Below are 71653 nucleotides of genomic sequence, written 5' to 3'. Positions count from 1 at the left end.
CGACTCTTATAAGTTCGGAAACAGATTTCCTAGTTAGAGAGCGACAGAGCGGACAACTAGAAGAGAATCCTAGATCGACATGTTCAGAGCAGTATTAGTGCATAAAGGCACAAGGTACATACTCGATCTTTTCCTATTTTCTATTTCGGGAAAGTGCGTGAGGGAAGTGTGAACTTCAACTCACTCGAACACTTGAAAGTTTGAGATTACACATCTTTTATTTTTCGGCTTGTCTACAAGGAGACCTCCCACTCAAATTTTCAAGAGCATATAGATTTTGAACATATGTGATATAGATATAGTTTTGAAAACATTTTGAAAATTTATTTGATTTGGATGACAAAATATTTTTCAAGTTTGAAAACGAAAACGGTTTTTCAAAATTCAAACTAGTTTTGTAAAAATTCAATTTCAATTAAACTTTCAAAAATCAAAACATTTTAATCTTACACATCATGTTTATATTCATATGAAAAACATTTTTTCTCAAGAAAATTTTCTCATTAGAGTTCTATAACTCATGGTAGTGGGGTTTGAAAATCCGGATTTCTAAAAAACTGGAGTTTCAGCACAGCCACGCACCTCGGAGTAAAATCGCCATATCTGGCGGCTCCGATGTCCTTTTGAGCCAAAACTGGTGGCATTGGACAGAGGACAGACAGAGCTTTAATTTGAGTCAAGAATCATTAAATTTTGATTTCTGAGCAGAGAGTTATGCCACTTTTAATGCGGGTTTACTCCAGCTCAAAGAAAAAGAAATAATTGAAGCATGGTCCTTTTTAGGTGCGAAAAAAAATCGAGTGTAACGGAACGTTTTATGAAGGTTGTTAAAGCTTTTATTTGTGTTTTATTAGCAAGGTAATAACAAGGCATAAAAGAAATAACAACAAGCATAAAACGATTCAAGTAAAAATAAGAAACTAGTAAGACAACAAAACTAGTCACAAAATGTTACTCGAAATTTCTCAAACCTTTAAAACACGTTTTTCAATATAAAAAATTAAAAACTTTTAGAACTGATTCTAATGTGTTTTAAAAACATCCCAAACTCATAGAAAATCGACATGATTTTTAATTTAAAGGCATGAGCAATAAATTAAAAAAAAATCTAAGATAACAATTCTAACTTGTCACAAAATTAGTAAACTTTTGAAAACGATTTTCAAGCTCATATTTTTAAATACATGTACATGCATATCTTTGACCATAGCTCTGATACCATTTGTTGGAATCGATCTAGGGTTTAAGAAAATAATTAACGCTTCGGTAAGCGGCGGAATTTTAAAAAATTTCTTTTACAAGTAAAAACGATTTTTTACTAACCTAGACAAAAGAGCAAGTACACGTAATTAAAAACTATTATGAGCTAAGAAGTTTACTAACTTTTCTTGAAGCTTGATCTTTGAGAAGCTCTTAGAAAGTTGCAACGCTCGTCTCCCCTCGCAGCACGTCCCTCTTTCTTTCCTCGGCACCTCGAGCAACCACGAAAGTTTCTATCACTAAATCACTCGAGAGAAAAGGAATTAGTGAGTGGGCACTTTTAAACACTACGACTTAAGAACGAGTCTTGAAGTCGCAGAGCTAAACACTATGTCGAATGAGGACCTAGGTGCCAAAACAAAAACCGAAAATAACTAGAGAGAGAGAGGATCGGCCACCACAAGGTCTAGAGAGAGAAGCTCTCAATCTCTAACTTATGTGGAATGAATAAAATGAGGGGAATGAGAGTCCTATTTATAGGAAAAGGGTTGGCCTTGGAAAGAAGTAGTTTCCTCTTATTTTCCAAGCTATCTTGAGCAACCCTTTATTTCCCATTTCTATCCAAGTCACACGGCCAACATGTGCCTTCATGACACCTTGGATTTCTTTCCTCTTTTATTCTTGCTTCCCCTTAGACTTGTCTTGGCCGAAATACTTGTTTCCTCATAGAGGAAATTTGTTTCCTCTTTTTCTTTTGGCAAGTATCTTGATACATTTATGCACAAAATAATCTCCCTTTCTTTCTTAGGGTTGGGCGCCCAAGGCCTTCTAGAAAAGGCTTCTAGAAGCTTTTCCATTTGTTCATGACAACATGAAAAAGGCCCATTAAGAATTTTCAATAAAATTCTTATGAAATGAAATTAATTCACAAGGCCCAATTAATCATATTATGGCCGAGTGTTACTTGTCATCAAATGACCTTGTCAAAAAATTTATTGACATTCATTTCATCATATGTCTCAAAAGACAAAAATACCATTTTGACAATTTTCGTTCTTTTTTTGACTTAGCTTCCAGTTTAACTATTCCTACTCGATGTGATTCGTGACAGTGACCTCATGGACCCAAATGAACAAAGCTTGAGCTAAACACTTGGACTCAAAAGTTCACAAACCTTTTCCAAGTTTAGCTTAATGCCAACTGACTCCACTAAAGAGTTGACACTGAAAATCTCTCGGTTCAAATGAATTTATTTTCTACTCAAGAATTCAACCTAATTATGATGAGCGGATCCACTGAATATTATCTATGTTTACCCTTCATGAATGTCATCAGCTAGTCGGGATTTACTAAATTACCATTTTACCCTTCTAGCTGTTATTTCCTCAACTCCTTTGTCGCTTGTGAATAAGTTAGAAACAATGTATTGACGAGGAGCTAACAAATCATATTGTTTCATCCAAAAGAGTCGGGACTCAATTTGGACACTGGCCAGTTCATTTATTCACACTCCAAGGAACAAAGCATAAGGTGACATACATTGCATTTCAGCAATCTTGTACATGAATTCCATATCTATGAGAACTTCACAAAGTTACTCATGACATTCTCACAACTTAGTACTTCACCAATAGGCCCTGTTCGGAATCACATAGTGAGTCCGAACTCTGACTTTCTCAAATGAGAATACGTAAGCTGTGAAATGGCATGTCTCATTTCAGGATTAAGGTAAGCATGATGCAATTCATACATAGTGACTTCGAGACATAAGAGGTTAAATGGTTTGTTCTTATCTTGTCTCTAGAAGTGCACTGGTCAATTCAGTACCTTCGGAAGATACCTAGAAGAACTATAGAGTCTCCAACTCTCAATGCCTCATAAACAGACATCATAGATTCTTCTAACAATCATACTGAGGTCAATAGTCCTTTGACCCTTAGATTGCGAATATATCGTTTTAAGCAAACTACGAAGAGTTTGTTCATGCAAATCTACATTTGTCTCTTCGTAAGTTGTTAAGTTTGTTTATGGACTAAAGACTAATGTTTTATCATAAAGCTTCAAACAGACAAGGAAGAATGAATGAACGTTTCAACTTTTTATTAATGAATAAGAAATTACAAGCAAGAGTCTTCGTAAGACTATATTACATCAAATGTACAATATAAGGATTACAACTCTTCTTGTGGGCACCATTGACAACAAACTCCCACTTGACTCAAAGAAGATGTGTGTAGTCCTTCATGCCTAATCCCTCACGATGTTGGTCGAAGACCTTGTTCGCTAGGGCCTTGGTGAATAGATCTGCGAGGTTGTCCACCGTTGAGATCTTCTTCACTTCCACGTCTCTGCGCTGCACGATCTCTCGAATCAAATGGTATTTCCTCTCAATATGCTTAGAGCGCTTATGGCTTCTAGGTTCCTTTGAGTTAGCGACAGCCCCACTATTATCACAATAAAGGGTCATGGGCTCGTCGACGTTTGGAACAACTTCCAAATACTTAAGGAATTTTCTAAGCCATACAGCCTCTTTGGACGCTTCACAAGCAGCCACATATTCTGCTTCCATTGTGGAGTCAGCAATGCAAGATTGCTTAATACTCCTCCACACAACAGCTCCACCATTAAGGATGAACACAGATCCCGAAGTGGATTTCCTGGAATCCTTATCCGCTTGAAAATCGGAGTCGGTATATCCCGTCATAGTCAGGTCAGTACCTGAGTATGTAAGCATCAAGTTCCTAGTTCTTCGAAGATACTTAAGAACATGCTTAACAGCAATCCAGTGCTCGGGTCCAGGGTTGGATTGGAAACGGCTAACTACGCCAACGGCGAAACAGATGTCAGGTCTAGTGCAAAGCATAGCATACATAAGGCTTCCTACGGCAGAGGCGTAAGGAATTTTCCTCATGTCTTCAATCTCTTGTGCAGTCTTAGGAGACTGGTTCTTAGAGAGTGAAACTGCATGCCTAAAGGGTGTTTGACCCTTCTTGGAGTCTTGCATCGAGAAGCGATCCATCACCTTATCAATATAAGATCCATCACCTTAGCATCCATAATTTCTTTCAATAAGGAATACTTTGAAGCCATGCTGAAATTAATAAAATACAAGTATATGAATAATTATTCGAAAAGAAAAAAAAAACATTCATCAATATAGTTTAGGAAATAAAAACATGATGCATTAAGCACGGGAAAAAAATACTAATCTCTAAAAAGACCCAGCTTTTATGTTCCATGACAATTCACCAATAGCCATAGTTCGTTTCACTAAGGTGATGTAACTTAGTGCACCTAGCAAAAATGAGAACCATCTCAGATTAGTAAGCAATTGTGGTTCATGTACTTTCATCACTATGCTTACTAAGTACTAGTTTTATAGGAATCGTTGGCCATATGAGACAACCACCGGTCATTTCATACTTGAGTCGACCTAACATTTCAGTAGACAAAGCTTAGCCTGTGCGTGCTAGGGAAGCCTAGTTCACGCACGAGATCTACTTCTCTACCTATCGTCAGAAACACAACCTTGGTATTAGAATGCGCTTACACCTTCCACCATGTCTAAAAGACCGCCGGTCACGAGGCGAGGAAGACCACCCTTAAGGTGTTGTGTTAATGTTGGAGGCCTTACAGACTCAATATACTTTTAATATTTTAATTTTCCTGGCATTATTTTTAATCTAGGTGATCCACTCGAGTCAACTAAATCGTATTACAAACTCGAGTGTTTCTAAGCTACCCTTAAAAATATAAGTTTCGATACAGCTTAGTTATTAGGAATTTCGTGACATCTAGTCTTCATTATCCTAATAGTGTTCCATCATGGAAAAACTTCCAGTAGAGAGGAAAGTCGTTAGGCCTTTTAACAACCCCTCCGCTTATCCTCTTATCAGCTTGGTGACAAAGCTTTCCGATCCGTTCAACTCATTTATTAAAACTATCATAATCCAATTAGATAATTTAAAATAAATGAAAGCCCATGATAACCATAAAGTCACAATACAATATCCAAGTTATAGCATTCAAACATGGCAAAGTAATTAAATAAATAAGCATAACAAGCAAGCATGGTTTGATTCGTTTGATCGTGTCCTATTTGATTCTTAATAAATAAATGAGATGAACCCAATCATATTGGCCCATGGATAGAATATGGGCCCATATCTATGTCCCATTGAAAATAAATCAATATCAAATAATTTATTTGTCTATGTTTTTAAATAATTAATAAGGCCCAAGCCCGGACTATCCTCGAGCTCACGCGCCACGGTGAGACTCGACCCAAGTGGACGGGTAGTGTCCCAGGATGGCAACACGGACCGAGAGCTGCGGTAGCAGAGGAGAGGCGGGCAGCATGTCCGCCTCTTTTGCTCATCGGCCCCGCCACCATGACGGGGTGGTGCTTCGGCCGTGGACGCCGTCCTTCGGTCCTTCACTTCTCCTCGTTGTGGGACCGTCTCTCGCAGATCATATCGATCAAGAATGTCGCTCGTCGGATTACAACAACAATAATAATAATATTTACAAAAATCCTATACCCTTTCAATTTCGGGTTTACAAAAAATCTAAAAAAGCGAGAATCAAATATTCTACGATCAACCCCGTTTCACAATTCACATAATCATATATTGAATTGCAGGAAAAACATAATCACATATAATTTCATTCAAACCATATTAAATTTAATCACATGAACGAATCGATTAATAAAGTAAATTAACTAGCTCTGATACCACTTGTTGGTGATTATAGCACCTCAATAACCATATTAGTTGTAGAATTAATTAATTACAGTATAAAGAGCTAATTAATATTATTGTTATCTAACAAGATCTAGATTTACTTATTAATTATTCATGAAAAGCAATATCAAGCAACCAGCAAGTATGGTCTAAAGATTAAGAGAGACTCTCTTAATTTGGCTCGACTATAGAATCTTCAAGCTTTCACTTCTCCGTCTTCAGTCTTATAAAGACTATCTTCTAGATTTAGCTCATCAACGATCTGAACTCGACAATGATGACACCGTAGTCTTCCGAGAAGTAATCTCCGAGCCGAACAAGAAAAATCAGTGGGAAAAATCTTTATCTCACTACGATCTAGAACGAGGTGTTTAGATCGCACCGTATTTATGGGATTGGAATCACAGAGTTCTAAGAGGGGAGAGATGAGAGAGGGGTCGACCGAGAGAAAGGGCGAGATAGTCTCTTGGTCGAAATTTCTAATTCAATTGAATTCCATTACTTAATTTTTGTATTCTCATGAACCTCTATTTATAGTAGTGGAAATAATATATTCATGGAAATTTTCAGAATATTTCATTTTATTATGTTCACACTAGTGATACAATGTGCAACCCTTGGATCTCATTATATGAATCCTACTTTCTTTCTCATCTGTCAGATCAATATCTATGAGATTTTATTTTATGTTTAAATAGAGAATATTTAATTATGTGAGAATAATGGAAATATATTATTTCATTTTTAAACATATTTTCTTTAAATTAATATTTACGAGAGAGAATAAAGGACAGTATCTTATTTCTTTTAAAATAATATTCTCTCTCCTTAATTTAAACAACTAAAGAGAAAATATTGGTAAGTACCAATATACAAAGAAACAAATTTGACCACACGGCCAAGGGGAATTGATGCAAATTCATTATGCTCAAATACCAAAATTCGACTTCATCATTTCGTGACAAGACCCAATTGCTTAAAACTCAATTAATTATTTACTTACTTGGTCCAACAATAAACAAATAAGTAATTGATTAATTATTTACTTGATCAAATAATAAATAATTAATACTACCATAAATAATTATTTAACTCTAGAAATACCCATATTTCATAATTAATGTTGTTAAGCACAATTATAGCTTGTGAGATTATAAAAATGAAACATTATTGTTCGAAAGTTCTTAGCTTGTTTAGAAGCTTAACAAATCCAATGAAAAGACGAAAAAGTCATTTCTCTTTTCCACATCGATTTGCCTAATATTGGTCAGACTCCACCTTGCAAGCAAAGACTGAATACTCCTTGGTACTAGAATTACATTTACTCATCGTGACGAGTGTCCACTGATATAGTCCGTTTGTGATCAAGATCCTACATGTTCAACCCGTGTCAAGAAAAGTCAATTATTCTGTTATACTTTTCTTGACACTTATAAGCCCTAAGCATTGTTGCTTCCCCAGCGAAAGATTCTTCCGAATGTTCATACTTCGAAAGTGCGCGTAATCTATCGGTTCTGGAATCAACCCTTAGGTGAGAGAAATTTACCTTCTTTTAGGAAGGCTAGATTCCATATCTGTAAATCACTTCCCACTTGAACCATGTTCTGAAACCCCCAAGACATAAGTTGTGATTAGCATGATAGTGGCCTTTTAGCGAATGAGTCAAAGAGCGCGGTAACATGATCCAGTGTCCATGATCACTTCAGGATTTAGATCAAGTCTCACTGTGACCATCATTAGTGACCTCGGTTAGTGTGTCATAACGGTCCTTAAACGATACATCTACAACCGAGACTTGTCCGGGTCATACACTTACCACAAGTTTAGAATGTTCCCACTAAGTGATCAACCTTCACTTGTGTTCCACATATATGATTTCAGATTAAACTACCCAAGTATGAATCAATCATCGACCAACTTTAGTTCACCGCCCAAGCTCAAATGCCGAACATGTGACTCAGTTTGATACGGAGATTATGGGTTGATGAATGTTTGATAAATCTTAATGTATAAGAAATAACGCTTTCAATTCGAATAAATTATAGATGACAAAACTTTATTTTATTAATAATTTCAACGAGAATTTACATAAGCATCTTCTCGTGGGCAAGAATTCCTAACAATGATTTGCTTTGAAGTTATTGTACAAGTGTCACGCCTAGAATCGATGATGCACCCCATCTCCACAAAGTGTTTTTTCCAATCTGAGATCCACGTAACTTTGGAACCCCTGCGATCATCAAGAAAAATCTCCAAAAACCATACCTATGTATCATAACACTTAGGTTAAACTAGAGTATATTGTAATTGAATGAATTGCATTATTAGCATCAACACTAATTGCATCAAGCAATTGACCTTTATTCGGGTCCTTAAAAAAACCATCAAGCTCAATTAATCGTCGATACTTGTATATGTAACTAAAACGAACATTAACTCGCTTTATCAAAATCAATGTAATTTTTTTACCTTGCTCCAATGGCTCGCCATCTTTCTCCACAAACTTTCGGACTTCGCCAAGAAGGTAGTGCCAGACCACGTTGCCCCAAGGATGGTAACTGAATGTGTATGTGTTCTCCACCGCCTTAATCAGCTCTAAGCATGGTGTCCTGTTTTTGATGTCGTCCGCCAGGAGGACATTCAACATAAAGTAAATTTTCAGGTAATTTACCCGAACTTCTGTTGGTCAATCCTTGCTTGGCTCCAAGAATTGGTTGACTAAGTTTCTAGTCCAGTACTTCCCCGAGAAAAAAAATTTGAAGAGGTTGTCATCATAAACTATCGCCCCCCCCCCCCCCCCCCCCCCTCGAACTCGAATTCCTCATAATCATCAACGACTTTGAGGAATGTTATCTCTTGGAAGTCTTCCTTAAAAAACTCTCGAACCCGACATAAGTCAATGACAATATGTGTAACAATGGCAAGTAAGTCAACTGAATGAGTATATAAATCAATAACATCAAGTATGTGATACGAACAGATTGATTTTGTGACCACTGTGTCACGAACTAACCCCACTTCGTGACCGATGTGTCACGAACTCATTCACTATGTGACCTATGTGTCACAAAGTGGGTGAGTCCATGACACTTCGATCACGAAGTGGGTGAGTTCGTGACACATCGGTCACAAAATCAATGAATTTGTTACCGAAGTGTCACGAAATCAAATACTTCATGACCAATGTGGTCTCCTCAATCCTATAAATAAACCTAAAAATAAACATAATCTCCACGTGCACAAACAATTTATTACTCTTTTTCCACCAAATGGGTTTGTGACACTTACCTTTTTGGAAATCGGAGTTGACGTTGTCTCCAAGGCCGCCGCAACGCTTGAAGTCTTGGCCTTCTTTACTCAGTATCAAACACAAAACAAACTAAGGCAACTCAATCATCATATCAAAATAATCAACTCAATCATCATAAATAACCCGCATAGGTCACAAAAATTTCCCAAATCAACAAGTTCATCAAGTTCATTACCTAAAATCCGTCCATCTCCCAAAGACAACACATAACACCCTAAAAAATAACTAATATCCACAGGCAAAAAAAAGTTTGTATTCCATGCCTTTTTGATCTTAGGTTCAACAATGAACGCGTAATCGTCGGAATTGTTTAACGGCTCATCAGCGTTCCTATTCGAAGCCGTCTTAGGTTCATCGGACTTCTTTTGAGGCCTCATCGGTCTTGGTTGGTTTCGACTTCGTCATTCTAGACTAAGTAAAGAGAGTGAAGAGTTCCGCCCTAAATAATAAATCATCAAGACCGAGTAAACACAAACACCAGATATTCTAAACAACAAATGCATCAATAACAAACAAAACCTGAACTAATAAAAAAAACCTATGAATCAAAACCTACTTTTCCGGAACACACACAAAAACCAGTGTGTACGTGTAACAAAATTATTTGCTTTTTAAAACGTCGAGAATCTCATAATATAGCTTTTACCTATCAAAAGAAAACAAATGAACGGCAAGGGCTACAATAAATTTCGCTGCAAATATGACAACAAACAACAAATACATCTCAGCAACTTCAAGACCGAATTTCAAATCAACAATTTATTAGCACCAAAGAGTATTTTTTTACCTTTATTATCTTTCCTAACTTCATGAAGCTTTTAGGAAGTATTGAACAATAAATAACTCTTGTATTTTTAGGAGAAAAAAAGATAGAGAAATCTCACCGAGTCACTGTACCCTTATTGCCTCATTTCAAACAAAAGCTCTAGTGCGAAAAAATGGTCCATTCTCATCTGGATCCACAATACTTGATCCAGGCACTTAATAAATAAAAAATCAATGCAAACACACACAAGCTCTTTTTTCGGGAACACGCACAAAAACCAGTGAATCAAAACGATATTGGAACACACACATAAAAAACAAAAAAAATCCAGACACAAAAATTTAATCTCAACAAATTAATCTGTCAACCTGTGAACCAGTGAATCTGACAACAAAAATTAATCCGGCAACAAATTAATTAATCTCAATAATTAACCCGGAACACACACAAACATGCAAACACACACAAAATCCATATCGAAATTCAATCAAACACACACAAGCAAACACATACCAAATGGGTAATAGCTCTTGCGCCTGAATTGAAGCCTCGCTACCAAAATCTAGGTAATGGCAAAATGGAACGCCGAAATCTTGGTCACCGACTGAAGAGAGAGAAAGAGAGTGAGGATGATGGGTCGGCGAAATCTGGGTATGTTCTTATCGACCAAAGAGAGAGAAAGAAAGAGAAAAAGAGTAAGGATGAAATGGGTAATGGAAATCTGGGTAATGAAATGGGAAATGGGTATGTTCTTGCGCATCGGCTGAGAGAGAAAGAAAGAGAAAGAGAGTGAGGCTGGTGTGAGAAATTTCGGGGTGAAGAAATTGGGATTTCAGCGAGAGAAGGCTTGAGGAGTTTCGGCGAGTGACAGAGAAGAAGACGAAGAGGCAATGTCAAAGGAAAGTTTAAAGAAAATAGAGGGAATTTTTTTCTTTTCGTTTAAATGCAATTTGAGGGTATAATAGTCTTTACTCATTGGGTTAGGTACTACATGTGTCAAATTTTGGGTTTTTGGCTATATTAGTAAGTAACATCTATTTGATATTATTAGTGTCAATCTCCCATTTCTTTATTATAATTTTTGAATACTTAATTTTATAAAATTCAATATCCTAAAACTTGATTTTTTTTTCAATTACGAAACATTTTCAATATTTTGGAAAAAGCTGTCATACTTCAGAAACATAGTTAAAATACAAAAACCTTGGGCTGGCCAATGGGCGAGGATAATTTGGCCCGGCCATTGGCCGAGGCTGGCCCTTGGGCCGGCAAATGGCCGGGTATAGCTTTGACTCGGCCATTGGCCGAGGCTGGTCCTTGGGCCGGCCAATGGCCGAGGATAATTTGGCCCGGCCATTGGCCGAGGCTAGCCCTTGGGTCGACCAATGGCCGAGGATAATTTGGCCCGGCCATTGGCCGAGGCTGGCCCTTGGGCCGGCCAATGGCCGGGTATAGCTTTGACTCGACCATTGGCCGAGGCTGGTCCTTGGGCCGGCCAATGGCCGAGGATAATTTGGCCCGGCCATTGGCCGAGGCTGGCCCTAGGGCCGGCCAATGGCCGTGGCAAGCCGCCGGTGCGCGTTTGACGTCGTTTCGCCTTTGTTCGGCCGCGATCGGGGTCGGGTCAATAACATTAGCCCCCCGAGTTTATCGTTGAGTGAAACTCGTGCGCGGTAAACTCAAGATCCTTGCCGTCGTCGGCCCACCGGAGCAACCCGTCGCAAAAAGATTTGACTCGAACCCCTTTAATTATTATTTTTTCTTAAGGTCGCATCACTTTCCGCATATTTCGTCTCGTTGCACGTGTCAATGGACCCTACCAACCACCTATTGGGGTGTGGGTCCGTCGAAGATGACCTCTTCCCTTTGCTCGGGAATCAAAACGTGGACCTGGATGATTTTTGGGGTCAATTCTCATCCCCCTCGATCACTTACAACGTACTGCCCTCAGTTTCTTCAAGCAACAACGTGGCAGAAATGACTAGGAGCGATTTTCCCTCGATCGAAGCATGGCTGGCCGACAAGGAGGAGGATGCGCGCACCGGAGATGGCCCCTGTCGTCAGGGGGACGCCGGCCCAGGAGCGCCGGGCGCTGGGGAGAGCTGGGCCGACCAGCGCGGAGCCGGCCTGGTCGAGGGAAGCACCGGGGCCGTCGTGCGCGTAGGGTCGGCCACCCAGGAGGCCGTTGGCGGGCCATCTAGCACCGCGGGAGCCATCTCCGGCGAGTCTGGAGCCGGGGGGCAAGCCGGCCGTGAGTGGCGTCGCGCAGGCCGTCACCGACGTCGGGGGAGCCGTGCCTGGCTGGGTCGATGCCGTCTGGGCCTATCCCAGCTCCGGGGGAGCATCTGCTGGACCGCGCGCGATCAGCCCGGTCGGGGCGTACGCCGGAGGGGCCGAGAGGGCCAACGCCCCGGAGGAGATCCCCTTTGGCCAGGGGAAGTCTGGCCGACTGTGGAAGCCGCTGGAGAGGCGCGCGAGACAGGGAGCGCCGCGCCTGATGGGGAGAGTGCCGGAGACGGCGCGTCGGCCTGGGGCGGCGTCGCCGGCACCGGGAAGGATCCCACCCCCTTGGGTGGGGCTGGTTTGCAGGTGGCTGGCGACGCTGAAGGCCTGGGTCCGGCCGCGCCTGAGGGCGCGCGCGCGGGCGAGGGGTCGCCGGAGGCGGGTTGCGCCGCTGGTGGGAACGCCGGCGTCGGAGGCGAAGAGCGTCGACCGGACAACGCCGGTCGGGGGGCGGCGGCCGAGGCGCTGATCGCCCTAGCCCTAGGGGCCGGCGGGCTAGGGTTGCGCGAGAGCAGCCCACCCGATGGGCCGGGCTACGCTGTCGGGCCAAACGCGCGCGTCACTGGGCCGGGCGAGAGCCCAAGAGGCCTAGGCGACCTGGGCGCGCGAAGGGGCTTCCCACCTGGGCCGGGCGCTGGTGAGGCCGGCCCAACGGCCTTGGGCGCCCAGTGTGGGGACCTAGACGGGATGGGCCTTGGTGAGGATTGCCCACCGGGCTTAGGGCCGAGCGCCGACGATGGGCCCATTGTTGGGCCGGCCCCGGGGGAGACAAGGCCCGCCGGGCCGGGCACGCGCGCAAGGGACCGACCGGTCGGCTCGGGCGACCGCCGCGAAGGACTCGCCGAACCGAGAATCGCCCCCGATGTTGAGTGCTCGAGCGAATCATCGGGTCACCGCGCCACATCGATGGCCACCGTCACCCTAACCGTGCAAGAGGAGTCGCGAGCCTTGGCCTTCCCGATCGAGGGATCTGCAATCCGCGGCGGCCTGGACTGCTCGGGTGTCGATATCTCCAGCTCGCTTTCGCTCGCCAATTTCCTAAGCTTGAGGAAGCGCTTCGACATCCCGTCATCCATATCGATCCTGCAACTGTTGCCCGACGATCTCCCGACTCGCCCACGAAAGGGGTACGCCGCCATTCACGAGGCAAGTCTCCGCGGAGGGCTACGGTTAACCTTTCAGCCTGTGATCCAAGAGTTGTTGATCTGATTGGGAGTGCATGCGTGGCAGATGTCCCCATCCTTCTATCGGGTGGTCGCGGCGTGCCACATGATGCTCTATCGAGCAAAGAGAATGGCGATCACTACAGATGACATTCAAGATCTCGTGCTCGTTCGCGGAGTTCCCGGGAAACCGGGCTTCTACCTGGCGACCCCTCGGAAACGCATCTCCATCATTACCAAGGTTACCTCGAAGCATCGATACCCTTGGGTGTAGGTGTCCGAGTTGGCCTTCGAGGCAGCGCCCCTAACGTTTGGACCCACGGCCGATTTTCCATCCGTCGGGGATGCCGAGGACTCCAAACTTGTAGCTGTGATCAAGGCGATTCCGGACTCGAGGCGGCAAGGGTCGTTGTTTGAGTCTCCAGATCTAATGGCGACGACCGGGTGGTTTGTGCCCGAGGACAAGGCTCCTCGACGTCCCACCCCTAGCACGGAGGCCATGGAGAACCCCGAATCCGAGGCCGGGGGTTCGTCCACTCCCCTCCCCGACGCGGGGGGTACTAACCACATATGCACTTTTATTTTATTGCAGTTTTACGTTGTTTATGCTTATTGTTGCGTCCTAACAGACTAATTCCTTTTCTTTTTTGCAGATACCATGGTTCGGCATCGGTCGCGCGCGCGAGTGCCGAGGGTAGAACCTACTGCTGAAGCTCTGGCTGTGACTCGTTCTCGAGTTGAGGCTCGTCGTGGAAGATCGCCATCGCGGGCGAGGAAGGAGGCGATTTCTTCGAACAAGCAACCGTCATCGTCAATCTCCCTCGGCTCGCCCTCCGGTCACAAGCGCGCTCATACGTTGGCGGTGTCAGATGGCATGGATTCGATGCTCCTAGCGGAGGCGGCGGATTTGCGAGGCCAATGTTCCCAAGGAATCCTCGAGACCCCTCTGGGAGACTTCAAGGGTCTACTGACGACGAGCGATCTCGATTACTTCCAAAACGGAGTCCGCAATGCTCGAAAGGTATGGCCCGTTCGTTTGACCTACATGCGACCCTTGTACTCATTATGATAGTACGTGCATCACCATTTTTTGTAGATGCTCGCGTGTCAAGAACGAGGTGAACGCATCCTCCGGGACCTACTTCGGAGAATGCAAATCATGAAGATAGACATGGAGAGCACGGCGGCCGACCACGCTGCCGCTCTAGTGGGGGTTCGGACTGCCCATGAGTTTCGGGCGCTCGAGGAAGAGTCGAGGCGGACCCGCGAGGAACTGGCGGCCGAGAGATCACAGCGCATGACGGCGCAGGCGTCTCTGGAGAAGGCGGAGCAGGCCGCCGACACCTTCTTGGGGGAGACGAAGAAACTCCAGGCGGCGCTCTCTAGCCGAGACGAGGAGCTGAACATCGTCCACGCTCGGCTATCGGCAAGTGAGATCTCTCGAGTCAAGGCTGAGAAGGATATGGATTCCCTGCTAATGGAGATGCAGACCCTCATCGAGGAGAAAGACGACGCCGTCCGATCCAAGGCGGACCTAGAGGACGATTGAGACCTCGCGTTGGAGGTGGCTTGTTACGAAGCGGCCATATGGGTTCGAGATGCGACCGCGAAGGAGAACGCGTCTCGTGGGATCACCTTTTCCTTATTTGACGCCATGTTCCCTCCTCTGGACGACGAGCCACAGGTGGACGACCCGCGTCCCCAAGTCCCCGCGGAGGCTGCTCAGTCGACGAACCGCCTGCTTGACGGAGAGGCTACAGACGGGTCAGGCGCCCCTCGCCCTGAGGACGATGAGGAGCAGATCGACTTCGGCTCAGAGTAGCCAACTTTATTTTGATCTTCCGCGCACTTGTTTAGCGCTTGCATTGCGTTTCCTTTCAGATACTTGTTATGTTTTTCCTTGTTGGATATTGTCGTACTTTTGTATTTTTCTCGTTGGGTTGTTTATGTGACACTGTTTGTCTTAGTTGAAGCTTCTTTTGGTTTACCATGCGTATTATTTTCTCAATTTACTATGCTTAGCGTAATCGATTTGCGCAATCCGATTAGTACGTGTCTTATGACCCTCGGTTTACTATATCTAGCGTAACCGATTTGCACGACTTACTGCCACACCTGGCAGCGAAGTTTCCCGCGGATGCTGGCTAGACCAGTTTCGTCCGGCGGGTGTGAATCTCTGCCACCCATTCGTGACTCGCTGCCTATTGGCGTGTGCGAGCTGGGCGGCCGTCGCGCCCATCTCCCGGTGAGTACGCTGCCTATCGGCGTGTGCATTGTGCATCGGGATGGGCTTAATGTAAACGCAGTCCCCAGTGAGCGTGGTACCTGTCGGTACGCGTGTCACGTTTCGGGTTTTGACTGCCGGGATCGACAATCCGGTACGCGGACGCGATCCATCGATGCCCCGCTGCCTATCGGTGTGCAAGGCGTGGAATCGTGCGAGAGCATTGCGCGAAAGACGTGTGGGGTCAGAGGTCCGGTGCGCGGATCCGACTTGTTGGCGTTTCGCTACCTCTCGGTGCACAAAGCGATGAATCGTGCGAGAGCGTCGCACGAGGGATGTATAGGGTCAGAAGTCCGGTGCGCGGATCCGACCCGTTGGTGTTTCGCTACCTTTCGGTGCGCGAAGTGTTGGATCGTGCGAGAGCGTCGCACGGATGATGTATACCTGTTACCCTCGTTAGCCCCCCGAGTTTCTTGTGTACTCGTAGAGGAGACTAGAAATTATAATACTATAGGATAAAGGTTTCGAAGTGAAATGTAATTCAATTATCATGTCGAAATAGTTAAAAATTACATTCCCAGGCCATTGGCCTTATTTGTAACTTGAAATTGTCTTTGCTAAAACCGAAAATAAGATGAAAACAACAAAACATAGGGAAATCGGGAGCGGGCTTCTATTGGTAGTATTGTCGTAGGTGCTCCGCGTTCCACGGGGCGTGAATACGAGTCCCTCTAGGTTCTCGAGCTCGTACGTGCCGTTGTGGATGGCTCAGCGCACGCGGTACGGGCCTTCCCAGGTGGGGCCCAGAACTCCCGCCCCTTGCACTTTGGTGTTTTGGAACACCCTTCTAAGGATGAGGCTTCCGTCGGCGAACTTCCGCAGCTTGATCTTGGAATTGTAGTACTTCTCGACCTTTCTCTTCTGCGCGGCAAGGCGGGAGAGTGTGTCCGCCCTCTTCTCGTCTATGAGGTTCAGTTCGAGCCTGATTGCTTCGTCGTTGGCGGGTTCTTCATACTCCTTGATGCGCAAGGTTGGCAGCTTGGTCTCGACTGGTACCACGGCCTCGACGCCGAACGCGAGAGCGAAAGGGGTTTCGCCGGTCGCGTTTCGCGCGGTGGTTCGATATGCCCACAAGACCATGGGAAGTTCGTCGGCCCAAGCCCCCTTTCTTTCTTCCAGCTTCTTCTTCAAGTTCTCTTTGATTTTCTTGTTGACCGCCTCGACCTGACCGTTGGCTTGAGGATGGCGGGGAGAAGAAAAAGTCTTGCTGATGCCCAACTGTTCACACACGTCCCGGAGGCGCGCATTGTCGAATTGCTTTCCATTGTCGGTCACAATCGACGCGGGGATCCCGAAGCGGCAGACAATGTTCTTCCAGATAAAGCTCGTCGTGTTCGCCTCGGTGATCTTCGCCAACGGTTCGGCCTCTACCCACTTGGTGAAGTAATCAATAGCCACGATTGCGTGCTTGTACTGCCTCGGGGCCGTAGGCAACTCACCGATGAGATCGATTCCCCATTTCGCGCAGGGTCGAGGCACAATGATCGGGCACAACGGGGCCGGCGCTTGGCGCGGGACGTGGGCGAACCTTTGGCATTTGTCGCATTTTTTGGCCCATTCGTGGGAGTCCTTTATCAAGGTAGGCCAAAAATATCCGAGTCTTAGTAGCTTTAGTGCCAAAGATTGTCCGGCGGCATGGTTTCCGCACACCCTTTCGTGCACCTCGCGGAGCGCTTTCTTTGCCTCGACTTCGGTCAGGCATCGGAGAATGGGCATGGAGTATCCTCTCTTGAACAAGTTGTCTTCCCTCATTGTATATTTCAGCGCCAAGCTACTCAGCTTTCTGGCCTCTTCTTTGTCTTCGGGGACGACTCCTTGCTTGAGATATTCTACGAGTGGCGTCATCCATGAGGGGGGCAGAGTTACGTCGACTACCCCTACGTCGCCTCTCGAGATGTAGGGTCGAGTTAGCACTTCTATTGGGACGCTACCTTCCCCCTCCTCGTCTAACCCGGACACAAGGCGTGCTAGGGCGTCGGCGTCAATGTTTGCCTCTCGGGGAACTTGGACTATCTCGAACCACGACAGGGCCTCCAAATTTTTATGGGTCTTCGACAGATATGCGATCATGTTAGGCTCTTTGGCTGCGTATTTGCCCTTGACCTAGTTCACAATCAGCTGTGAGTCGTAGTGGATGCGCAGGTTTTGACGCCTAGCTTGTTTGCCAATTCCAAGCCAACGATCAGAGCCTCGTACTCTGCCTCGTTGTTGGAAGTCTTGAACTCGAACCGCAGGGCGTATCTCAGTTTTTCCCTATCAGGATTTGTGAGCACAACGCCAGCGCCAGCCCCCCGGGCGTTTGACGCGCCATCCACCTGCAAGTCCCAGACCGGCCATATCGGGTCGTTGGTCCTCTTCTTCGACGACCCATCGTGGTAGTTCTCCTTGTCTTTGCTGCCCTCGTCAGTTGAGGGTGCGCTTGTGAATTCGGCTACGAAGTCGGCGAGGGCCTGGCCCTTGATGGTAGTTCTCGGCTGAAACTCGACCCCATACTCGCCCAACTCTTGGGACCATATGGCCATTCGAGACGAGGTCCCTTTTTGTAGGGCCATCTCGATGGGGTGTCCCGTACGCACCACGATCGGGTGCGCTTGAAAGTAGGGGCGAAGCTTCCTCGCGCTCGTGATGAGGGCGAGGGACAATCTCTCGATCTCCGGGTATCGAGTTTCGGCGTCGAGGAGCGCCTTGATGACATAATAAACCGGCCACTGCACCTTGTGTTCCTCGCGTATCAGAACCGCGCTCACAGCCCTGTCGGTCACCGCAAGGTAGATATACAAGGTCTCGCCATCCTTTAGTTTTGTGAGGAATGGGGGGGAGCTGAAGTAGGCCTTCATCTCGCGGAACGCCTCCTCGCATTCCTCAGTCCACACAAATCCGTCGGTCTTCTTTAGTGCCTTGAAAAATGGTTGGCACCTATCGGTTGCCTTGGAAACGAATCGCGTCAAGGCGGCGATCCTTCCCGTCAAACTTTGTACTTCTTTCACTTTCTGTGGCGACCTCGTCTCTAAGATCGCCCTAATCTTCTCGGGATTAGCCTCAATCCCGCAGCGGCTCACCATGTAGCCTAGGAATTTTTCGGACTCAACCCCAAAAGCGCACTTATTGGGGTTGAGCTTCATCTTGTAACGCCGCAGGATCGTAAACATCTCCCTAAGGTCTCGAACGTGGTCGTGGGCCTTGAGGCTTTTGACAAGCATATCGTCCACGTAGACCTCCATAGTTTTGCCAATTTGATTGGCGAACATTCGGTTCACCAACCTTTGATACGTTGCTCCCACGTTTTTGAGGCCAAAGGGCATGAGCTTGTAGTAGTAAAGTTTGCGGTTCGTAACAAAGGTGGTCTTGATCTGATCCGGCTCGTGCATGCGGATCTGATTGTAGCCTGAGTAGGCGTCCATGAAGCTCAGCAACTGGTGGCCCGCCGCGGCGTCCACGAGTTGCTCGATCCTCGGGAGAGGGAAGCTGTCTTTTGGGCAGGCCTTGTTGAGATCTTTGTAATCGATACAAATCCGCCACTTCCCGTTCGGCTTCTTAACCATAACGACATTGGACACCCACTTGGGGTGTTCCGCCTCCCTGATGAAGTCGGCGGCGAGAAGTTTATCAACTTCTTCACCAATGGCTTGGTACCTCTCCCCACTGAACGCCCATCTCGGTTGGACACGTTCGATCACCCTCTTGTCTTCGTTGAGTCGGTGGACCATTATCTCGGGGTCGATCCCGGGCATGTCGGCGTGTGTCCACGCGAAGACGTCTTTGAACTCGCGGAGGAAGGCTGCGAGCTGGGTTCGGATTTCGGACGGGAGTTGGGCGCCTACCTTGACTACTTGGTCAGGCTTGGCGTCGTCCAACATGATGGGAACAAGGTCGTCCGGTGTCTCCACCTTCCGACGCTCGACATCGTCCCTCTGGTCCAGTTCTCCGAAGGTGCCCCATTCCTCTATCTTGCACGGGAGTTTGTCCCCGAGCTGGAAGATGGTGCTCACCGTCTTTCCCTTTCCTTTCCCGTCTACACCCTGGATGTAGCACATCCTTGCCATTGATTGGTCTCCCAACATTATATATGGCAATTCCTTTCTCAGTCGGGAATTTCATCATCAAGTGGTAGGTGGACGTTATGGCCTTCAACCGATTGAGAGTCGGGTGGCCGACGATGATATTGTATGCTGAGGGTTGGTCCACGACCAGGAATGACACGATGTGGGTGACCTCGATCCCCCCCGGTGTCCCAAAGGTGACCAGGAGGTCGATGGTGCCCTCCGTCATGACCCTCTCCCCGGAGAAGCCGAAGAGCGGGGTCGAGATCGGAGTCGGTCTCATCCCGGATAGTTTCATCCTGTCCAGCGCCGACTTGAAGATTATGTCGGCGGAGCTGCCGTTGTCGATTAAGATTCTCCAAACGAGGTTGTTGGCGACCGGGGCTGAGACGACTATCGCGTCGTTGTGTGGGTGAAGAACTCGCACCGCCTCTTGGCCGGTGAAGAACATGTACTCGAACGGGGCCGGAGGAGGAGCCTCGTACGTGTGGTTGATGTAGTGCGCTATCTTCCCTTGGGAGACTTCTCGCACATACTTCTTCCTTTGCGTGCTCGAGTCTCCGAACACCGGGCCGCCCATGATCGAGCCCACGACGTACAGTTGTGAGCTTTCCGGTTCTTCGATTGCTGCTCGGTTCGTAACGGTTACCGTCGCCGGACCTTTCCTTTCTTGCCGCGGACGCTCTCCGTGTGCCGCGGCCGTCCCGATTGTTCTAAGGACGTACTCTTTCAACTTTCCATCTTGAATTAGGGCCTCGATCTGACGTTTGAGCTGGTAACATTCGGACATCAGATGCCCATGGTCTTGGTGGTATTCACAGAACTTACTTTGATCCCGCTTCGCGGGATCCTTTGTGAGAGGAGCGGGGCTTCCTAGCTTGTAGCGGTACGAGGCTAGGATCCGCTCTTGCGGAGTATTCAGCGGGGTGAACGCCGAGAACTTTCGGAAGCTATCGATGTGCGACGGTCTCGGCCCGGGGAGGGAGCGACCGTTAGGGGCCTGGCCTCCCTTGTTCCTCCTCTTACGAGGGTCGGGACTATCTCCGTCCTAATCGTCGTGGCGGCGACTGCTTTGTCCCCCCGTCTTCCGGCTGTCTCGGCCATCGAGGTAGTCCTCGATCCCCATGTAAGTGCGGGCTCTCGAAATTAGCTCCGCCATATCCCGCGGGACCTTTCCGACAATAGACTTGAGGAAGTCGCTCGTGCGAGCTCCCTCGGTGATCGCCGTGATGGCGTCCTTGTCGTCGAACCCTTCGACCTTGTGAGACTCCTCGGTGAAGCGCGCGAGGTATTGCCTCAAAGTCTCATCTTTCCCCTGTCGGATAGACAGGAGTCTTTGACTTCTTTTGCGCCATGAGAGTGGCAAAACGAGCGAGGAAGGCCTCTCGCAAGGCCCGGAAGGACGAGATGCTCCCTGGTCTCAAACTTCGGAACCATTCAAATCCTGACCCCGTAAGGGTCAGGCTGAAGGCTTGATACAGGGTGGTGTCCGTCTGTCCCTGCATCGTCATCCACGTCTCGTAGTGCTGGGTATGGAAGTTCGAGTCCGTCCGTCCGTCATAGGGAGGGATGGACGGCAGCTTGAAATTCCCCACGCAAGGCTGCGCGAGGATTTGAGCGGCGAAGGGAGAGTATGACTCCTCGATCCCTCCATAGGGCCTTTGCCTCCCCGATTCCCTCATCTCGATGATTTGATTCTGGAGGCTTTGAATCATTGTCACCAGGGCTGACCGCCGGGACCGCGGGAGTCGCCTGTTGGCGCTCGTTGGATGCTTGGTCACCGGCATTGGCCTGGGGTCGGCCAAGAGTTGTGGCGGGGAGTGCGTCCCTCCGGGAGTTGAGCCTTTGGCGGAGATCCTCCCCTCGGGAGTTTCTCTGTGCCGTTAGGCGCTCCCTAAGGTCCGCACTCGGCGCTTGACGGGGCGGGGTCGCCCTTGCCCGGATTGTCCGGCGAGCGCTTCGGCTATCGGCCCCATCGTCCCCTAGGGTCGTTCTCTCCCCGGTGAGGGGCCGTGTCCGGCCGCCTCTTGAAACCGAAGGGGCGAGTCCCCGAGAGTGCGACCGTGCCTGTTGTCGCGTCGGGTGCGACGGTCCGGCCAGAGCGCCATTCAACCTCTCGGGCCGTGAATGGGCAAGGCTAGGAGTTGCCTCGTCGGTCCTCGACTCCCCAACGTAGTCCGGGTCGGAGTTGTCTCGGGCGGACTTTTCCTCGACGTCGTAGCCGAGGAGGTCGGCGATGAGTGTGTCGTCGACGCCGGGACGGTCTAGGAGCTCGGCGAGCCTTCGAGCCGTGTCCTCTCGGAGCGCGGCCTCGGGATCATTCGCCGAGTCTCGGGGCTGGCTCTTGTTGTCACGAGGTTGCCCTCCTAGACGATGCGCGAGGCTTCGGAGGCCGTACCTCGAGCTCGTCGCTCGAGTGCCCGCTGAGGCGGCGGGAACTTGACTCATCTTTCGAGAGTCGTAGATGCAAAAAGAGAAGGGATGGAAGGGAGAGCGTCGCCAAGGTCGGGAGGTGCCCCTCCTTCTAGCGCCAAAATGTTGTCGCTCGTTTTTGGACAACGATTTAGGAACCTAAAGCGGTTAGACCCAAGGCCGGACCAAGTAGTCTCGCTTCGGCTTGAGCGTGTCGGACTTGGTATCCCAAGTCTTCCCTTAGCTGTTGGTGACGTCTATCTCGTCCAAACACCTGAAAAAGGTAAGAAATGAGATGTGAACTACAAAGGGAAAACAGAGGGGGTGCCTCTGTTTACTTCTCCGACACTCAACATTAGTAGGATCGAGATGGAATATTGAGGGTTTAAGTGTTTAGAGGCCAAAGATGAGTGAAACGAGCGAGTTACGAATTCGGCAGCGTTTCGGGACTCAAAATTGGATTACCTGTCTCGAGGGGTCGAGCCTCGTATTTATAGGCGACCAAGGGGCGTTTTTGAGCAACCCATTGGCCGAGTGGATGCATTTGGCCCGGCCGTTGGCCGAGGCAAACCTTGGGCCGGCCAATGGCCGGGGATAGCTTTGACTCGGTCATTGGCCGAGGCTGGCCCTTGGGCCGGCCAATGGGCGAGGATAATTTGGCCCGGCCATTGGCCGAGGCTGGCCCAAGGGCCAGCCAATGGCCGGGTATAGCTTTGACTCGGCCATTGGCCGAGGCTGGTCCTTGGGCCGGCCAATGGCCAAGGATAATTTGGCCCGACCATTGGCCGAGGCTGGCCCTTGGGCCGGCCAATGGCCGGGTATAGCTTTGACTCGGCCATTGGCCGAGGCTGGTCCTTGGGCCGGCCAATGGCCGAGGATAATTTGGCTCGGCCCTTGGCCGAGGCTGGCCCTTGGGCCGGCCAATGGCCGGGTATACTTGGGTCAGCCATTGGCCGAGGCTGGCCCTAGGGCCGGCCAATGGCCAGGCGCGTTTAACGTCGTTTCGCCTTTGTTCGGCCGCGATCGGGGTCGGGCCGATAACAAAACGCTTAAGAACAAATTAATGAAATTAAATATTTAAAAATATTGTTTATGCCACTTATACTACTTAATTATCCAACAATACCAAAGAGAAAATTAGACCAGTAATCCAATAGTCCATTTTCCTTTCAAAAAATAGCAAAAAAAATTATTCTATTAAGAATATAGCTCATCGGACCGAAATTAATAAAATTAACTGTTTTAGTTAATTAAATTTACTTCAGCCTGCTTGAAATAAATCAATTAACTGTTTTAGTTAGTTTAATTTACTTTGGTCGGATGAGTTATTTTCTTAATAAAATAAAACTTTGGCTAAAAATTTTTTAAGCTAGAAAATTGACTAGTTGCAACGAATTCTTTCAATACTAAATTATCAACAACAACATGATCTGGTTAGCTTCAATCCTTAAACGCTAGTTAGATCAATAACATGAAACCCCCTCCTCTAAGGAATATATTATTGCCATTGAATCCCTTCTAACCCCTTATTTGGAGCTTCATGTATACTCACGTGACTTGTTGGTGAGATTTTAGTTTTCATATGCACGAGGGCGGATATTTTGTGGTTGATTAAATCATTCAAAGAGTTCTCCTCGCACCGAACATAGTGGAGCCACAAACTAATAACTAGAGGCATCTGATGAGGTGGGGGATATGTTGAAGTAGCGATTCATAACTCAGCCAACACGTTCGTGGTTGGGGGATTGCTCGGGGACTGATGTGACGAGGGACGTTATTCCCCACTAACAGTGGTGTGCATCGCTATCTTATCAGAGCTCGAATGTGCGATTGAGAACGACCTTTAGATTGTACTCGGACAACTCACCTCGTTGTGAAGGGTACGTAGTTTCTTCGGCCATTGGGATCAATTATCACTGATATCGGTCAGTTGATACAAGATCTCAAAGAAAAAGCATGGACTAAGATCGAATAACAAATTGGCTATTGCTATTATAAAAAAATGAAGATAGTTGAGGTTCAAATAGTTATTCGTCACCAATTCGATAATTTGTCTAAGGTCTATTCGTCTTTGTATTTTTTCTCATTATTTCATATGTAACTAAAAAAAACGCAAACAACGCATGATAACATGTGAGTTCCTCTTAATTTTGTCCCTAGAAAAATGGAACTTTTTAGTTAAGGTACATATTTATTTTTCCTTGATTTTATTGCTCTTTCCAACAACAAAAAAATTATAATTGGGATTTACCATTCTCCCGTTGTAACATAAACTAAAAGTTCTAGAATTTTGTTAGATAACTAGTTTAAACAACACGCGCGAGCGTTGAGAGAGAGAGAGAGAGAGAGAGAGAGAGAGAGAGAGAGAGAGAGAGAGAAGGGGGGGGGGGGGGACAATAAAAAAGAGGGAGGTGAGAAAAAAAAAATCCAAAACTCGTCACGTGTTGCCGTCTGACGAATTAACGTGACGGATTCTGAATTAAAGTTTGAAGAGATTGGCACATATGTAATTGATTACTGTGCATGTGCCCATACATCACACATACTTACAACTCCATTATTAACTAGATTATGTTATCATTTGTTTGTTTTTTAAAACCTGTAAATATTACAAACCGTTTCATATTCTTACTTTTTGTTTGGACCACAGTTTATATATGTAAATGTTTATAATATTTTTTCAAAAATTTAAGTCTGTTCAATCCAGAATGTCATCTACTCATAGTTTGGCGAGTAGTTCTGATCCCAAACATGATCTTTCTCAAGCTAGGATGCCACCAAGTTGCGACTTCTATAAGCTCAACATCAATGGATCAATTCCAAAATCTTCAAATTGCATTGGTGTTGGAGCCTTCATTCGCATCTCTTCTGGTTTGGTAATGGTTGACTTGTCTTAAAGTCTTCTGGGCAAATTCACGATTAAAGAAGCTGAAGCTCTCGCTCTCCGCCTCGGCTTATCATGGGCTTTGGAAGTGTTTTCGTCTATCCACTTTGTAGAGTCACATGTTAAGATGATGGTTCACGTTCTCGAGAAACACTGTATTTTTAAAATGAGTTTGGTTCCATTTTGTCAAATTTATCTAGGTAAGTTGTAATCACGATTTTCATCCACCATATGTGAGGACCTATTAATAATTTTCGTGGTACCGCTCACGTTACTAAAAAAAAAATTAATTTATTGTCTAATTTCTTAGAGTAAAGTCGTCATACTTGGTGACTAACATGATGACACATAATTTTAACAACTTAATCTTTTTTCATAGATGATAAACTCATTTTTTTGGAGGATATCATATTTTGATTAAGTCTGTAATTAATCATAAACATTATGATTAATTATAGATTTCTATTTCTAAAAAAAAATGGAAGAAATGCAATACCATCATCAATGCAAAGTAATTCAATATGCATTTCCATGCATGTTTTTCTTTTTGTTTCACAGAACTTCTGTTGTAAAAATCAGGAAAGTATTTCTTTATTCAAATTTAGAAAAACTATTAACGCTATTTATTTAGTATATCCATGTATTTACTGAAAATAAAAATTTAATCATAACGCCCCCAACAATGCGCGTCGTAGGAAAAAGGGTATTATCGTAGCAAATAGTAATAAATACAGCCGGTGAATACTAGCGGGTGCGGTTTAAAAAGGGTATTATGGTAGTTACACAGTACGAACACGAGTATACTAAACGTGTAAGCTCTGTGCCAGCGTGTGATGATATAAATACCAAACGAAACGCATAACATAGACACCAAAGAGAAAGACGAAACCGGAAACACCAAAGAATAGAGAATAAAAAACTCGTTTGATTTCTCTCCTAATTTTTTTTCATTAAAATAAAAAATCAACCATATATTTTTGGATTTCGTTTTCCTGATTTTGATTTCCTCTTCCTCTCTCTCAGGTACCCTCACAATCCTTCTATTAATCTCTCTGCTTTCCTACTGATTTTTCATTTCTTCTTAAAGTTTTCGTTCATGATTTCATTTCCCATGGCATGTTTGAATTCTGCTATGTAGATTTGCATACGGATGGATAGAAATCTGGCTTCTTCATGCGTTTGTGTTGAGCTCTGTATTCCTTAGGAATCTCTCTAATAAATTTTGGTTTTTGGGTTTGAAAGCTTTTTTTGGTACCGATTTGATCGTTGAAGATGAGGATTTTTTTGAAACAAAATTATCTGGTAGCTATGGATTGGTGTGTTTTCCCTGGTTATTCATATGGTTATTCGTCTGATTGATTGGTGTTGGTATGGGTCCTTAAGAATTTTTTGAGTAATTGGTAGGATAAAGAATCCATATAACACACACACATGTATATATATATAACTAGGTGATAGATTGCTATGATTGGATGGTAGATCGATGTGAACTATATATATATACATACATATGTGTGTGCATGTTTCGTTAGATTTTTGTCTCTGTCATTTCAATTAAGCTTTGGGAATGGGAGTTCTGAAATCTTTATAAGCCTTGTAATCTTTTGGTGATGGTGATTGTCTGTTGAATCGTACTAATATAATATGTGGGGTTTGAATGAAATTTGATTAATACATTATTGGGCATATTTGTTGTGCTGATAGGAATAAATGGGTAGAGGAAGTGGGGTCAGTCCTAAGCGCAATTTTAAGAGAGGGGTTCGGTCTAAAGACACTGGTTCTGATGAATCAGATGAAGATTATGTCGTTTCAGACGAGGAAAATGAGGTCTCTGCTTGCTCGGATGAGGACTTTGGTTCTTTGGCCAATGGATATGCATCAGAGGCGAGTGATCTCTTTGCTGAGGAAGAGGAGGAGAGGAAGGTGAAGAAGGCTGGTAGATCGAAGAAACCGAGAAAAAAGTATGATAAGTACAAGGAGGAAGAGGAGGATGAAGACGAGGACGATGATGAAGATTATAGTGAGGAGATTGAGAAGCTCAAGGCGAAGGGAAGATTGAAAGGAGGTTTCAGTAGTGTGAACAAAAATGAAGTTAAACCGTCTCAAAAGAGGAGAAGAGTTGTTAGCAAAGAAGAGGATGAAGACGATGATGATGAGGAGTTCACGCCAAGTGATAATGAGGAGGAGAGGAAGGGGAAGAAGGCTGGTAGATCAAAGAACCCGAGAGAGAGGTATGATAAGTACAGTAAGGAAGAAGAGGATGAAGATGAGGATGAGGATGAAGATGAAGATTATAATGAGGAGATCAGGAAGGTTAAGACGAATGGAAGATTGAAAGGAGGTTTTAGTAGTGTGCATAAAAATGAAGTTAAACCACCATCTCATAAGAGGAGAAGAGTTGTTAGCAAAGAAGAGGATGAAGACGATGATGACGAGGAGTTTACACCAAGTAATAATGAAGAAAATGAAGACGACGACGAAGATGATGATTTTACAGCAGATGACGAGGATGATTCTTTCGATGAAGAAGTTTCGAGGGTGAAAAGGAAGAAGGCCTACACGAAACCGAGCAAGCGGGTCCCACGAAAAAAATCTTCCAGAAGCCAGAAAAGGAGGAAGAGAAACATGGCTGCAAAGAAAGTAAAAAAAGCGACCGGATTGAGAAGGAAAGTAAGATCTTCTGATGATGATGATGATGATGATTTCATAGACTATGAATCAACATTGAGAGAAGAAGGTGAGATGAAAAGGGGTCCGAAACAGAGACGATTTGTTGTGGACTCTGATTCTGACTTTGCCCCAGCACCATCTAATGACTACGATTACACGATTTCAGAGGAAGAGAGAGAGCAAGTGAGAGAAGCTAAGGAGTTTTGTCGTGCGAAAAATGAACTGAGAAGTTCGTTGACGCCTGAGAAAATTCACGAGGACAAGGTTCTGCCAGTGGAAAGAAAACCCAAGGGAAGGAAGGGCAAGGAGAAGGTAGAGGAAGAAGTTAAAATCGAAATTGTAAAGAGGGTATGTGGCATTTGCCTCTCGGAGGAAGATAAAAGAAGAGTTCGAGGAACAATCAATTGTTGCGAGCATTATTTCTGTTTTACATGTATCTCTGAGTGGGCAAAGGTCGAATCCCGTTGCCCCTTGTGTAAGCAGAGATTTAAAACAATCAGTAAGCGCGCACGGTCATCAACAGTAGCTGAATCGAGACTTGTCACGATAAATGTCCCGGAGCGTGATCAGGTATACCACTTGTTTGCAGCTCCATAAGAAACCTTGTTCAATGTTACCCAATTAACAAAACTTTTATTTCCATTTTATACTTACAGGTATATCTACCAACCGAGGAAGAACTCAGGAGCTATCTTTATCCATACGAGGATGTGATTTGCTCTGAATGCCATCACGGTGGGCATGATGACCTCATGTTACTATGCGATGAGTGCGATTCATCAGCTCACACCTTTTGTGTAGGCCTTGGCCATGAAGTACCCGAGGGAAGTTGGTTTTGTCGTTGTTGTAAACCGCTCGATCCAGAATTCCCAAGCTCTCCACAGACTTATTTGTCTGATGAGAGATTAGCGAACAATGCACCGACTACTACTAGAGTATCACTATCAGCGGCCATAAACAATAGCGGTGAAGGTCTTGACCTCAATTCAGTTTCTTCACAAGGACTGGCCGGTCTTTCTTCTCCTAGACAACAGTTTGGAGGTTTTCAAGCCGCGATGCCTTTGGCCGGAGCTGGTGCGTCAACCGTATCCGGTAGAATCAGGCTAAGGCACCAAATCCACCATTGCCTTTCTGAGAGACCCGACAGACCCGAAGGGAATTTCCCAAATTCTCAATCAGATCAAGCTCGTGAAACCACAATGCAGCAGGAAAGACTCTGCGACAATCACTCGCCGGCTGGACAAGAATCCGATTTTGGTCTTCCAAGTTTTGGGATGAGGCCGACGTGGCAGGAAACAAACCCAGCTACTAGTGTCGTATCTGATCTTCCCACAACCGGTTCATTATGGCCCAGCCTTGAAGCGAGAAATTCTCTGCGTGATGTTGACCTTCTCACGGCCAAGGAACAGTTTCAGGTGGCGGTCAAAAGCCATTTGCAGAACTTGTCCAGGGGCAGCGATTTAGGTACGGAAATATTGTAATCTTAGACGAGTAGTTATAATTATATGTTGCTGAGATGTGTGTCTTGGTTTCAGGGCAAAGTAAGTTGGAGGAAATTGCCAAGTGCTCAACGCAGGCCATATTGGGAGCGTGTGGGCTCGATCACAACGAGATAGTTGCTCTGCCCGTGTCCCCACCACCGACTTGTGACCACACAGAATTAATGGGGCCAAGTCTGGTGAGAGGTTGTTGCTCCTCGTGTTTCGATTCTTTTGTGGGCGATGTAGTGAAGAAGGTTCTTGACGCTAAACTGTCCGAAGTACAACAATGGCTGTGCTTGGCTCTTTAGCTTTTTTATTTTTGTTAATGCCCATTTTTTTTTCTAGGTTTTAGACCATAATTTATTGACTTGCAACTTGTTTATAAAACGTGTGTCGGAGCTGAACATTGAATATTGCACACTCAAAAAGTTTCTACTCTGAACTCAAGTTATTGACATTATTCTTTAATTTAATAACTTTCCTTAACTCCTCCATCCAATCTTCACTCTTTAGTACGTTTTTCCGCTTCCATCTTAGTGTTTAACAAATAGCTATTATTTCTTTTAAAAAAAAAAAAGTAGTGAAGAAGATGCATGTAGTTGGATTATTGGCTCGCCACATTTCTAGGTTTCGGTTGTTGAACTGACCTATGAAATGACTTGGTTACGGAAAAATGACGTAAGAGATGACTTACCTCTCTCCCCTGTCAATTTTAGCTATTTAATTATTGACAAATGGCAATGACGAAATTTTCCCGAAAATCAAAGACTTCAAATTCAAACAAACGTTTTTTTTTTCCTGACAAAAATAACTTATCATATCTGAACGGCCATCTTATTTGTTTATTCTATCCCTTTTTTTTTAGTCCTCTTATGTGTAGTAACCTTTGAATATATTTACAACACATCATAAAAAAATTATTTTGTTGAATATCATTTTATATCACTAGGAATATCGATACCGATACTGATACCGAAGTTTTGATTTTACTGTTATACCGAGTATCGATGGGTATCTTATAACAATTTCAATACCGATTACCGATGATATCGATGATATATCGACAATCGATAGATATATCGATAAAATCATATAAAAATAGATATTATGTATATATATAATTTAATGTTACATATAATATTTTAAATAGATATGTATATATAACACATCTATATATATATATATATATATATACATTTATATTTATATCTATAAATATACGTAACGAATGAATATATAACATTTATTTGAATTTTGAACCACTTGATTTTAACTCGAAAGAAGAGCATGCAAAAATAAAAATAAAACATCTTTGATGTTATTTTGTTAACAAATAAAGTTCAGCTTATTGTGAAATTAAAAAATTGAAAAAAAAAATCACTCCATATAAATCTATGAGGTTCTATAATTTTTAAGAAGCAACAATGGGTCTTCATCGGTACAAGAACTCAAATTTCAATTTTGGGTCTGTTTAGAGCTATAAAAATCAGTATTTTAGGAATAACTTTTCTATTTTGGCAGTTGTAGTAATTTTTCTGTTAATATCGGTATTTTGGGAATAAAAATAATGTTTAGGCTGTTATAGTAATATTTACACCGAACTTCCCATTTTTCCGGATATATCGTTGGTACTTTGAAACTTGATATCACTAGTACCTGATATCACTCATGTACTGAGTGGGATCAGTCATTCTCTCCCCCTCGCTCTTGACCAGGGTTTGACTGGGAGCCAATGGCGTGGAAAAGGGCTTGGCAGTGGTCATGCCAGTCTTTTTTAGCAAGTCAGCGACATACTTGGGCTGAGACAAGTACAACCCGGTGGAGTCACGAAAAGCTTCAACGCCAAGGAAGAAATGCAGATCACCCAACTGCTTGAGTGAAAAGCAGTGATGAAGATCATCTATGAGTCTTGAGATCGCCTTGTCATCATTTCTTGTGAGGACGATGTCGTCTACATAGACCAAGAACATGATGACCACACCGTTGTTGGTGTAGATGAACAACAAAGAGTCAGACTTTGAGTTGTAGAAGTTCCAACCAAGGAGGACACTACGCAAATGCTCAAACCAGGCACGCGGCGCTTGCTTGAGGCCATAGAGAGTCTTCTTCAACTTGCATACGTGGTTTGGACGTAGAGGATCCACAAAGCCCTCTGGTTACCACATGTACACATCCTCTGTGAGGATCCCATTGAGAAAGGCATTGTCAACATCAAGTTGACGTATACGCCACCCACGTTGCACAGCTAGTGTCAAAACAACTCGTACCGTAGATGGCTTGACTACAGGACTGAATGTCTCCGAGAAGTTAACCCCTGGGGTCTGAGTGTAACCCTTCATTACAAGGCGAGCTTTGTGTCGATGAAGATTCCCATCAGCCTTATACTTGAGCTTGAAGACCCATTTGTTACCAACAATGTTGAAAGTTGGAGAGAAAGGTATCAAGTCCTATGTGTCATTTTTGTGCAAAGCATTCAGTTCTGCTTCATAGTAGACAACCATTGAGGATTAGCCAAGGCAATAGGTATTGAGGTAGGTTTAGAGGGACTTGGGTCAATAAATAGGGGATGTCTGCTGAGGTTGAACACCTTGGGTTTGAACATCCTAACCTTTGACCTTGTAGTCATGGAGTGTGTATGCTTGGGGTCAGGGACTTTGTGGATTTGGACCGGTAATGAAGATGGATTGTATGGGACAATGGCTGTGTGGGAGTGACCATTAGTGATTGTGGGAGTAGTGGCTGTTTGTGGTTCCATGGCTGTGGTTGTAGGTTGAGACTGCTGTGAGTTAGGCACGATGTCAGTTTGTGGATCACTGGTTGGTTATGGCTGTGTGGTGGCTGAGGAGTGTGATGAATCATCACCAGGGGCTGATCAAGGGGAACAGTAACATTGTTGAGATTGGTCACACCGATGTCACATGGAACAAACACAGGACTTGGACAGAAGAGGCAACTAGACTCTAGCTGAGGACTGACATCAGACTGTGGTGTAGGTTCAGACCCAAACAACTCAACATAAGGGAATTCATCTTCATGGAAAACTGCATTCCTAGTTATGTAAACACGACCTGAGGACGACAAACATTTGTACCCTTTATGAGATGGAATATAACCAAGAAAGACACATTTTGAGGACCTAAAATCAAGTTTGTGAGTGTTGTAAGGACGCAAGTGTAGGAAGACTGCACAGCCAAACACTCTCAAAAAATTGTAGTCGGGGTTTTTATTGAACAGGACCTGATATAGAGACTTGTTTTGCAAGACAGGTGTGGGTAGAACATTGATTAGGAACACAGCTGTGAGAAAGGAATCCCACCAGAACGAAAGAGGTAATTTTGCCTGAGCTAAGAGGGTAAGTCCTAGTTCAACTATGGGGCGATGTTTACGTTCTGCCCTGCCATTTTGACCGTGAACATGAGGACAAGGATGCCTCATTTGCACGCCTTGCTCAGTAAGAAAAGTCTTAAAACTCCGATACTCGCCACCCCAGTCACATTGTACAGTGACAATGTATGTTTTAAAGGCTTTCTCAACAAATTTCTTGAAGTTTTTGAACACACTAAACGCCTCTGATTTCAATCTTAGGGGGTATATCCAGGTGAACCGGGTGTGATCATCTATGAATGGATGTAACATCGGTGACCTGTTTGTGATAAATTTGGTGCAGGGCCCCAAAGGTCGGTGTGTATCAATTCAAGAGGTGAGTTGGCTCGTGTTTGGGATCTAGTGAATGGTAGAGAGTGGCTTTTTCCAAGTTGACAGGCATCACAAAAAAAATTTGTACATGAATCAAACAACTCAACATTTGTTCATGACAACATGAGAAAAGCCCATTAAGAATTTTCAATAAAATTCTTATGAAATGAAATTAATTCACAAGGCCCAATGATCAAGTCATGGCCGAGTGACATTAAGTCATCAAATGAACTTGTCAAAAAATTTATTGACATTCATTTCATCCTTTGTCTCAAAAGACAAAAATACCCTTTTGACTTTTTTTTCTTTCTTGTTTTGACTTAGCTTCCAGTTTAACTATTCCTAATCGATGTGATTCGTGACAGTGACCTCATGGATCCAAATGAACAAAGCTTGAGCTAAAATACTTGGACTCAAAAGTTCACAAACCTTTTCCAAGTTTAGCTTAATGTCAACTGACTCCACTAAAGAGTTGACACTGAAAATCTCTCGGTTCAAATGAATTTATTTTCTACTCAAGAATTCAACCTAATTGTAATGAGTGGATCCACAGAATATTATCAGTGTTTACCCTTCATGAATATCATCAGCTAGTCGGGATTTACAAAATTACCATTTTACCCTTCTAGCTGTTATTTCCTCAACTCCTTTGTCGCTTGTGAATAAGTTAGAAACAATGTATTGACGAAGAGCTAACAAGTCACATTGTTTCATCCAAAAGAGTCAAGACTCAATTTGGACACTGGCCAGTTCATTTATTCACACTCCAAGGAACAAAGCATGAGGTGATATATATTGCATTTCAGCAATCTTGTACATGAATTCCATATCTATGAGAACTTCACAAAGTTACTCATGACGTACTCACAACTTAGTACTTCACCAATAAGCCTTGTTTGGAATCACATAGTGAGTCCGAACTCTGACTTTCTCAAATGAGAATACTAAGGTGTGAAATGACATGTCTCATTTCAGGATTAATGTAAGCACGATGCTATTCATACGTAGTGACTTCGAGACATAAGAGGTTAAATGGTTTGTTCTTATCTTGTCTCTAGAAGTGCACTGGTCAATTCAGTACCTTCGGAAGATACTTAGAAGAACTATAGAGTCTCCAACTCTCAATGCCCCATAACCAGACATCATAGATTCTCCTAACAATCGTACTGAGGTCAATAGTCCTTTGACCCTTAGATTGCGAATATATCGTTTTAAGCAAACTACGAAGAGTTTGTTCATGCAAATCTACATTTGTCTCTTCGTAAGTTGTTTAGTTTGTTTATGGACTAAAGACTAAGGTTTTATCATAAAGCTTCAAACAAGGAAGATTGAATGAACGTTTCAACTTTTTATTAATGAATAAGCAATTACAAGCAAGAGTCTTCATGAGATTTTGTTACATCAAATGTACAATATAAAGATTACAACTCTTCTTGTGGGCACCATTGACAACAGAGTTAATGTTGAAGCAACACTTGGATGTGATGCACATAGAGAAGAATGTGTGCGAAAAATTACTCGGGACATTTCTCAGCATTGATGGGAAGGATAAGGGCACCGAGAAAGTGAGACATGATTGGGAAGACTTGAAAATCAAGTCTACTTTACAGCTGGAGAAGCGTGAGAATATGTGGTTCAAACTGCAAACTTCATACATTCTTACAGCGTATGTGTGTTACTATCTCTCGCAACGAATCTAGATTGGCCTCTCTTTCAATTGGATGTAAATAACACATTCTTGGATGGCAACCCCGAGAAAGAACACGAGCTTACCTTCAAGATTCAATGAAGAAAGAAAGAGTGGAAAGGTGTGTTGGTTAAAAAAAAAATCTCTACAGCTTAAGCGATCTCCAAGGGCGTGGTTTCATAGATTTACAAAGTCTATTGTTCAGCAAGGATACTATAAGGCTCAATCCGAGCACACTTTGTTCTATCAACACAAAAATGACAAGTCAATGATTCTCATCATCTACGTGGACGACATTTTCATAACCAGGAATGATAAAAGTGAAATGGAGAATGTGAAACAAAGACTTCATCAAGAATTCGAAATGAAAGAGTTAGATCATCTTCGCTACTTCTTAGGTATGGAAATGGAAAAAAAACACTAGTGGCGTCTCGGCAACTCAAAATAAATATGTTCTCGACACTTTGAAAGAATCCAGGATGATGGGCAGCAAACAAGTAGACACTCCGGTGAATGTCAACGATAAACTCGATGGCCAAAGCGACGATCAGCCTATTGACAAAGAAAGATAACATATATTATTAGAAAAGCTCATCTATCTTGTCTACAAAAGACCTGATATAACTTTTTCTATAAGTCGGGCTAGTCAATATATGCACTCACCTACGTCAACACACATGACGGCTCACATAATTCTCTGTTACTTAAAAAGTGCACCATGAAGGGGTCTCTTCTTCAAGAAAAATGGAGGAAACATTGTAGAAGTGTTCACTGATGCTGCTTGTGCCGGATCTCCAAGCGATAGACGGTTAACTTCAGGTTATTACTCATTTGTGGTGGGTAACTTGGTCACATGGAGAAGTAAGAAACAACGGGTGGTTGCGAGGAGTAGTGCGGAGGCGGAGCTCAGGGCCTTGGCACAAGGGATCCTGCGAGGCATTTTGGCTTAAACTGCTATTAGACGAACTAGGAGTAATGAACAACCTTCCGATCAACCTTCACTGCGACAACAGGTGTCATATCAATCTCACACAACCATGTTGACCACAATCATACAAAACACGTGGAGATATTGATAGGCACTTTATCAAGGAGAAGATTAAAGACGGAGTTATTGCTGTCACATATATTCCAACATCAGGACAAACAACTGATGTCCTCACAAAGGCGTTGTTCGGACGACAGTTCAAAATATTCAATGACAAGCTTAGAATGTATGATTTGCAGCGTCCAACTAGGGAGAGTGTAAAACGCACATCTTAGTCATTTGAATTAGTTTTATGTTACAGGAGTCAATTTCTCTATTTGTTCACTACCAGAAGTTTGACCTCTAACTACTGCCGAAAGCTGTAGTCATTTTAAATCCACTACAGTTTACTGACTGTCATCTATTGCACTGAAGTCTTATCTCTTTGATTATGACTCCAGTGTTTGGCTGTAGTGTATCTGTTTTATAAGACTGTAGTTAAAATATATAACTACATTGTTTAGATGTAGTCTTACTAGTGGCATCTATAATTACTACAACGTTATGCTGTAGTTATATAGAACTCAATTACATAAGATAAAAAAAACTACAGTTTTAACAAGTAGTCTTAATTGAGTCAATTAGACAGACTACGGCGTTTTTGTGGCATCTATTGCACTGGAGTCTTATCTTTTTGCTTATGACTCCAGTGTTTTCTGTTGAAGACTACATTTTTATAATGTAGTTGTTCAAATTTTGAGTCAATAAACACTACAGCTTTAAAGAGTAGTTATAATTAATTGAGTTTGACAGACTACGGCGTTTTTGTGGCATCTATTGCACTGGAGTCTTATCTCTTTGCCTATAACTCCATTCTTTTCTGTTGAAGACTACATTGTTTAGATGTAGTTTATATTTATGAAATTATATTTTTACAATATAGACTACATCTTATTTCTGTAGAGCATTTTTTAATAAAAATATATATTTAAATACATTTATAATATATAAATATCCAATAAAACACATAATAATAATATCCAAAAATCTCATATTTCATTCAATCAATAATAAATATCATTTACATAAATATGGCATTACAAGTTTTTGGAATATAAGAAATACACCCAAAATTAGTACTGGAAAGTGAACTCCATAATAAGCATGATCAATCATAACAGTTATACTCTTATATTTTCAAGTAGGACTTGCAGAGCTATCATTCAAACAAAGACCAAGTCATTTACCGGCAGAGGGGGGACAAAGCATAACTTGTACCGATCCGGGGCCCGAACCTTCCAAGCCAATGCCACCACGTTGCTCAGAGCCTCCGTCGTTTCTCACAGCCCCTCCGTTTTCCAGAATCGTTGTGAGCTCTGTGGAGCCCACCTATGCTGCGCAACAACCTCGTTGCGGAGCCTAGACCCTCACACAAACACAAGACCCAAAACAAAGAAACCAAAACAAGCCTTCACAAAATCCAGTACCAAATGACATTGATTTAACAGACTTGCAATACAAGATTAGTAGATTACTTCTTTTGGGTCTTTAATTAGCGTATCACTATTGGAATTTCGCAAAACACAATCAGCCATATTTAGATTTCCCATCCCATTGAACATCACCAAAATTAGCAGCTCTTATTGATTAAGGACTGATCTTTATTGTAAAACTCTCAAATGTATGACCAAGAGATATTTTAAAACAGACATACCGTTGTTCCAGTTTCAGAACTTAGGTGTGGAGAGTTCAAGTTGTCGCTTGTACGCTGAAGAAAAAAAAATCTCCTTATTAGTAGGCAGTTGATAAATTAAGACAACAGAAGTGAGACTATACAAAATATCTTGCCTTGACAGATAAGGAAAGCGCTAATGCAACAGCCCCTCTCAAACCTGACCATATGAGAACAAGAGCCTCTTTCCAGTCCAAGCCATAGCCAAAGTATTTCAGAAATGGGAATGAAACTCCAACAACAATTACTCGAGTCACTTGCACATAAACGTAGAGAAGGACTAAGTAGGTCCATGAAGCTCCTGAAACAATAAAAATACGAGTGTTTTTATCATTGTATCTATACAGATGGATACTATTTGAAAGATACTTGAATAATTTTAAAGACAGACAAAAAATGGATATTACACTTTTCTTTTTCTTTTTTTGAAACAATAACTTTATTATATTAAGAGGCAACAGCCTGATTTACACAAAAAGATGAGTTGATAGATGCCTATCCTTAGGATCCAACGTCAATCCAGCACGCGAACCCCAGAAAACAAACCACAAACGAAACATCAGCCACTACTATCGGCATAGACCTATTTACACAGGGAACCCAAAAAATGCCCCAACATTATGGACAAGATCATATCCCCTTAAAGGTACGGGGATATGATAAACAACAACAAAAATAGAGTGTTCTTCAAACCCGAATCCCTAATTACATTGATGTTTCACTTGACATCATAGATTTATTCTTCTAAAAATAAACCCAATTTCAAGTGCATAACGATCAGACGAAATTCTTTGGGAAGAAAAAATAATTATATCATTCTTCTTTCTTTTTAATCAGTTACATAAAGTATTAAACACCCGAGTTGTTGACAGATGATACATTCTACAATGTCCTTTTCAACAAACAAGATTAACAAAAGAAACTGCATGACCTCATTTACAAAGGATAGAATATTTATAATAAATAAAAATACCGTTTAGTCTTCTTAAAAATAACATAATATATAGAGTACAGAGTCAAAATAAATCATTCATTATTAAAAATACATTTGACAATGTCCAGTTTCAACATAACAGTACCACATCACTAAAAAACGTGCATTAATTCATCCACACATGATAAAATTGTAAAAGTTTCAAGACATACCATTATGAAAGACATGGTTATCACTCAGAATTCCTTCAGCTATGACCACTCCACTGCAGAAGAAATACAAAGAAGAAAGTAAATAGACCAACTTTGAAAACTAGTATCTAAAGCCACTTAGCCACTTAAAACATACCTACATACACATACAATATTTTCTGGTAGCAGCAAAGTTTTGAAAACGTCTTAGCAGCCTCCCCCAACAGCACCGTCATCGCCGTCGCCGTGTCTCCAGTGCTCGAAACCATGATGTCTTCGTTGTTGTCGAGAACCCCGTCGCAACTCAGTCGAAGCCCCGCCTCAGCCATGTGCCTCCCGCGCATCAGTCCCGCACCTCTCACGCCTAACCTTAGTAAGTTATTTCTCAATCAGCGACTTCGACCACCACCGCCCACTTCCCTCATCACTCCGCCATCACCACCAGCCTCTCGCTCCTTACTATCTCTTTTTTCTCTTTTTCAGTCACGAAGCGTCGAAACTCCACTTCGCGTCCTAGCTCGGTGTCCCTGTTGAAGCTCGGTGTCGTACCAGACTCGCACCACTAACCTGTCAGAGGCTAGTCTAGTAAAAATGATCAGGTATTTGAAATAAATGCATAAAATATATATTTGTGTAGATGTTGTTTATGTTAAATCAAATTTGCTAAGGCAATTGAGCTTTATATAAATCTTCGTCGAGTTGTGTGTTAATCGACACTTTGCATACATGAACAAGCAATTTCATATCAACAAAACTAAACAAGAGGACAAATCATCCTAGAGCCAGAGTTGTGATTTTGATAAGCCACGGTTCTAAGAAGATCTAGTCAAACTCAGAGCAACACTAACATTGTCAATGGAAATCCAGTGGTAATTAAGAGTCTAAAACCAACCTTCAACTACTGTTTCATGGGCGGGCTTAAAGAGTCGCAAATTGAAGAGCTTAAGGTCTTTTTGAACCACCAGTGCCTTGAAGAAGCAGCCATCAGTAGTCTCCAACAGAAAATTGTACGATTGCAACGAGCTCTCCCATGCCTCAGCAATGTTCTTCAACTCCAGATTGAGGCCCTGAATTTAATCCATTTGTAACTCGACTATACGTATGATCATCTATCTATGTACTGTCGTTCTTAATTTGGATACACATTCACTCACTCACCTCAGTTTTGTTGTATTCATTTAATGCAAACCTTGCTGCTTCTATTAATGAAAATGTTATGGTACCTTCCAAATGAGACAGATCAGCCACAATAATCATCAGTACAATAGGGGAATCTAAGACACATGTCTGCAGAAATACCTGACTGTTTTGAAGTGAAATATATTCCATAGAGAAATAAGGAAGAATTTAAGAGAACTATCGAAATAATCGAGTTTCTATGTGAGCACGAGAAAATTACAGTTTGTATATAAAAGACCATAGCGAATCTAAGACACATGTCTGCAGAAATACCTGACAAGTTGCTAAACTATATCGGCAACACTCGCTTGTCGGACGAGTTTATGTAAATCTTCCCTAGAACGTTGCTCGTCGATCTAAGCTCAGTCATTTCTTCATGTCTTCCTCGAGAGCCTGCATTGACAATTCAATCTTCATCAAGGCCATCGAGCTAGGCATCGATGCTCTAATAATTATCTTCACTTCAGAAATAAAATTGTTCTTTTGGTAACCCCTACACAATATTTTTCCTCCAAGGACAACAATCATTTCCCAGAATAATTTCTTACAAGTTACAAGAAACAAATTCATTGAGTTTTTTTAATAAGCTGTTTACTAAGAAAATTAACAGATCTGCACATCATAGGTTGTTCATCTTAGCTTGTATTAAAACTCACATAACAACACCAAATTCATAATCAACATCAACAAAACCCGTGCTTTTTCAAACACAAAAAATATTATCCTTATCAAAAGACCTATATCAATTTCAGAAGTCAATCATCCTACTCACTCAAGTACGCTCATTGTTGATGGTGTTTAGGTGGTGACTCGGTTGGGGTCATGAATTATCTCTGTTCTTCTCAATTGGCTGACTGATATGAGGTTCACCGCACTACAAATTTCAGGAGCATTTTAACAAACACATACTATGCAGATATAAGGTTCACCACACCATGGGTCAGAGGAGTTAAAATCCGAAAGAAAATAAAAACCCTAGAATTACTAATGCCCATATTTTAACAAGAGGAAGAACAAAAATCAAGTGGTGAATATAGTAAAAAAAAATACCCTAACATTTCCACGCTTAACAACGACGAACACGTACGACAAACAGCTAGGTTTATTGCAGACAAGGCCAACGAGCGAGGAAGTTGTGGCAGAGAGAGTTGTCACACACGACTAGCTCTGAAACGTGCGCGGCGTTCACCAGGGTCGAGCTCTGAAACGGACCTGAAATATACACACCCTTGAGTACACTCACTAGCACACAAACACGCGTATTCACTAGAATAGAAAAACACACATACACACATTCAGATAAGTAGAGAAAGAGATAGAGAACCTAGATTCGTAGTCTGAGCGGTCGGAGTTCTTCGTTTTTGGGGTGGTTGGAGTTCTTCGCCAAATTTGGGGCTTTTCACATCGTGGTGGGTTTAGCGGTGGTCGGATGAATTTGGGGGTGCTGGAATTTCTATGTTTTAGCAGTGGTGGTGGTCTGGTGAATTTGGGTTAATTTATCGGTGGTGGTTGTCTGGTGGCAGTGGTGGAGCGCATCGTGGTGGTGGAGCAGTGGTAGTGATGGTCGTGAATTTGGAGGTGGTCGTGGATTTAGATTGGCGATTTTTAAGGGAGAGAGAGAGAGAGATTCGGCGAAAAAAAAATAATGGGTGACAAATATAGAAGTTGTAACCAAGAGAAACATTGGGCAACAAATACAGGCAACAAATATAGAAGTTGTAACGAAGAAGAAAAAGAAGCATTGAGGTCAAAGGTGAACAAGGTAGAAGCCGTGGTGAAAGTCGTCGTAGATCGGGGGTGGTGGAGGAAGATCTAAGCGACGGCGAGAGAGAGGCATCGAACTTTTTTTGAAGTATGTCTCCGAGTAATATTTGAGGGAGATAGTAAAAGAGTTGTGTAAGTGTGAATATTAGTGTATTTCCAATACTTAGTCGTTTTTACTTTATTTTCATATTGGTGGGAATATGAAAATTTCCAATACTTAATCTAATTTGTGAGTGGGAAATTTCCCTCCCACACTCAAACAGTAAATTTTTCGTTAATTTTTTATAGTTTAAGTATTACAACTCCTTCTTTATCTTTGACTGTAGTGTAAATGTGCCAAAATTTTGTGGGAAATTTCCCTCCATTTAAAAATGGTGAAATTTTGATCATTTTTAATTTTTTGAGTATTATCACTACTTTTTTATATTAGCTGTAGAGAAAAATAGACCATTATCTACAGCTTTATATTCGACTGGAGTCTAATATAGACCTAAAAAAAGGTGACCGTAGTCTGTATTCAAAGACTCCATTAAAAGACTAAACTGGAGTTAAAAAAAAAAAAAAACTGTAGTTGTATCCCATATTTCTGGTAGTGGTTATATATTTTCCTGATGCATAACATTCCTATAGAGTGTATGTAGTTTATTATAAATAAGGAAATAGTTGGTATGAACCGTATTCATTATTTCAGATAATAAAGAGCAGTGATCAATTTTTCTCCTTCAATAGCTTTTAGATTCTTGTATCATTACAAATGTGTGTGCAATCAGTTGATTATGAAATTAGCGGTGATTGAACATTTACTCTCTTTCAGGAGAGCTATATTTCGTATCTGTAAATCTCTTTCCTCACCGACCATATTTCAGACTCCCAAAACAAGAGTATTTAACCATCGTTTCTAGGTATTACTGAAAGAATCAAAGAGCCTGAAAATATGACCTTGAGGTCTAGGACCACTTCAGGATTTAGATCAATCCCCACTCTGAACATCATTTGTGACCCTGACACATTTGTCGTAAAGGCTGCTTGAACGACACATCTAGTCAAAATATGTACAAGTAGTGCACATATTATATTTACATAATGCTCCCACTAAGTGAACCTACACTTTTGAACCGCATATGTGGATTTTGATCTAGCTACCCAAACATAGATTAATCACCGACCATTTTAAGCTTTTCACCCAGATTTTATGTTTTTATCGCGATATTAATATTCAAACTAGTTACTATGGAAGACTAAGTTATAAATGAATGTTATCTTATATATGTAAGATATTCAACCTTAAATCTATTTCCCTAAATTCACATTCTCCCGGTCAAAGCTTAAAATTATTCTTGTCTTTTTCATGAACGAATTTTTATTTTCACGCTTAACTATTTTCATAACATTTTTCTCGAGATTTTTATTTATCATACATGACATACAAAAGTCGATATCTTACATGAGCTATACCCGTTGAAACATATTAACATATAATAATCGTTAACATTTTGAAAGGCATGGATACGGTAACATGAAGTGTTAATTTGACCCACTAGAAATTTAAAAAAAAAATCATGAACCTAGATATATTCCTATGCTTCAAATTTTTTTGTTTTGAAACTATTAATTACAATTAAACTTAATTCTCATTTTAAAGTGTATTATCACTTTGAATTTTATAGTTTTTAATGTATATTTATTCTTATTAAGTGATAAATATTTTTATAGTTTTTTTTTGTGTGAACCTGATTAAGTGCAACGGGTCGCAATTTTCACATCCGCCACCAGCCTATTTAAGATAACTGCTATTGAATATTTTTTCTGTAATAGGTATACTCGTTTCCTTTCTTAGTTGCACTTCAAGTACCCAACAGGATCAACGGCAGCCTCTAGTTCGAGCATTCTTCTTCTGTCTACGAAGTAGCGGTGACCGAGCCTACCCACATCAGACCTGAAAAACCGTTGTGAGCTGGGAACATTATTCCAACATTCTTTCTATCTTCTATCCAAGTTGCATTGGAGTTGGCTTTAAAGTTTAAACTAACCAATCGGAGGGGTCCATCACTAAGGATTCAGAATACGAGACACGTTTGTCGTTGCCACGTTTGTCTTGGTGGTTCTGCAACTCTTCTATTTTTTAAAATTATGTGAAACGTCTCTAAATTGTGTTTGAGAAATCGGTGGAGCTTCATGGACGATGAGCGGAAGAGCATCAACCTCCCTCGCCGCCTCTTCTTCGCCGACCAAACCCACAGCCACGCATCTACAGCGAGCCCCGCGAGAGGAAGAGCTGAGACGCCTGTTCGGACTCTCTCCCCGGTTCGGATCTCCCCGGCCAAGCCACTCCTCTACCACTATATCGGTCGACAGCGCTGAGGGAGCTTTGCGTTCTAGAATCGGTCGCAAGGTTTGTCCGCCTTTTTTTGTGTGTGTGTTCTAAAATGTTGATTTTTTACAATATTGATGGGTACTTTCATAATGTTGTTAAGTATTGAGAACAAATTCGGACTCAGAAAGAAAAAAATAATTCTAAAGGTAAACTAGATTAGGTCCATAGCTCATTCTCACTTGTGTGAACGTCTTGAAATTTGATGTTGATTTCTTAATTAAAAAATAAATCTCTTCTTGGAGAGAGAAAAAAAAATAGATACCAACACCATCAAGTAATCACTTGTTTATTTTTTTGCAAGGGTTTGAGAAAATTGATTTTGACTAGTCTGAAAAGGATTTTGACATAACTGTTTCGTTCGATCACTGCGAGTTGCCTAATTTTTTTTTCCTTGCTCAAGTTTTTCGTTTCTCTTTATTGGTATTTCAAGAAATAAAATAAAAAAGGCATGAGTGAACCCGTCAGCCTTTGAACCCAAAGTGAAGTGGTTGCTATATTGTTTTGTTTGCAAGTTGTGTGAATTCAATTCCTCGCCAATTGTTGCAACTGATATATTTATGGCTACAAATTTGATAGATTATAATGGTAGTTAGCTTGATTTGGTGGTAATCTCACAAATATCTCGACGGAGAGGTCATGAATTCAAACCACATGGGATGCAGAAATGCATGTCTCTACGATTTATTCTAAATTATGTAATATTTGTCAATAGTGTCACATACGTTTTGTACTTCCAATATATCATGTAATTTTGGTCAATAATGTCACTTCTCAAAAAAAAATTGATAGATTATAAGTTTGCCTATTTGTTTATTGATGCAACTATTACAAGTATTATGATATTTTTTTTTTTGGGTAATAATTGCGTTTGTTAGCATTTTAATGTTGTAAAGTACAAGCAATATAGTTTGCTATGAATTTAAGAAGTCCTGGATAAATATGTGGAAAAAAAATTATAAATTTAATAATAATTGTCAACAAATTGTGTATTTTCATTTGGGAAACTTGATAAACCAAGCTTAGTGTAGCAACTGATTTGAAAAACAAACCATGTTTTGGATCCTTTAGGGAAACCAAGCATTTGACCATGTGTATTGTCCAAATTACCCTTAAATTAAAATTCTTTTCAAAATCAAACATTTCTCTCCACTCCCATTCCCTTCACGCGTGTTTTTTCAATTCCAAAAAAAAAAAAAAAAAAAAATGCTCAGCCCACACAGCACGCACGGCAAGCCTCTCTTCACTTCTCCCGCTTCGGACCCTCCTCCTTCTCCGGCAACCCAGGCCTCTGCGGCGAGCTCCTCAACAACCCTCGGGCCGAGAACAACAACAAGACCGGGGTTGTGGTCGGGCTCGTCGTCACCGTCGTGATTCTCGCCGCCGTTGCCTTGCTCCTCTCCGTGGGCGTTCGGCGGCGGAGGAGGGCGACGAACGCGAAAGCGCCGAAGCTGGGATCTCCGGCGAGATCGCAGCCGGAGCCGGAGCCGGTGGAGGAGACTCGGGGGAGAGCCGAGAAGAGCGGGGACTTGGTGTTCGCTCCGGGGGAGGCTGAGCTGTACGGGCTTGAGCAGCTGATGAGAGGCTCGGCGGAGCTGCTGGGGCGCGGGACGGTGGGGACCACTTACAAGGCCGTGCTGGAGAGCCAGCTGGCGGTCACGGTGAAGCGGCTCGACGGCGCGAAGACGGCCGCCACGGGGCGCGAGGCCTTCCAGCGCCACATGGACGCGGTCGACGCTCTCAGGCATCCCAATCTTGTTCTGGTCAGGGCTTACTTTCAGGCTCAGGGAGAGAGGCTTGTGTGTTTGATTTCAGACATTTCAGTTATTTTTTGTAAATGATTTCAGACACTTCAGTTATTTTATGTGTTTGATTTCAGAGTTTTCAGTTAGTTTATGTGTTTGATTTCAGACATTTCAGTTATTTTTTGTAAAGGATTTCAGACATTTCAGGTTATTCATGTGTTATATTTCAGAGTTTTCAGTTAGTTTATGCGTTTGATTTCAGAGTTTTCAGTTAGTTTATGTGTTTGATTTCAGACATTTCAGTTATTTTTTTTAAAGGATTTCAGACATTTCAGTTATTTTATGTGTTTGATTTCAGAGTTTTCAGTTAGTTTATGTGTTTGATTTCAGACATTTCAGTTATTTTTTGTAAAAGATTTCAGACATTTCAGGTTATTCATGTGTTTGATTTCAGAGTTTTCAGTTAGTTTATGTGTTTATGTGTTTGATTTCAGAGTTTTCAGTTAGTTTATGTGTTTGATTTCAGAGTCAACAAAAAATAACTGAAATGTCTGAAATCAAACACATAAACTAACTGAAAACTCTGAAATCAAACACATAAAATAACTGAAATGTCTGAAATCCAACACATGAATAACCTGAATGTCTGAAATCCTTTACAAAAAATAACTGAAATGTCTGAAATCAAACACATAAACTAACTGAAAACTCTGAAATCAAACACATAAACACATAAACTAACTGAAAACTCTGAAATATAACACATGAATAACCTGAAATGTCTGAAATCCTTTACAAAAAATAACTGAAATGTCTGAAACCAAACACATAAACTAACTGAAAACTCTGAAATCAAACACATAAAATAACTGAAATGTCTGAAATCATTTACAAAAAATAACTGAAATGTCTGAAATCAAACACATAAACTAACTGAAAACTTTGAAATCAAACACATAAACTAACTGAAAACTCTGAAATATAACACATGAATAACCTGAAATGTCTGAAATCCTTTACAAAAAATAACTGAAATGTCTGAAATCAAACACATAAACTAATTGAAAACTCTGAAATCAAACACATAAAATAACTGAAATGTCTGAAATCATTTACAAAAAATAACTGAAATGTCTGAAATCAAACACATAAACTAACTGAAAACTCTGAAATCAAACACATAAAATAACTGAAATGTCTGAAATCCAACACATGAATAACCTGAAATGTCTGAAATCCTTTACAAAAAATAACTGAAATGTCTGAAATCAAACACATAAACTCATACGCAGCTTCAAGTTTCAAATCGTATAACGAGTCATCGACACAAAAAGCTTCGTACATAGCGATTAATAGCTCCGCCCGAGATATGTCTTTCGCGAGTGCTCGCAGTTCGAATCGCGATTCATTAGTATATTCCCATTTTGTACCTTTGTTCACCCAAGTACCATCAAATAAACAACATATATTAACGTTTGAACCTGTTAAGAAGTTAAAAAGTATACATTAGAAGTCAAATCTGTACAAGTTAAAAAGTTCGAAATGAAATCGAAATAACAGCTATAAACTTCAAAATTACAGACAACAATTTCGAACTTTTTTCGATATTTTCGTTTTCGAACCTGTCACACAGCAGCAAACTCCAGCACGGCCTTGTAAGTGGTCCCCACCGTCCCGCGCCCCAGCAGCTCCGCCGAGCCTCTCATCAGCTGCTCAAGCCCGTACAGCTCAGCCTCCCCCGGAGCGAACACCAAGTCCCCGCTCTTCTTGGCTCTCCCCCGAGTCTCCTCCACCGGTTCCGGCTCCGGCTGCGATCTCGCCGGAGATCCCAGCTTCGGCGCTTTCGCGTTCGTCGCCCTCCTCCGCCGTCGAACGCCCACGGAGAGGAGCAAGGCAACGGCGGCGAGAATCACGACGGTGACGACGAGCCCGACCACAACCCCGGTCTTGTTGTTGTTCTCGGCCCGAGGGTTGTTGAGGAGCTCGCCGCAGAGGCCTGGGTTGCCGGAGAAGGAGGAGGGTCCGAAGCGGGAGAAGTGAAGAGAGGCTTGTCGTGCGTGCTGTGTGGGCTGAGCGTTTTTTTTGTTTTTTTTTTGTTTTTGAATTGAAAAAACACGCGTGAAGGGAATGAGAGTGGAGAGAAAGGTTTGATTTTGAAAAGAATTTTAATTTAAGGGTAATTTGGATAATACACATGGTCAAATGCTTGGTTTCCCTAAAGGATCCAAAACATGGTTTGGTTTTCAAATCAGTTGCTACACTAAGCTTGGTTTATCAAGTTTCCCTTTCATTTTTATAATGGAGACCGATCGAGCTACATGGAGAGACTAGAGTCCAAGAAAAAAAAACAAAAAAAAAAACAAAAACAAAAAAAACAAAAAAACTAAACAAAACAAAAAGAGGAGAAAAAAATAAAATAGAGATTGAAAGAAAAGTGAGGAGAAAAAAGTAAGAAAAAAAAAAAGAAAGGTAAAAAAATGTATTTAAAAATTATCTATACTGAAATTCCCTTACTAACCTTTTCCATCCAAATTTTCCTTTCGACGTTTCCCCGCTTGGCCGGAGCACGTGGCTAGCGTTCTTTCTCCGTCGTAGAGGGTCACGTGACATTTTTCTTCTTCGTTGAATAGATCACGAGACCTGAACAGAGATCGTCGTCAGTCGTCTTCTCTTTCTTCCCGAACTCATCGATCTCTTTTCTTCTTCTTCTTCTTCTTCTTCTTGTTTGATTTTGGGTCCGAATCTGAAACTCCGAGCTAAAACCATGGCGACGAGGAATCGGACCTTGTTGTTCAAAAAGCATAGGGACGCTTTGAAGAGCGTTCGTGCTCCGACGAGCTCCTCGGCGTCAACGAGCTCCGCCACAGGAGGTCCGGTCATCGAGCTCTCAACCACGTCGCTCCTGAACCCCAATCGCTCATACGCTCCGCTCAGCACTGAAGATCCTGGTAATTCAAGGTCTCTCTCTCTCTCTCTCTCTCTCTCTCTCTCTCTCTCTCTCTCTCTCTCTCAATTGGTTTAAATTATGGTCCCCGTAAGATTTAGAATGTGCAACTTTTTCTTATGTCTGTTCTGTTGGCTATGGGAATAATTCTAGAGGAATCGTAGCTTCAGTTTGTAGAATTTCGCGAAACAAAAAGGTTTAAAAACTCAAATAATTCGTTCATTTTGGTTCAAGGATCAATAAATTTGAAGGAGTATTTATAATCATAATGGTCATGGACATGGACGAAGCCAAGAATTTTATCAACGGGCCAAAAATATTTTTTTTTTTCCAGATCGACCTGTTCAGGTCTACTTATTTAGTTCTTGAGCATTTATTTACTAGTTTTCTACTTAAAAAAAAAATTCCAACATCAGGCTGTGGCTTCGTGCCTGGTTTGCGGAAGTTAAGGTATCTGATTTTGTAGTAGTGTTTGATGTTCGTTAGAGTGAATCCTGTTGCAGTCTGGGGTTTCTGATTCAGTTAAGTTCGTTTTTTATGCCAAAGCTTACCGAACTAGTCAGGTAATCGAGCTTGCAAATAATCAGTGAAAAATTAAGTCATGATATCTTAAGTGCTCGCCCATACAACTAAATTCATATGATGCGAAACACCAACTAAGGTCTTGATATTGTTAGTAATCATCCATTTGAAGCCTGGAGATTATTTCCATGTTCTATGCTGCCACAAAAATAGAAATGAGAGTGAAAATTGATTTCATTTCCGAATTTCATTGGTGCAGTAGAGGTGCGCTAACTGTTGGTCTACCACCAGCTTGGGTAGATGTGTCTGAAGAGATATCAACAAACATGCAGCGTGCACGTGTAAAAATGGCTGAGCTAAACAAGGCTCATGCAAAGGCCTTAATGCCTTCCTTTGGAGATGGCAAAGACGATCAGCGTTTGATCGAAGCCCTTACACAAGAGGTCACCGGTTTGATCAAGAAATCCGAGAAGGGACTGCAAAGACTTTCTGCTGCTGGGCGTTCTGAGGATTCCAATGTCAGAAAAAATGTGCAGGTAAAAGTCTAAAGCCCTTGAACATTCAGGAATGCAACCTAGAGTGCACAGTGGCGCAAGGTTTTAAAGTACATAAACGAGTATCACATGTAAGGGGTTAGTATGGGTATCATCACATTTTGTAATAGACTATTTTTTTTAAACAATAACCTATCTATTGATATCGGCTAAAAGCTAGTGTTACACGAAAGATGAGATAGGAGCGGCTTGTCCCTAGATCCCACGCAGACCAACACGCGAACCCGGAAAAGAAAGAACCTAACCCAAAACACCAAGCCAAAAAAGCCATCGCAGAAATACTTTTTTCATATGGGACTCGACATTCTAAAGAACAAAAAGGAAAGATAGCAAAAACCAAAAGCTCCCATTCCTCGATCAGGTGACATATATAGAACCAAAAAGGTGTACAACCCAAAACAAAATGAATTAGATGGTGCTCGCCCAGTCCCTCTGAAGATCCGCCAAAGAATAGCTCTTGAAATCTTTGCTAAGGCTGTGAAGCCGCAAAGCGATGTATCTGTAGAGCACCTCGCGTAAAGATTCCGAACTCCACTCTTTGTTTTCAAATAGACATTTATTCCTTTGAAGACAAATCGTCCACAGCCCTGCAAGCACCCCTGTCTTAGACTATAAGTAGGAGGGAAAATAGTAGGAGAGGCGTTGAATCATTTTACATTGAATTCCTGAGAAAGGATTTTGGAGAGCCCCGAGTCACGATACCAAAGTTCATAACAGCGTAATGAGGTCTAATCCTCGCTTTTCTGGTCAAAGGCTTTTTCTCCACAGCACCTCAAAGCGCACCTCACATGCTCTTTCAAACCTTGCAATGCTGTTTACTATTTATCCATTAAACCGTTTGTCATGTGACCTCAAAGCATTATATAGTCCCAGTGTTATTATTTTTTTTTTTTCCCTTCTTATTCTCTAAAATGTTGTCACCTTAAAATAACCTGCTTCACTGTAGAAATTATGGATTCCAATGTTATTCGATACCAATTGATTCCAATAGTTTTGAGGACCTAAAGCAACCTACAATATGCTTTAGGAATATGTGTTGGTTCAAAAACAAAATTCTTGGGAAATCATTGGTTTCTTGATGCTTTTAATATCTATATTTATTAATCTCGAGTTAAATGAAGCCAGTTTGATAATCTCTTAACTGAATGCATATTTAAATGACGGCACTTTGGGCATTAGATATGCATGCTTCCAGTGCTAACTGATCTCATTGATACTGTATGAATGAATTTTCAGGAGTTTGGTACGTAAGTTCTGCTACATGTAATTTTAATACAATCTTTATCAAACTTCTAATGGTCGAGTCTTTGTATCGCCCGTGAGAAGGGGCATGAGATTGTTTTATTCAGCATCTACTATCATTACTCTTGTTTTGTTTAATGCAATTATACAAACACATCTATCATCACATTATGTCAAAGGTTTGAGTTTTTCTGTTTTTTTTTTCCTCCTTCATTGCAGCGCTCGCTTGCTACTGACCTCCAAAACCTCTCGATGGAGCTTAGAAAGAAACAGTCTACGTATTTGAAGCGTCTCAGGCTGCAAAAAGAGGTCAGTAAAGAATCATTCATTTGGCCTCGACTTTTTCATGAATGTATAATGATGACCATGCGAATCATTTAAGACATGGAAGATTCCGCTCTTACAAGCTGGCATTGTGTTATTATTACTTGTGAAGCTTGTAATTGGTCATGTGCTTCATGATGTAGGGTCAAGATGGGGTTGATTTAGAGATGAATCTAAATGGAAATAGATCTAGAATGGAAGATGATGATCTGGACGACATGGTATGCAAGTTTTACCTTTAATATTTTTGCTTCCCTTTCTTTTTTATGTTTCCTTAGGTCTTACTAGTCATATCAGTACGGTTATCAATTTTCCCATGTATTCCATGTCCGGTCACACCTGCCCGACAATTTGATATTTTCTTTTTCTTCTTTCCCAAGCTGAAAACTAAGTGAGTTAAAATAATTGTTAATAGGTGTTTAATGAGCATCAACTTGCCAAGCTTAAAAAAAGCGAGGCACAGTCTGCTGAAAGAGAAAAGGAGATCCAACAGGCAAGGCTATATCATGCCCGAGAGTTTTAGTTAACTAACAGTGATGACACAATAGTGTTCTTAGTGTTGTCCTTATATGACTTTCTTCTCTCTAGACAGGTCGTAGAATCTGTTAATGAGCTGGCTCAGATTATGAAGGATCTGTCAGTTCTTGTGATTGACCAGGTTAGATTCCCTTGTCAACTACAAACTGCTCTTATTATTTCTTCAAAAAAAAAAATACAAACTGCTCTTATTATTATCATTATAATTATTATTATAAGAAAACAAATGCAAACTGTGTAATTAATGAAGTTGTCTCCACAAACAGGGGACCGTTGTTGATAGGATAGACTACAATATTCAAAATGTTGCAACGCAAATCGACGAAGGCCTCAAGCAGCTTCAAAAGGTCTTTTGTCAAACATTTGATTTTGGCTCTTTTCCCGTACAATATTTGATCTTGGTGTGGCAATGTTGCAATTAATTGGCTTACAGGCTGAGAGAACGCAGAAACAAGGAGGGATGGTCATGTGTGCTTCAGTGCTCGTCATCATGTGCTTTGTCATGTTGGTCCTATTAATCCTCAAGGAGATAATCCTGTGATCAAAATAAATTTTTGTTCACAATTTTCAGCCCTCCCCACCAGATTTATACACGCATGAAGATGATTATGCTGTCCCTAGCTGCGGATCACACAAGTTTTGAGGTTTCTTTTTCTTTTATTATACCTACTGGGATAGTTAAATAAGAAAACCCAAGTCTCCAGATTAATTGACAGAACTTTGCACAATGAACAGCCAATCTTTCAGTTTATTAATACTAGGAAACCAGGGCTTGATAAAGAATTGTTTCTGGGATTTGTATAGTTATAAGGCCTGAGATTTTTACCGTTCTTCGGCTCAATGTATTTACCAAGGACTAGAATGGATTCATGCAAGTTATAGTTTTCCTTTGCCAGGAATTTTGGTGCCGCCATTTCTTGCTCAGCACATATGAGCTGCTATTTTCGCCAAATTTACATTGTAATTTCATAATTTAATGAAGTGAAATATAACTTTTTGAATAACGAACCTCGCAGACCATCTTTCGCAATTATTTCATAATGCACACTGGCTCCTAGCCCATTTTAGCCACTTGACAAATATATATTTTGCATAACAGCGTCTAATTGGACAAAAAAAAAAACTATCAAGTAAAAACCTATATAAATATCTGTCTTAATTTACATAAAGCTCTCGTAGCTCAGTTGGTTAGAGCACCCGTTTAGTAAGCGGGAGGTCTTGAGTTCAACTCTCAACGAGAGCAAAAGCTTTCAGGTGGTCAAAGGTTATGCTTTTTGTATTTTTGTTGCTAGTTTTTGTGCACACGCCCATGTTAATATTATAAGTACATTTATATTTATAGTTGTAATATTGCTTCCTGGCATACGCTGAATGGAACTGATCAGACACCGAGAGACCCTCCTTGACGCTGAAAGGAGTTACTTATAATCAAACCTTTTAACATTGTTAAATAGCCAAGGTTTTGTAAATACTAAGTAAATAGCCAGATATCATTTAAGATACTTCTACATTTACTAAAAAGCCCAGACATTTCCCGCCCATAAGCTCACGGTTTACTTAAAAAAAAAAAAAAAAAGGAGGTAACGTGTAAACGAGAATCGAGGAAATAATAACTGCAATTAATTACCGATTATCTCTCCACCAATATTCAATCTGTCATTAAGAAAAAATCTCTCCCAAATATATTTTCAAAACATCTCCTCTCTCTGACGAACATGAACTCCATTGGTGACAACCGACGAACTGGAACGATTTTTCAGACAACCGACGAACCATTTACTGGAACGACGAACAGTAAATGTGTGTAAATATTAAGTATTATTATATTTGGATATCTGGTAGAGTTTATTTACGCATATTTACTGCAGAATTTTTCGTAGCCTTAACTTATTTACATATATAAAATGTAAGTATGTATTAACAAATATGCACTAATTTCAGGGCATAACCACTTAACTCACCATGGCAAGAACAAAAACTCTAGCTGTCAAAAGTAACGTACCATGTGATTTCCCTTTCAAAAATGTGCTATCCACCGAAATAACAGGCCTACAATACTGGAATCCATGGACCGAAGCCCCAAGAGCCAAGAAAAAATATTTGAATGACTTATCAGGATAAACTCTGTAACACAGTATGAACCTGTGTAAATATAGAAACAGTAAATTAGTTATGATATATTAACTGCCAAAGATGTAAATCAATGTAAATACAAATACAACGCTACATACATTTCCAGAAAAAATCAAAACCAGAGAGTGATACTTAAAAATCGAAAATACCTGGATTCTATATTTCTGGCCGAAAATAACAGATATAATATATAAAAAGAAACAAATAAATTACAACTTCCACGTCCATTTAGTTCCTAAAATAAAGGGAATCATAAATTGACTAAATCATGTTCACACCTATATCAGGAAAACAATTCAAAAAATTTCGGGAAAAAATTTAATCCGAAAATTCAAATATGTAATTCAAAATTCAAACGCACATGGGCAATTTTCGGAAATAAAAAAACCTATTATTGGGCCACGTCATCAGCATGGCTATTTACTTAGAATTTACAAAACCTTGGCTATTTAGCAATGTTAAAGGTTTGATTTGGCTATTTTGCTATTTTTTTGTTTATTTTATCATATGAGAAATCGTACAAAATAGTCATTTGAAATTATTTATTAGCAAAATAATCAAAGTTTTAACTTTTCAGCAAAGTAACCAAATTTACGTTTTCCCAATTTTTTTTTACAGTCAAAATTAAAATTTTTGACGACTATTATAAACAATTTATCACTTTCAAAAAAATTAATCTTGGGGTCACAAAAAATTTTGAAACCAGATTATTGCACATTTTGGCTATTTCACTAAATTAAGACAAATCTTGGCTATTTTGCAAATTCATAACTTTAAATTGGTTATTCAGCTACATCACCATTTATTATATGATTTTGGCATAAAAGAAGAAAAAAAAGTGTTGGACTTTTTTTTAAGGGCGGTTGCTGCCAGTGAGAAATAAACTCACGACCTCTACTATGAAAATGGCGTAGAATTACCACTAGACTAAACTAGGTATTACAACTGCACTTTTTTTCTAGAGCACGATATTTCATAAAATATAATATTTTAACTATAATTTTTCAAAAAATTAGGAAAATAGCCAACTTAAACGTTTGATATTGCTAAATATCCAGCGTTTGGTAAATCTTGGGTAAATAGTCATAAATGATGACGTGACTTAATATATGACAGTGGCTATTTACTTAGGATTTACGTTTGTAAATATATGAAATTGGTTATTTACCTAATATTTACCAAAGGTTAGCTATTTAGCAATATCAAACGTTTAAGTTGGTTATTTTCCTAATGAACTCATATTTTTTTTACTGGAACATTATGTCATGATATTTTGTGGCCTCCAAAAAAGATCAAAACTCGCGATGCGAGGGTTGTCGAAAGAAAATGAATAGAAAGATAAGCATGAAAAAATGGTCAAGTGTTACAAATTTAAAACAACTTTGTTAAAGTGGTCTCGTGCATAGGAAGATAAAAACATCTATAAATTGGTTGATGATGTGGCTAAAAAAATATTTTTAAAAAAAACGAAAAAAAGTGATTCATGTTATGAATGATATGGGATACTCATACAAGTTATCATACTTCTACAAGTTACCATCTACACTTGTAAATAACTTTTACCACTTGTCATATTCACCATATGTAACATTGCCTATAAAAGACATACTTCTCACTTTGTAAAATCATCCTCGATAGAAGAAATTCAATCTTGTTTCCTCTCATCTTTCTTTAGCTATTTATACACTCAAGCTATCACATCCACCTTTGTCTCCCATTATATATTACTTATAATAGTTTGTTTGATAATCTATAAGTTGTATTTTATAACACGTGATCAGCACGAGCACTCTATTCCCCAGTAGTTCAGAGCGTAGTTTTTGACATGGATAAAGCTAATTGTGAAGCCAACCAAGGAGATAGTCTCGTAGATATTTGCATATTTGATAATGGAACAACGCATACTATCTTGAAGGATAAAAAATTTTTCTCAAAGATAAAACCAACAAGAACTGTTGTGAATACAATAACAGGTCATGTAGATCTAATCGAGGGAATTGGCATGGCACACTTCACTCTTCCAAATGGCACAAAGATTACAATAAACAACGCTTTATTTTCACCAAGATCCAAACGGAATCTTTTGAGTTCAAAAGACATATATTCTCATGGATTCGACACTCAGTCTTTTACTGAAGGTACCATGAAATATTTATATATTACAGCAGTTAAAGCTGGAAAGAAATATATATTGGAAAAACTATCAATGCTTCCAACTGGATTGCATTACACTCATATAAATACAATCGTATTGAATCTGGTAGTTGCCAATCCTTCAATACTAACTACGTGGCATGATCCGCTGGGTCACCCTTGTTCAATAATGATGCGAAGAATTATCGAAAATACACATGGGCATCCATTGAAGGACCAAAAGATCCCTCAAGGAGGTATTTTCCCATGCAAAGCTTGTTCTCTTAGAAAGCTAATCATAAGACCCTCACCGGTAAAAGTTAAAGATGAATCCCTTATGTTCCTTGAGCGTATTCAAGGGGATATATGTGGGCCTATTCACCCGCCATGTGGACCATTTTGATACTCATGGTATTGATAGATGCCTCGAGCAAATGGCCACACGTATGTCTGTTATCCACTCGTAATATGGCTTTTGCTAGATTACTTGCTCAAATAATAAAATTGCAAGCTCAATTTCATGATCATACAATCAAGAAAATCAGACTTGATAATGCAGGTGAATTCACGTCTCAGACTTTTGATGATTATTGTATGTCAGTTGAGATTGTTGTTGAACATCCCGTTACCCATGTACATACACAAAATGGTCTAGCTGAATCATTGATCAAGCGCCTCCAGTTTATTGATAGACCATTAATAATGAGAACAAATCTCCCTACTTCACAGTATGGGGTCATGCAATATTACATGCTGCGGCATTAATTCGCATAAGACCAAGTGTATATCATAAGTTCTCCTCGCTACAAATTACATTTGGTCAAGAAACTAATATAACTCACCTAAGAATTTTTTGTTGCGCTATCTATGTGCCCATTGCACCACCCCAAAGAACAAAGATGGGGCCACAGAGGAGACTTGGAATTTATTTAGGTTTTGAAAGTTCCTCTATTGTGAGATATCTTGAACCTCAAACTGGTAATGTTTTCACAACACGTTTTGCTGATTGTCACTATGATGAGGAAAACTTTCCAGCATTAGGGGGAGAACGAAAACAACTAGAAAATGAAATAACTTGGTATGTACCAACATTATTGCATCTTGATCCTTACACAAAAGATTGTGAAGGAAAAGTTCAAAGAATTGTACATTTGCAAGGTATAGCAAATCAACTTCCTGATGCATTTGTAGACACAAAAGAGCGACTAAATCACACATACCAGTTGAAAATGCTCTTGCGCAAATTGAAATCCCAAAAGGGAAATTCAAAAGTAAAGTCACTCATGAAGTTACAACACGCCTGAAGCGTAGAAGACCATTCGGTTCCAAGGATAAAAATTCCCGGAAAAGAAAAGGAGCATAGAAAAAGGATGACCCCAAAATGGAGGAATGTATTCCTAAACAAATACACAACGAGGGAAATCTAGAATCTCGATTAACTATGCCAATACCGGTATAAGATGGAACCGAAATGAAGACATCAATGATGCATTTTCTTATAATCTAGCGTGTGATGTTATGGACGAAAATGAGGATCATGAACCACGGTCTGTTACTGAATGTAAAAATAGACACGACTGGGCTGAATGGAAAAATGCAATTCAGGCTAAATTAGACTCACTACAAGCGCGAGGTTTTTGGACCTATTGTACATACCCTGAAGATTTAAGGCATGTTGGATACAAATGTGTATTTGTACGAAAGAGAAACGAGAAAAATGAGATTGTCAGATACAAGGCTCGCCTTGTTGCACAAGGTTTTTCTCAAAGGCCTGGAATTGATTTTGAGGAAACTTATTTTCCCGTTATGGATGGAATTACGTTCAGATACTTGATCAGTCTAGCGGTTCATGAGAAACTAAATATGCACCTCATGGATGTTGTTATAGCCTATTTATATGGATCGCTTGATACTAAAATTTACATGAGAATCGCCGAAGGATTCAAAATGCCTGGAGTATAAAGTTCAAAACCAAGAGAGCAATATTCAATAAGATTAAAAAGATCATTATATGGATTGAAGCAATCTGGACGTATGTGGTACAATCGCTTAAGTGAATATCTACTACAAAAGGGATATGTCAATAACCCTCTTTATCCTCGCGTCTTCATCAAGAAAACAACAACCGGATGTGTAATTATTGTTGTCTACGTTGACGATTTGAACATTATTGGAACAAATGAAGAGATTCTTGAAGTAATCTCTTACTTAAAGAAAGAGTTTGAAATGAAAGACCTTGGGAAAACAAAATATTGTCTTGGTTTGCAAATTCAGCACATACAAAGTGACATATGTGTGCATCAATCAAATTATACAAAGAAGATAATAAAGCGATTCAATATGGATAAATCAAATCCATTAAGTACCCCAATGGTCGTTAGATCCCTTGATGTGGAAAAAGGCCCATTTCGTCCATATGAAGAATTTGAACATATTCTCGGTCAGTGCAATTTGAGCTCTTATGTACCTTGCTAATTGTACTCGACCTGACATAGCTTTTTTTCTTAATTTATTAGCAAGATTTAGCTCAGCTCCTACAAAAATACACTAGAGTGGTATCAAGCATGTGTTTCGTTACCTCTAAGGAACAATTGATTTATGATTGTTTTTCCCTAACAATACGAAACCAGTTTTGAGTGGCTATGCAAATGCAGGTTATTTATCAGATCCACATAAAGGGAGATCTCAAACCGGATATGTGTTCACGTGTGGAGGGACTGCAATTTCTTGACGTTCCCAGAAACAAACACTTGCTGCGACATCATCAAATCACGCTGAGATCATTGCATTGCATGAAGCAAGTCGCGAGTGCATGTGGCTGAGATCCCTGACGCAACATATCAGAGCCACAAGTGGTCTTCCATCAAATGAAAGAAGGATTTGTCAAAAGTGACAGAACAAAGCATATCCCTCCAAAGTTCTTTTCTTTTACTCAGGAGTTAGAAAAGAAAATGTTCTCAATATCCAGTATGTTTGTTCATGCGATACCTCATCAATCTCCTTACAAAGGCTCTCCCACTTCAGTGTTCAGAAAACATGTCCATGACATTAGGATGCGTAAACTACAAAACTTATGAAGATGTCATACATGTCAGCCTGAGGGGGAGCTTTACATGGGTGTACTCTTTTCTGCTTACCAAGGTTTTTATCCCACTGGGTTTTTCTTAGTAAAGCCTTTTTTTTTACGAGGCAGCATAAACACATCAGCATGATGAGCATCCAAAGGGAGAGTGTTATGAATGATATGGGATACTCATACAAGTTATCATACTCCTACAAGTTACCCTCTACACTTATAAATAACTTTTACCACTTGTCATCTTCACTATATGTAACATTGTCTATAAAAGGCATACTTCTCACTTTGTAAAATCATCCCCGATAGAAGAGATTCACTCTTGTTTCCTCTCATCTTTCTTTAGCTATTTATACACTCAAGCTATCACATGCTCCTTTGTCTCCCATTATATATTACTTATAATAGTTTGTTTAATAATCTATAAGTTGTATTTTATAACAATTCATCATTTTAAGGTATATATGGATATATTTATTGTTTCACACATAATCAGAGCCTCCATTTTCAAATTCTTAGCACAAAATTCATAAGTAAACTACAGTGCAATAAATTTTCTTATAGTATAGTGGAAAGAATAATGTTTTTATGTTACAAATACATCAAAAATAGGCTGCAAGGATTCATATTTTATTTACATCAATAATGTTGTAAATTCATGATTGCATATTTAAACTTTTAAAACGCATAGAAAAACATGAGTTTTGACATTACTTGAGATACATTTATGATTTTCATCTCTTTATTTTATGGGGAAATATCACTTGTATCCCCTGTGTTTTATCGAAAACTGCGTTTATACCTTATGTTTTTGAAAATATCATGTTTATACCTTCATATTTGTCTTAATAACATATTTATCCCTTCAAAAACTATTAATGAAGCAAATATATCCTTTTTGTTGACTTTTGACTAAATATATTTGTTAAATCTCTATTATACCCTCGTCCAATCCTATTATACCCTCGTCCATTTCTTTTATATTTTTAATTTTAACTAAAACCTAAATATAAAACATGAATTTCCTCTCTCCCCACGTCAGCATCCTCATACCCCCCAATTCTAACTCCCCCTCCTCCGCCTCCTCACCGGAACCCTAGCCGACATGGGTCACTACGTGACACACTTGAGGTCGTGCGAGCAGTAGTACAACCAAATATGTTGCTCTTTTATCTTTAATCATTGCTAATCCTTATCTTCGTTTTTCTTTTTTTTTTTGGTTGGCTTCAAATGCCGAGAGAAGCTGAGGAAAGAGGCTTCGCGGCTTCAAGCGGTGAATAGGAAGCTGACTGCGATGAATAAGTTGTTGATGGAAGAGAACGACAGGTTGCATAAGCAATTGTCTCATTTAGTATATGAGAATGGCCACTTTCACCAACACACTCAAATCGCGAGTTAGTTTCAATGAAGTTCATTTCTTTATGCTTTATCATTGCAGCCTTTAACTCAAGTGGGTATTGATATAATTTTTTTTTGTTTTTTTGCTAATGGATCCTCACTAAAGTTTAAAATTGCTTGTTATTAGCGTTTCTAGAGCCGGTGGAGAGATACATAGCCTAACGATGGTGATTTGGAGGAGATAGGGAATTTATGTTTTTTTTTTTAATTACAATTCAAAAATAAAAGAAATTGACGAGGGTAAAATAGAGAATGAACAAATATATTTAATCAAAAGTCAACAAAAGGATATATTTGTCTCATTAATGAGTTTTGAAGGGATAAATATGTTATTAACACAAATCTAAAAGTACAACCATGACATTTCAAAAAATATAGGGTATAAACGTAGCATTTCAATAAAACACATATATAAGTGATATTTTCTCTATTTTATTTTAGGAAAGGATACTTAGTAAATGTTATGTAGAACGGTTTGCTTTTGTACTAATAACTTTGATGATGCCTAAGAAAAAGCGTATAAAGCCAGATGTTGAATGTCAGTTTGCTACTATGAACAAACTAGTATAATGAGTTTTATTGATACTTCACAATTACATGAATGTCTTTGAAGTATAAAAAGAAAAAAAGAAGGCCAACATCTTCTACAATGTAGAAAAGATAAAATTATGTGTGCTTTTCAAGAAAATTATGGATTACAACAAATTGTTAGTACAACAGCTACAGAAAATACTAGATATATATAGCCCGTTGCTCTACTTCTTCAAGTCCGAGACCGTGAATGATTTCCCAACGAGATCAGAGCGTGAAAGCTTAAGGAAAATAGTAAGCCTTTGAAATACCTGTGATAGACAATCCACATCAGCCATGGCTCTATGTGCCGAACCAACCACCGGGATCTCGAACTCCTGGCTGAGGGATTGAAGAGAAATCTTGCCTTCTATTCCTGTAATAGTCCGTTATCAAAGAATAAATAAATAAAACACTTCAGGCCCTGATAGTCTTTTCAACCTCGACAGATTCGAGCACGAAAAAAAAAAAAAAAAAAAAAAAAAAAAAAAAAAAAAAAAAAAAAGGTACCGTTCAATTTCTTCATTTCACGAGCCAAAGGGCACGTGTCAAGGAACATCCAATCCGAAGGCAAGTCCACGGAGCAACGCCTGAATTCATGAATCAGAAACGGAACGTCAAAAACACGAGCATTGTGAGCCACCAATAATACCGGGCCTCCATGTTTCTGACGGCTTTTTACATATCGTAGAAAGATCGGTATAAAATCTGATATCCTGTATTATGCAAAAAAAAAAAATAAATAAATAAATAAATTAAATTAAAACTAAAACTCTCCAACATAAAATGAACGAAAAGTTACAAAGTTCATTTCAATACCTTGGGATATGCGGTTTGCTGACCATATCGGACGTGATTCCATGGCAATCGGAATTATAAATTGGGCAGCCCGGATTGACCAATGTCTGGAAAGTGCTGTTCTCGCCGCCAGAGAGATCACGGCAAGCAAATTCGATGATCCTCGCTGTGTCTCTCTTGAACCCGGTCGTCTCGATATCAAATACGATGACCGTCACTCTATCGGTCTCTTTCTCTTGCTCCTTCGTCTCTCGGCTTGGAATCTTCTGGAACTGACTGATCTCCAAGATCTCGCGCTTGATGCTTCTCGCTTCGCTGCTCCAAGCCGCTTTGTTGCCTCCGGAGTTTGTCGTCACCGACCTTCTCGTCCATTTTTCGGTCCTTCCGTTCCAGATCACGGGCTTCTTCGAGCTAGTGCCTAACCTCCCGGTCCAACCATGGAGGCAATTGGCGAGCATGTAGATCCTGCACCGCGGGCTCTGCAAGACAGAGAAGAAGCACATCGGAGCCGCGATCATCTGAACTCGGGAGCCACTGGATAGTTCAGCATTACAAAGGATATCGGTTTTCCTGAAAAAATAAAAAGCTTATAAAAATGAAACTGTGGGTTTCAGATATCAATCTCACCAATCTAAACAGGTTTGATTCAGATTGGATCTCAAGATCAGTTCTACCATTCGTCCTCAAATTTAAAAATGAAAACTTAGAATTTTAATTGTTCACAAAGCAACCAATGTCATTCTCTTAGGCAAACCACAAAATGTCACATTATGAATATTATATTAGTTAGACGCCCTGATAAAATAGATGCTTGAACAACTCTGAGCAAACAAACTTGGGTCAACAATAAAAGTTCACGAGTTTCGGACTCGAAGCAGCACAAATGACCATTACAGATCCTGAGCGACATGTACAAGAGGAATGATAACTACAATGGTTAGATGAAACTTCAACATTCTAAGTTAGTTATATACGCATTAAAAAAAAAAAAAAAAAAAAAAAAAAAAAAAGGGAAGAAGAAGAGCAAAAATTACAATCGTTTTACTGAAAAGATTACGAGGCACTCGGTCGAACAAATGGAGTTCATTTGGATTGACGGAGAATGAGACCCACACAAATATAACAAAGGAACGAAATCAGGTACAGAAAATGGAAGGGAAAACAATTCTAATCCAAACTAAATCGAGACGGGAAACCAATAAAACAGAAACCGAGTTTTCTTCAATGAGAGAGAGGGATACCTGAAATGTGAAAAAAGAACTGCTAATGACTTGTGGAATGGAAGTTATGATATAGATATAGAAAGTTAGATATATATTATATATGTAGAGAGAGAGAGAGAGAGAGAGAGAGAGAGAGAGAGAGAGAGATCTTATAATGTTATTGTGACTCCCACTAGTTGTGGATCCAGCGTTTGGGCTCTTTCAACACTTCAACCTTATACATAGTTCCAATGATTGAAATACGAACGGTCTATAAAAATCGAAAATTACAATAACCGATGAAAATAATATGAAAATTTGAGAAAAAAATTTCAACGGAAATTACGGTTACCGATAAAAATTGCAATAAAATAAGAAAATACCGATGAAAATAATTTATAAAATAAAAAATTAATTGTATTTTATTTATTTATAATTATTTTGGACTAACCATTTTATAATTTGAGATTTTTTTTTACCATGGCTTTATATGTATGTCATATATATGGTCCAATAGCAATTTTTTTTTTTTTTTTTGAAAGAAGGTCCAATAGTATCTAAATATGTAATATATGACATTTGTATATTACCACATTGGTGTTTAGCATATGGGATCCCTTAGCAGATTGGATAATTATTAATTAACACAAAATTGTCAATCTAAAAAACACCTACAATTCTAAAACCCTAGATAAAAGAGGGAAAGCGGCAGCTTCATTTCAATCGCAGAAAAAAGGCTTCCTTTCAGAAAGTAAAGGAAAAACACTCATCTATCTCTCTGTCCTCTCCTTAAAAAAAAAGTATGGCCGACACAAATCTGTGGATGAACTTCAGACTCAACGGCGAAGTAGCGCCGAAATCACCAAAATAGTGTTGGATTTGCATTGTCCTTGTCGGCTTTTGGACGAAGCAACAAAAATCGCGCCGTCGAGTATGATTCTGCTCCGCGACCTAGATCGAGTTTTCTAAAGTTTGTTTTCGGGAGATGGTAACGAAATAACAATTTTTATAGTGTTTTATACTTGGCCCAAACAACATATGAGGTCACGACGACATGGAAAATTCGCTAGGATAATGACACGATTTCGTCTGCAAAAAAACGACGAAACAATCATATGATCATTTTTGTGTCGGACTCCACCGAAATTGGTAATTTTGTCGCAATTTCAGCGAATTTTTCTCGAAATTTCAAACCTTGCATCTTACCCCATCGCTTCGAATTTCACTTATAGAAAGCGAAACATAACATATTTTTTCACAATTACATTTATAATTTAAGGGATATTATTATGGAAGAAAATTTTCATCTTCTAGACTTAAAAACTTGTAAAATATCATGGATAAACCATTTATGTTCAAAATATCTTAAATTGAATTTTGGCCCATTTAAAAAAAATTAAAAAATACCCCTCTACAATTTTTCCACTTTTCTATCTCTTCAACTCTCTATCTTAACACATTTAAAGATCTCCGATGATTTTCGATGATCTCTGTTGATTTTCGTCGAACACGCGCAAACTTATATAAAAAATTATTTTTTTCATTTTTTATTATATTATTGAGGAAAATGATGAATTTCATCGCTAACCATCACAAATTATCGTTATCTATCGCAAAATGTCACTAACCATCGCCAAATGTCATAAACTATAAAAAAAAAAAAAAAAAAAAATTGAAAAAGAAGAACATCGACTCTTTCACAAAACTGGAAAAGAGCAACGACGACTTTTTTTTATAGTCGTTGTTGCTCTTTTCCAGTTTTTGGTGCTATTTTACTACAGTTAGCAATGGTTCGGGACGTTTTGCGATGGAGAACATTGATTTGCCTTAGTTAGCAATGAAATTCATAATTTTTTCAATGATACAGTCATAAATAAAATAAAAATTTTGATATTTTAAAATGAGTTTTGCGCATGTTCGTTGAAAGTCATCGGAAGTCATTGAAAATCATCAAAGATTTTCAAAAGTGTTTAAATAGAGAGTTGGAGAGATAGAAAAGTGTGATTTTTTAGAACATGGTGTAGATGAGTGTTTTTGTCCGAAAATTGGCCAAAAGTCCAATTTGAGATATTTTGAACATAAGGGATTCAACCACGATATTTTGCTAGTTTTTAGACTTAGAAAATGGAATTTGTCTTATGGAACGCCCTTTTTGCAACCACATTACTATAAATTCCTTATTTTAAAACCTATCAATTCAATCATTTTTTTAGTCAGTAGGACTATTATGCCCTTATTTAGCCTCTCAAAATGTGTGCAAAAACGCACGTATAAACTAAAAATCCAAAGCTAATGACTTTCGTCACTTCTTTGCATGTCTCTTTCTCCTTCTTCCTTTTTGATTCACCGTCTCTCGCTACCACAATACCGTCATTGTCTATGCTGAATCCGGTGAATCCTTGTCTTCCTCAACCTGATCCCATCACGACGCGGAGGGAAATTTTTTAAACGACTCGTCTTTCTTTGTTAGCAAGTTGATTCCTCCATCGTTGCGCCGACAAAGACGAGATCGCTGATGTACATCACCATCTCCTAGAGGCATGGTCTAGCTTGTCGAGATCCCCAATGATATGATCGACGGCGGCGACGAGCATAATGAGGAGTATTTTCTCCCTCTTCCGGTAAGAATTCTAGACAAGTTTAAAACACTAAGTAGACAGTTTTAAACACTAACTAGACGGATTTTAGACATCATGAGTAAACAGTTTTTAAACAATATGTCATTTAGTTTCTTTTTTTTAAGGCAGCTTTGCTGCAGTGGGGATTGAACTCACGACCTCCACACAGGAAGTGGTATGGAATTACCACTAGGCTATCCTAGGTACCACATATGTAGATAGTTTCTAAGTAGACAATTTTTAAACACATACGTAAACACATTTTAAACATCATAAATTAGACAGTTTTGAATACTAAGCAAATTGTTTTTATACATCACGAGTAAAAAGTTATTAAACATAATGAGTAAACAGTTTTAAACATCATGAGTGAACAGTTTTTAAAAATCCTAAAATAGATAGTCCATATTCAAAACAAAAACATCAGGTTTGGGCGTCCGCGCACTCGATCGCCGAAAAATCTCTAGTGGTCAGGCGCATGTTGACCTACTTCTCTATCTCTGTTGCCGGCGTGGAATCTCCATTTCTGACCTTTGTGTTGGAGGAGCAACAGTGCTCTGGTACGCGAGTGGCTTCTTTAGCGGATCTCCGCAATCTTCACCACGGTGAGACGCGACGCCTAGAACGCAACACATCGCTCACCAATCGGAACACGTTGAAGGACAAAAGAATGTCCTTTTTCAAAAGCTTCCTTGCGATTTGGTCGAAAAAGACATGTGAAGTCATAGTAAGGGCATGTTAGACAATTCATCTAACACCGGAAAACGGATTAAAATAATAAAATAAAAGAATAAATAAAAAAATTCCAATAGTGAGGTAAATTTAAAAAAAAGATTGTTGGTGAAATTTCCACATAATTTGATATGCCAACACTATTTTATATATATATATATATATATATATATATATATATATATATATATATGCAGCATTAGTGGCGGCATAAATACCTAATCTTTTTTTATACAATTAAATACCACTACTTTGTTTAGATGAAAAAAAAAACTAATGTTAGTATTTGAAACCATCGTTAGCTTTAAACACGTTGAATGCGACGTGGACGTCACACACCTTAGTATATTATTAAAATCCACGCGAAGGGCTGATATTTTAACGAGGGTTGATATTTTAAACACAACATTGATTAATATTTCCTTAAGAGAATGCCATTAAAAATAAAATCTACATAAAATAATTTAAACAAAAGAATAATTAGATAACATATTGAGAGAGAGAGATAGAGATAGATGATTTGACGGCGACAATGAAGAGGAAGAAGCTCAGACACTTGTAAACGTTGGTGGAGTAATCGAAACCCTAGATGATGCGATGAAGAGTACGACGACGAAGATCGCGAGGCGGTAGGCATTGCCAGATTTGGGGTGTTGGTCTCTGGCGGCCGAGAGCTCTCCCAAAGACAAATATATTTATCTTTCTCTCTCTCTCTCCTCTCTCTCTCTCTCTCTCTCTCTACGTTCATAGCGAGTCAATGCAAGGTGAGCTCAACTAGCCCCAAATCAAGCCAACTCAAATGGAAGGAGGCCCTACAAATTTGTAAACCGAGTATTTATTAAGGTTTGAGACGTCCACATGGCATTTAATGTGGTTAAAGCTAGCGATGGTCTTAAACACTAATATTATGTATTTTTACCGTTGGAAAAAAATAATAATATTTAAATGTTATTTCAAATCAAAATGATTGGACATTTACGTCGCCAATAACCAATTTTTTATAAGCCAAAGTTAATTTAAGGCCTTTAGACGAGAGGTAAAAATACTGCAATTTTAATTTCTATTTCAATTTGATTTTGATTTCTATTACAATTTGATTTTAAACATATTGTGATTTTCAAAGTTTTCTATTTTTTTTTTCACATCTAGGTGGATATTTCAAACTATACATATTTCAGTCTACTTATTTTATACATGTTTCACCTTTTGTTTTCTCTCCCTTTGTCTTTCAAGAGAACCCCAAAATATTATCCTTAGACTTTGAGTCTTTGACCGGCCAAGGAATTTTTTATTTCTCTCTCTCAAGCAAAAACCAGAGGCACATGAGAGAGCCATCAACAGCACGGCAGCTTGCTCTTCCTCGACCAACTTTGTCTTCTTGCCACATCTTTGTTTCTTCACAAAAGCCATCAACTTGAACTTTATTACCTTTACACCCTTACTATTGCTCTCGTCCTTGTCACTATGACTCTGCGTTCTCTCTCTCTTTGTCCTCTCTTTCCCTTTGCTCAATCGCATCACTGAGACCACACTTTTCCTGTATCTTATCCCGCACGCATTGCACAATGACTGAAATCCAATCAAGCACCCAAAATTTACAAATAAGTATTAACAATAAGAATCAAGCCAATCCTAATCATCTAGGCTTAAAATAAAAAAATAAAAAACCATTCGATCTGATTTTCAGAAAATTTGAAGTGAACAAAACCTTGGGCCCAGATGGGCCTCCGCGCCACAGGGGAGTTGTGGAAGTCGCGCAATCATCACAGCATTTCTTACTTATTATATCATTCGATCGATCATCACTTTTACCACCTATTAATGACGATGACGATGATTCCTGGTCCACCAGCATGGCAATAACCACAATAAATAACTAAACATAGCGATTAACCACCACTATGAAATCAATCTCGATACCCTTAATATATATATATATATATATATATATATATATATCAATCTCGATGACCATTTTTCACTCGCGATCAATATCAAAACTAGTCGAGAATTTGGAAAGACAAACCTTTTTCTCTCCAAGATCCATGGAAGTTAACCAATATATAGTCGATCGGTTCCTCGGTTGGAGAAATGGATCAAATTGGCAATGAACGAACCGATTAGAGAGACAGAGAGAGAGTTGATCGGTGGAGAATGAGATATATAAAACCCTGGCTAGGGTTCAGCATTACGGGTGAAGGAAATGACGTGAATACCATTCGTCTGATTTTCGCGAAGAAACGGAAATTCGGGGGTGGTAAGGACAAGTTTTGGTCGTGGGGGTAGCGATGACCGAAAGCAAAGCACCCGCCAGTGGCCTACACTTCTTTTATGAGCCATTTTCAAGAAAGTGTATCTGTCTTTATAGTTTTGTTTTTTTAATCAAAAGAAAATTAGCCATGATATATATAGGTACATTCTACTTGCATACTACAGCAGTATCAAAACAAGGGAAAATTTAGCCGGTTCGTGGGTCGGGATCGAGGAATAAACGATACCAAGCAAATCTCAAATTGTACTCTGGATCTCCTCCGCAGCGAGGGAGGCTACCGAAAAGCAATCCATTTGTACCTAGCCAAAAATGATGGCCTTCGCCTCGGCTTCGATCTGGCGTTAATTTGAGAGATGGCCATAACCAGCTCCACTTTTTTTTTTTTTTGGGATCACTGGTAGCCAAGTTGATACATATTAACATAGTATATTTGCTTCACACTTGGTGGCTATAAATATTAATTGGTAAATTTATCTTAAAATATTGTTATGACTTCTTAATACATTTTGTTGAAAGAGTTTTACCAACATTCATTAGAGTAAAATTAAATTGAAAAACAATATGAAATTGTAAGAGATCATGTTTCATAATAGATCGTGGGAGTAAAATAAATTCAAATTAAGTAAGGGATAGTAGATTCTAATTATTCGTCTCTGAAATTTTTTATCTTGATCAACCTCATTTTCCGCAAAGCCATACACAATGAGCGTGATGGCCCAATATGATGCAAGAGCTACTTGTTTCTTAGCAGAGTCTACAAGCATCATTGCAATGTGGAAGAAGCATTAGTACCATGATCTTCTAAATAATTATGAACTTTCAATTATTTGCACCATTGCTTTACACTTGAATTTTGATGAGATTAAACCACTTTGTCATTATACGAAAAACATAGTTATACTTACAAATAGTAGAGTGATTAATTTGTTAACATCAAAATGAATAAATGTTTTGTTAAAAAATTTTTTTGTCTCTGTTGGGTTCGAATCTCGTTGGATATGCAAAGCTAGAACATGCGCAACATCATTACAAGTTGTTTAACTTATTTACAATCAAAAGAAACCTAAAAAACTAATTAATAACACAAAGAGTAGACTTCAATGCTTCACCAAAATATTCCAACAAGAAATAACATATATGAGTTACTCAACTCAATAATCACATAAAAACATTGAATTTTATTTTAATGTATTAAAATATGATTTCTAAATATTGAATATGAACACAAACGAGCAAACAAATCTCAGACAAATTCAACAAAAACGAACATAAAGACTAATTGAACCGAGCTAACATCTATAAGCATCCAAATTCATCGAGGACAAAGGCCGAACGAAGATTGTAGATAGTCGAGTCTTATGCTTCTCTCAAAGGAACATAGCTGCAAAACAACGATTTAAATTCAGTTAAAATAGCTCATTTACGAGAGAATTAAATGATAATTTTCAAGTACAAATTAAACTGGTCCTCTTGTAATGTAATTGTGACATGTCTAATACACTTACAACAAATTCAGGATGACTGGCTGCAATAACAACAAATTCGTTTCAGTGGATTATTAGGCTACTTGTCTAGTTGTCCCTAAAAAAAATCTCATATTAAAGAGAAACAAAACAAAAAAATAAGACCATTATCTATGCCCTTTGTCAGGCTCACCGGCACCTACTGTTCTCTCCTACTTTGACCCCTCCAAGCCTAACCACTCCAAGCTCAAATTCTTCTACTTTTTCCTCCTCAAATCTCGGCGCGAGAGAGCCACCCCTGAGTCCGAACGTGGTCGTTCTCCGGAGCCCCAAACCACAGTGGCCGAAAAAACCAATACATAAGAATTCTCTCCTAGTTTTTTTTATATCGATTGATTATTGTCTTGGCCTTCATGTTTTCAGAAACTTGTATGGCTTATGGTCTTTACTTTGTTCGAATGATTTATGAATTTCTTTACTTTCTTTCCTTTTGAAACTTTTGCCTTATATTGATTGATTTCGATCGAATCATTTTTAAGCCCTTATGAACCGCTGCTAACAAGTTCATCTCCATTGACCGTTCTCATGTCTTAGCCCCGCTGATCCAAAATCCACCTCCAAATATATTTTTATTGAACTTCCCATTGTGGACTTATGTCAAACATCTCGTATGCGACAGAGTTTTGGAGTTGGAACTCGTTGACTGGCTCGCTATATGCTGAAGTGAGAGCGAGAGAAGCATGTCGTGTGGCTACGGCGAGTTGAAGACAAAGCTCAAAAGTGGAGGACAAAGACAACGACAATGACGAGTTGAAGACGTAGTCATCTCTGCTACGATTTAGCGCACTCCGGCGCAAGAAGAACACAAGGAAGAATAATACCCCAACGGGTCAGATACCTCTTCCTCGAGTCCATCAGACCTTTTGGAGAAGTCACCCTTAGACCTCTACACGACGATGGTCATCGATCTGATTTTATGTCCATCATGACTGAACTCATGTAGGTGTCTTTTTTTATTATTTAATTTATACAAAATGACATACTGATTACTTATTGTTATTTTTTTTTTTTTTTGTGTTTCTCAATCTCACGTAACATTACCAAATTACCCTCCAAATATCATTCACATCTTTCACGCTGACCTAAAACTGACCACGGCGTTAGAAAATGTTAATAGAAGGAGTACATAAAATTGATATGCATGAATACAAGGGCATCGATGATATTTTTAGGACTTCGGGGGTGAGTTGTTACGATCATAAAGTTAAGGGCGATTTTAGGTAACTATTATTGTAAGATTATTTTAGTTCCTTTCCGTTCTTTGGATATATTATGATTATACATCCAGATTATTGTATTCTCTCATTACCACGTTTATTCAGACTCTTTCTTCTCTTTTCACAATCTCTAAATCTACATGGTATAAGAGCCATAAACTGAGTTTTCGCATACGTTCACCGTTGGATCGTTGCAAAATTTGTACAGAATGTTCGTGACATATATTTCTCCATTCTGCGCGGTGAAGATGGTGTTCTGAGTATTCTAAATTTTTCTATCCAGGTGACAAGATGAAATGTGAATTTACTTTCGCAACGGCCCTAAGCAACAATGCCAAAATTGGGTTTTAGCTT

The 71653-nt window shown here is 40.4% G+C and overlaps 4 protein-coding genes and 1 non-coding gene across 6 annotated transcripts; 3 read left to right on the top strand and 2 right to left on the bottom strand.

The window, feature by feature from the left end:
• Positions 1-25934: 25934 nt before the first annotated feature.
• On the top strand, positions 25935-29724 carry LOC149380686 (RING/U-box protein). Its single transcript, XM_089630441.1, has 4 exons — positions 25935-26110; positions 26792-28327; positions 28414-29221; positions 29293-29724. Exons 2-4 carry the CDS (start codon positions 26798-26800, stop codon positions 29544-29546), a joined length of 2592 nt encoding a protein of 863 aa, XP_089486567.1. The 5' UTR covers positions 25935-26110; positions 26792-26797; the 3' UTR covers positions 29547-29724.
• Positions 29725-48058: 18334 nt separating this feature from the next.
• Positions 48059-52631, top strand: LOC149380685 (syntaxin-43-like). Of its 2 annotated transcripts, none has more exons than XM_089601978.1 (8): positions 48059-48462; positions 49233-49506; positions 50986-51075; positions 51234-51311; positions 51506-51583; positions 51683-51748; positions 51894-51974; positions 52061-52631. In XM_089601978.1, the coding sequence occupies exons 1-8, from the start codon at positions 48269-48271 to the stop codon at positions 52166-52168; spliced, it is 969 nt and encodes a 322-aa protein (XP_089458104.1). In that variant the 5' UTR covers positions 48059-48268; the 3' UTR covers positions 52169-52631. The 2 variants fall into 2 exon arrangements, with proteins under 2 accessions (XP_089458104.1, XP_089458103.1); XM_089601977.1 differs by having other exon boundaries at positions 48061-48462; positions 49230-49506.
• Positions 52632-52796: 165 nt separating this feature from the next.
• On the top strand, positions 52797-52870 carry TRNAT-AGU (transfer RNA threonine (anticodon AGU)). Its single transcript has one exon. It is a non-coding gene; the product is annotated as a tRNA-Thr (tRNA).
• An 8027-nt stretch (positions 52871-60897) lies between these two features.
• On the bottom strand, positions 60898-63089 carry DPD1 (Polynucleotidyl transferase, ribonuclease H-like superfamily protein). Its single transcript, XM_089629787.1, has 4 exons — positions 62977-63089; positions 61757-62305; positions 61448-61653; positions 60898-61313 (listed from the first exon to the last, which is right to left on the bottom strand). Exons 2-4 carry the CDS (start codon positions 62251-62253, stop codon positions 61123-61125), a joined length of 894 nt encoding a protein of 297 aa, XP_089485913.1. The 5' UTR covers positions 62254-62305; positions 62977-63089; the 3' UTR covers positions 60898-61122.
• A 4280-nt stretch (positions 63090-67369) lies between these two features.
• LOC149380682 (GATA transcription factor 15-like) lies at positions 67370-68495 on the bottom strand. The gene is made up of 3 exons (XM_089601816.1): positions 68314-68495; positions 67996-68127; positions 67370-67856 (listed from the first exon to the last, which is right to left on the bottom strand). Exons 1-3 carry the CDS (start codon positions 68332-68334, stop codon positions 67476-67478), a joined length of 534 nt encoding a protein of 177 aa, XP_089457942.1. The 5' UTR covers positions 68335-68495; the 3' UTR covers positions 67370-67475.
• Between the last annotated feature and the right edge of the window lie 3158 nt (positions 68496-71653).

Source organism: Urtica dioica, chromosome 11 (assembly GCF_054948205.1).
Source record: "Urtica dioica subsp. dioica isolate 48M chromosome 11, U.dioica_male_clone48M_v1_H2, whole genome shotgun sequence".
NCBI lineage: Eukaryota > Viridiplantae > Streptophyta > Magnoliopsida > Rosales > Urticaceae > Urtica > Urtica dioica.
Note: the sequence above shows the minus strand (reverse complement) of the source record. Positions and strands in the feature narration are given on the sequence as shown.

Excerpts from the sequence above, each read along its gene's own strand:
- LOC149380686 (XM_089630441.1), top strand. The coding sequence starts at position 26,798 with ATGGGTAGAGGAAGTGGGGTCAGTCCTAAGCGCAATTTTAAGAGAGGG. Across the intron at positions 28,328-28,413 it reads ATGTCCCGGAGCGTGATCAG|GTATATCTACCAACCGAGGA; the intron begins GTATACCACTTG and ends TTATACTTACAG. Across the intron at positions 29,222-29,292 it reads GTCCAGGGGCAGCGATTTAG|GGCAAAGTAAGTTGGAGGAA; the intron begins GTACGGAAATAT and ends TCTTGGTTTCAG.
- LOC149380685 (XM_089601977.1), top strand. The coding sequence starts at position 48,269 with ATGGCGACGAGGAATCGGACCTTGTTGTTCAAAAAGCATAGGGACGCT. Across the intron at positions 51,312-51,505 it reads ATGATGATCTGGACGACATG|GTGTTTAATGAGCATCAACT; the intron begins GTATGCAAGTTT and ends AATTGTTAATAG. Across the intron at positions 51,584-51,682 it reads GAGAAAAGGAGATCCAACAG|GTCGTAGAATCTGTTAATGA; the intron begins GCAAGGCTATAT and ends CTCTCTAGACAG.
- DPD1 (XM_089629787.1), bottom strand. The coding sequence starts at position 62,253 with ATGATCGCGGCTCCGATGTGCTTCTTCTCTGTCTTGCAGAGCCCGCGG. Across the intron at positions 61,654-61,756 it reads AGCAAACCGCATATCCCAAG|GATATCAGATTTTATACCGA; the intron begins GTATTGAAATGA and ends TGCATAATACAG. Across the intron at positions 61,314-61,447 it reads TGAAATGAAGAAATTGAACG|GAATAGAAGGCAAGATTTCT; the intron begins GTACCTTTTTTT and ends GGACTATTACAG.
- LOC149380682 (XM_089601816.1), bottom strand. The coding sequence starts at position 68,334 with ATGGATCTTGGAGAGAAAAAG. Across the intron at positions 68,128-68,313 it reads TGGATCTTGGAGAGAAAAAG|GAATCATCGTCATCGTCATT; the intron begins GTTTGTCTTTCC and ends CTGGTGGACCAG. Across the intron at positions 67,857-67,995 it reads GAGGCCCATCTGGGCCCAAG|TCATTGTGCAATGCGTGCGG; the intron begins GTTTTGTTCACT and ends ATTGGATTTCAG.